The sequence below is a fragment of the Medicago sativa genome, chromosome 4, assembly GCF_051527215.1.
Source record: "Medicago sativa cultivar Bolivia chromosome 4, Bolivia_mono, whole genome shotgun sequence".
Taxonomy (NCBI): domain Eukaryota; kingdom Viridiplantae; phylum Streptophyta; class Magnoliopsida; order Fabales; family Fabaceae; genus Medicago; species Medicago sativa.
Window position 1 is genome coordinate 47,442,852 of NC_140752.1, and position 72,089 is coordinate 47,514,940.

Sequence of the window (72,089 nt, forward strand, 5' to 3'; positions counted from 1 at the left end):
ATCGAGTAAAATCCGTAAATTAACAAGGAAATTCACTTTACCACCATTTTGGCCGTTTTTCAAATTTCTAAAATCAACCATGGAAGTCGTAGATATGCTCGTTAGATTTCCTAGGAACTATTACATGCTCCGATTCGATAAGGCTAGGCCACTTTATGCCCTTTTTAGTGAAAAAAAGGGTCAAAAAGAAGTAAAATCCGTAAATTAACAAGGAAATTAACTTTACGACCACTTTGGCCGTTTTTGAAATTTCTAAAATCAACCATGGAAGTCATAGATATGCTCGATAGATTTCCTAGGAACTATTACATGCTTCGATTCGAAAAGGCTAGGCCACATTATGTCTTTTTTAGTGAAAGAAAAAGGGTCAAAAACGAGTAAAATCCCTAAATTAACAAGGAAATTAATTGAACCCCCATTTTGGCCATTTTTCAAATTTCTAAAATCAACCGTGGAAGCTGTAGATATGCTCGTTAGATTTCCTAGGAACTATTACATGCTTCGATTCGATATGGCTAGGCCACTTTATGCCCTTTTTAATGAAAGAAAAAGGGTCAAAAACAAGTAAAATCCGTAAATTAACAAGGAAATACACTTTACCATCATTTTGGCCATTTTTCAAATTTCTAAAATGAACCATGGAAGTCGTAGATATGCTCGTTAGATTTCCTAGGAACTATTACATGCTCCGATTCGATTAGGCTAAGCCACTTTATGCCCTTTTTAGTGAAAGAAGAAGAGTCAAAAACAAGTAAAATCCGTAAATTAACAAGGAAATACACTTTACCACCATTTTGGCCATTTTTCAAATTTCTAAAATCAACCATGGAAGTTGTAGATATGCTCGTTAGATTTCCTGGGAACTATTACATGCTCCGATTTGATAAGGCTATGCCACTTTATGCCCTGTTTAGTGAAAAAAGGGTCAAAAACAAGTAAAATCCGTAAATTAACAAGGAAATACACTTTACCACCATTTTGGCCGTTTTTCAAATTTCTAAAATCGACCATGGAAGTTGTAGATATGCTCGTTAGATTTCCTAGAAACTATTACATGCTTCGATTCGAGAAGGCTAGGCCACTTTATGCCCTTTTTAGTGAAAGAAAAAGGGTCAAAAACGAGTAAAATCCGTAAATAAACAAGGAAATTAACCTAACCCCCATTTTGGCCGCTTTTGAAAATTCTAAAATCAACCATGGAGGTCATAGATATGCTCGTTAGATTTCCTAGGAACTATTACATGCTTCGATTCGATAAGGCTTGGCCACTTTATGTCTTTTTTAGTGAAAGAAAAAGGGTCAAAAACGAGTAAAATCCGTATATTAACAAGGAAATTAATTTAACCCCTATTTTGGCCGTTTTTCAATTTTCTAAAATCAACCATGGAAGTTGTAGATATGCTCGTTAGATTTCCTAGGAACTATTACATGCTTCGATTCGATATGGCTAGGCCACTTTATGCCCTTTTTAGTGAAAGAAAAAGGGTCAAAAACAAGTAAAATCCGTAAATTAACAAGGAAATACACCTTACCATCATTTTGGCCATTTTTCAAATTTCTAAAATCAACCATGGAAGTCGTAGATATGCACGTTAGATTTCCTAGGAACTATTACATGCTCCGATTCGATAAGGCTAAGCCACTTTATGCCCTTTTTAGTGAAAGAAGAAGAGTCAAAAACAAGTAAAATCCGTAAATTGACAAGGAAATACACTTTACCACCATTTTGGCCATTTTTCAAATTTCTAAAATCAACCATGGAAGTTGTAGATATGCTCGTTAGATTTCCTAGGAACTATTACATGCTTCGATTCGATAAGGCTAGGCCACTTTATGCCCTTTTTAGTGAAAGAAAAAAGGTCAAAAACAAGTAAAATCCGTAAATTAACAAGGAAATTAACTTTACCACCATTTTGGCCGTTTTTGAAATTTCTAAAATCAACCATGGAAGTCATAGATATGCTCGTTAGATTTCCTAGGAACTATTACATGCTTCGATTCGATAAGGCTAGGCCAGTTTATGCCCTTTTTAGTGAAAGAAAAAGGGTCAAAAACGAGTAAAATCCGTAAATAAACAAGGAATTTAACCTAAACCCCATTTTGCCCGTTTTTGAAAATTCTAAAATCAACCATGGAGGTCGTAGATATGCTCGTTAGATTTCCTAGGAACTATTACATGGTTCGATTCGAGAAGGCTATGCCACTTTATGCCCTTCTTAGTGAAAGAAAAAGGATCAAAATCGAGTAAAATCCGTAAATTAACAAGGAAATTCACTTTACCACCATTTTGGCCGTTTTTCAAATTTCTAAAATCAACCATGGAAGTCGTAGATATGCTCGTTAGATTTCCTAGGAACTATTACATGCTCTGATTCGATAAGGCTAGGCCACTTTATGCCCTTTTTAGTGAAAAAAAGGGTCAAAAAGAAGTAAAATCCGTAAATTAACAAGGAAATTAACTTTACGACCATTTTGGCCGTTTTTGAAATTTCTAAAATCAACCATGGAAGTCATAGATATGCTCGTTAGATTTCCTAGGAACTATTACATGCTTCGATTCGAAAAGGCTAGGCCACTTTATGTCTTTTTTAGTGAAAGAAAAAGGGTCAAAAACGAGTAAAATCCCTAAATTAACAAGGAAATTAATTGAATCCCCATTTTGGCCATTTTTCAAATTTCTAAAATCAACCATGGAAGCTGTAGATATGCTCGTTAGATTTCCTAGGAACTATTACATGACTCGATTCGATTTGGCTAGGCCACTTTATGCCCTTTTTAGTGAAAGAAGAAGAGTCAAAAACAAGTAAAATCCGTAAATTAACAAGGAAATACACTTTACCACCATTTTGGCCATTTTTCAAATTTCTAAAATCAACCATGGAAGTTGTAGATATGCTCGTTAGATTTCCTAGGAACTATTACATGCTTCGATTCGATAAGGCTAGGCCACTTTATGCCCTTTTTAGTGAAAGAAAAAAGGTCAAAAACAAGTAAAATCCGTAAATTAACAAGGAAATTAACTTTACCACCATTTTGGCCGTTTTTGAAATTTCTAAAATCAACCATGGAAGTCATAGATATGCTCGTTAGATTTCCTAGGAACTATTACATGCTTCGATTCGATAAGGCTAGGCCAGTTTATGCCCTTTTTAGTGAAAGAAAAAGGGTCAAAAACGAGTAAAATCCGTATATTAACAAGGAAATTAATTTAACCCCTATTTTGGCCGTTTTTCAATTTTCTAAAATCAACCATGGAAGTTGTAGATATGCTCGTTAGATTTCCTAGGAACTATTACATGCTTCGATTCGATATGGCTAGGCCACTTTATGCCCTTTTTAGTGAAAGAAAAAGGGTCAAAAACAAGTAAAATCCGTAAATTAACAAGGAAATACACCTTACCATCATTTTGGCCATTTTTCAAATTTCTAAAATCAACCATGGAAGTCGTAGATATGCACGTTAGATTTCCTAGGAACTATTACATGCTCCGATTCGATAAGGCTAACCACTTTATGCCCTTTTTAGTGAAAGAAGAAGAGTCAAAAACAAGTAAAATCCGTAAATTAACAAGGAAATACACTTTACCACCATTTTGGCCATTTTTCAAATTTCTAAAATCAACCATGGAAGTTGTAGATATGCTCGTTAGATTTCCTAGGAACTATTACATGCTTCGATTCGATAAGGCTAGGCCACTTTATGCCCTTTTTAGTGAAAGAAAAAAGGTCAAAAACAAGTAAAATCCGTAAATTAACAAGGAAATTAACTTTACCACCATTTTGGCCGTTTTTGAAATTTCTAAAATCAACCATGGAAGTCATAGATATGCTCGTTAGATTTCCTAGGAACTATTACATGCTTCGATTCGATAAGGCTAGGCCAGTTTATGCCCTTTTTAGTGAAAGAAAAAGGGTCAAAAACGAGTAAAATCCGTAAATAAACAAGGAATTTAACCTAAACCCCATTTTGCCCGTTTTTGAAAATTCTAAAATCAACCATGGAGGTCGTAGATATGCTCGTTAGATTTCCTAGGAACTATTACATGGTTCGATTCGAGAAGGCTATGCCACTTTATGCCCTTCTTAGTGAAAGAAAAAGGATCAAAATCGAGTAAAATCCGTAAATTAACAAGGAAATTCACTTTACCACCATTTTGGCCGTTTTTCAAATTTCTAAAATCAACCATGGAAGTCGTAGATATGCTCGTTAGATTTCCTAGGAACTATTACATGCTCCGATTCGATAAGGCTAGGCCACTTTATGCCCTTTTTAGTGAAAAAAAGGGTCAAAAAGAAGTAAAATCCGTAAATTAACAAGGAAATTAACTTTACGACCATTTTGGCCGTTTTTGAAATTTCTAAAATCAACCATGGAAGTCATAGATATGCTCGTTAGATTTCCTAGGAACTATTACATGCTTCGATTCGAAAAGGCTAGGCCACTTTATGTCTTTTTTAGTGAAAGAAAAAGGGTCAAAAACGAGTAAAATCCCTAAATTACAAGGAAATTAATTGAATCCCCATTTTGGCCATTTTTCAAATTTCTAAAATCAACCATGGAAGCTGTAGATATGCTCGTTAGATTTCCTAGGAACTATTACATGACTCGATTCGATTTGGCTAGGCCACTTTATGCCCTTTTTAGTGAAAGAAGAAGAGTCAAAAACAAGTAAAATCCGTAAATTAACAAGGAAATACACTTTACCACCATTTTGGCCATTTTTCAAATTTCTAAAATCAACCATGGAAGTTGTAGATATGCTCGTTAGATTTCCTAGGAACTATTACATGCTTCGATTCGATAAGGCTAGGCCACTTTATGCCCTTTTTAGTGAAAGAAAAAAGGTCAAAAACAAGTAAAATCCGTAAATTAACAAGGAAATTAACTTTACCACCATTTTGGCCGTTTTTGAAATTTCTAAAATCAACCATGGAAGTCATAGATATGCTCGTTAGATTTCCTAGGAACTATTACATGCTTCGATTCGATAAGGCTAGGCCAGTTTATGCCCTTTTTAGTGAAAGAAAAAGGGTCAAAAACGAGTAAAATCCGTATATTAACAAGGAAATTAATTTAACCCCTATTTTGGCCGTTTTTCAATTTTCTAAAATCAACCATGGAAGTTGTAGATATGCTCGTTAGATTTCCTAGGAACTATTACATGCTTCGATTCGATATGGCTAGGCCACTTTATGCCCTTTTTAGTGAAAGAAAAAGGGTCAAAAACAAGTAAAATCCGTAAATTAACAAGGAAATACACCTTACCATCATTTTGGCCATTTTTCAAATTTCTAAAATCAACCATGGAAGTCGTAGATATGCACGTTAGATTTCCTAGGAACTATTACATGCTCCGATTCGATAAGGCTAAGCCACTTTATGCCCTTTTTAGTGAAAGAAGAAGAGTCAAAAACAAGTAAAATCCGTAAATTAACAAGGAAATACACTTTACCACCATTTTGGCCATTTTTCAAATTTCTAAAATCAACCATGGAAGTTGTAGATATGCTCGTTAGATTTCCTAGGAACTATTACATGCTTCGATTCGATAAGGCTAGGCCACTTTATGCCCTTTTTAGTGAAAGAAAAAAGGTCAAAAACAAGTAAAATCCGTAAATTAACAAGGAAATTAACTTTACCACCATTTTGGCCGTTTTTGAAATTTCTAAAATCAACCATGGAAGTCATAGATATGCTCGTTAGATTTCCTAGGAACTATTACATGCTTCGATTCGATAAGGCTAGGCCAGTTTATGCCCTTTTTAGTGAAAGAAAAAGGGTCAAAAACGAGTAAAATCCGTAAATAAACAAGGAATTTAACCTAAACCCCATTTTGCCCGTTTTTGAAAATTCTAAAATCAACCATGGAGGTCGTAGATATGCTCGTTAGATTTCCTAGGAACTATTACATGGTTCGATTCGAGAAGGCTATGCCACTTTATGCCCTTCTTAGTGAAAGAAAAAGGATCAAAATCGAGTAAAATCCGTAAATTAACAAGGAAATTCACTTTACCACCATTTTGGCCGTTTTTCAAATTTCTAAAATCAACCATGGAAGTCGTAGATATGCTCGTTAGATTTCCTAGGAACTATTACATGCTCCGATTCGATAAGGCTAGGCCACTTTATGCCCTTTTTAGTGAAAAAAAGGGTCAAAAAGAAGTAAAATCCGTAAATTAACAAGGAAATTAACTTTACGACCATTTTGGCCGTTTTTGAAATTTCTAAAATCAACCATGGAAGTCATAGATATGCTCGTTAGATTTCCTAGGAACTATTACATGCTTCGATTCGAAAAGGCTAGGCCACTTTATGTCTTTTTTAGTGAAAGAAAAAGGGTCAAAAACGAGTAAAATCCCTAAATTAACAAGGAAATTAATTGAATCCCCATTTTGGCCATTTTTCAAATTTCTAAAATCAACCATGGAAGCTGTAGATATGCTCGTTAGATTTCCTAGGAACTATTACATGACTCGATTCGATTTGGCTAGGCCACTTTATGCCCTTTTTAGTGAAAGAAGAAGAGTCAAAAACAAGTAAAATCCGTAAATTAACAAGGAAATACACTTTACCACCATTTTGGCCATTTTTCAAATTTCTAAAATCAACCATGGAAGTTGTAGATATGCTCGTTAGATTTCCTAGGAACTATTACATGCTTCGATTCGATAAGGCTAGGCCACTTTATGCCCTTTTTAGTGAAAGAAAAAAGGTCAAAAACAAGTAAAATCCGTAAATTAACAAGGAAATTAACTTTACCACCATTTTGGCCGTTTTTGAAATTTCTAAAATCAACCATGGAAGTCATAGATATGCTCGTTAGATTTCCTAGGAACTATTACATGCTTCGATTCGATAAGGCTAGGCCAGTTTATGCCCTTTTTAGTGAAAGAAAAAGGGTCAAAAACGAGTAAAATCCGTATATTAACAAGGAAATTAATTTAACCCCTATTTTGGCCGTTTTTCAATTTTCTAAAATCAACCATGGAAGTTGTAGATATGCTCGTTAGATTTCCTAGGAACTATTACATGCTTCGATTCGATATGGCTAGGCCACTTTATGCCCTTTTTAGTGAAAGAAAAAGGGTCAAAAACAAGTAAAATCCGTAAATTAACAAGGAAATACACCTTACCATCATTTTGCCCATTTTTCAAATTTCTAAAATCAACCATGGAAGTCGTAGATATGCACGTTAGATTTCCTAGGAACTATTACATGCTCCGATTCGATAAGGCTAAGCCACTTTAATCCCTTTTTAGTGAAAGAAGAAGAGTCAAAAACAAGTAAAATCCGTAAATTAACAAGGAAATACACTTTACCACCATTTTGGCCATTTTTCAAATTTCTAAAATCAACCATGGAAGTTGTAGATATGCTCGTTAGATTTCCTAGGAACTATTACATGCTTCGATTCGATAAGGCTAGGCCACTTTATGCCCTTTTTAGTGAAAGAAAAAAGGTCAAAAACAAGTAAAATCCGTAAATTAACATGGAAATTAACTTTACCACCATTTTGGCCGTTTTTGAAATTTCTAAAATCAACCATGGAAGTCATAGATATGCTCGTTAGATTTCCTAGGAACTATTACATGCTTCGATTCGATAAGGCTAGGCCAGTTTATGCCCTTTTTAGTGAAAGAAAAAGGGTCAAAAACGAGTAAAATCCGTAAATAAACAAGGAATTTAACCTAAACCCCATTTTGCCCGTTTTTGAAAATTCTAAAATCAACCATGGAGGTCGTAGATATGCTCGTTAGATTTCCTAGGAACTATTACATGGTTCGATTCGAGAAGGCTATGCCACTTTATGCCCTTCTTAGTGAAAGAAAAAGGATCAAAATCGAGTAAAATCCGTAAATTAACAAGGAAATTCACTTTACCACCATTTTGGCCGTTTTTCAAATTTCTAAAATCAACCATGGAAGTCGTAGATATGCTCGTTAGATTTCCTAGGAACTATTACATGCTCCGATTCGATAAGGCTAGGCCACTTTATGCCCTTTTTAGTGAAAAAAAGGGTCAAAAAGAAGTAAAATCCGTAAATTAACAAGGAAATTAACTTTACGACCATTTTGGCCGTTTTTGAAATTTCTAAAATCAACCATGGAAGTCATAGATATGCTCGTTAGATTTCCTAGGAACTATTACATGCTTCGATTCGAAAAGGCTAGGCCACTTTATGTCTTTTTTAGTGAAAGAAAAAGGGTCAAAAACGAGTAAAATCCCTAAATTAACAAGGAAATTAATTGAATCCCCATTTTGGCCATTTTTCAAATTTCTAAAATCAACCATGGAAGCTGTAGATATGCTCGTTAGATTTCCTAGGAACTATTACATGACTCGATTCGATTTGGCTAGGCCACTTTATGCCCTTTTTAGTGAAAGAAGAAGAGTCAAAAACAAGTAAAATCCGTAAATTAACAAGGAAATACACTTTACCACCATTTTGGCCATTTTTCAAATTTCTAAAATCAACCATGGAAGTTGTAGATATGCTCGTTAGATTTCCTAGGAACTATTACATGCTTCGATTCGATAAGGCTAGGCCACTTTATGCCCTTTTTAGTGAAAGAAAAAAGGTCAAAAACAAGTAAAATCCGTAAATTAACAAGGAAATTAACTTTACCACCATTTTGGCCGTTTTTGAAATTTCTAAAATCAACCATGGAAGTCATAGATATGCTCGTTAGATTTCCTAGGAACTATTACATGCTTCGATTCGATAAGGCTAGGCCAGTTTATGCCCTTTTTAGTGAAAGAAAAAGGGTCAAAAACGAGTAAAATCCGTATATTAACAAGGAAATTAATTTAACCCCTATTTTGGCCGTTTTTCAATTTTCTAAAATCAACCATGGAAGTTGTAGATATGCTCGTTAGATTTCCTAGGAACTATTACATGCTTCGATTCGATATGGCTAGGCCACTTTATGCCCTTTTTAGTGAAAGAAAAAGGGTCAAAAACAAGTAAAATCCGTAAATTAACAAGGAAATACACCTTACCATCATTTTGCCCATTTTTCAAATTTCTAAAATCAACCATGGAAGTCGTAGATATGCACGTTAGATTTCCTAGGAACTATTACATGCTCCGATTCGATAAGGCTAAGCCACTTTAATCCCTTTTTAGTGAAAGAAGAAGAGTCAAAAACAAGTAAAATCCGTAAATTAACAAGGAAATACACTTTACCACCATTTTGGCCATTTTTCAAATTTCTAAAATCAACCATGGAAGTTGTAGATATGCTCGTTAGATTTCCTAGGAACTATTACATGCTTCGATTCGATAAGGCTAGGCCACTTTATGCCCTTTTTAGTGAAAGAAAAAAGGTCAAAAACAAGTAAAATCCGTAAATTAACATGGAAATTAACTTTACCACCATTTTGGCCGTTTTTGAAATTTCTAAAATCAACCATGGAAGTCATAGATATGCTCGTTAGATTTCCTAGGAACTATTACATGCTTCGATTCGATAAGGCTAGGCCAGTTTATGCCCTTTTTAGTGAAAGAAAAAGGGTCAAAAACGAGTAAAATCCGTAAATAAACAAGGAATTTAACCTAAACCCCATTTTGCCCGTTTTTGAAAATTCTAAAATCAACCATGGAGGTCGTAGATATGCTCGTTAGATTTCCTAGGAACTATTACATGGTTCGATTCGAGAAGGCTATGCCACTTTATGCCCTTCTTAGTGAAAGAAAAAGGATCAAAATCGAGTAAAATCCGTAAATTAACAAGGAAATTCACTTTACCACCATTTTGGCCGTTTTTCAAATTTCTAAAATCAACCATGGAAGTCGTAGATATGCTCGTTAGATTTCCTAGGAACTATTACATGCTCCGATTCGATAAGGCTAGGCCACTTTATGCCCTTTTTAGTGAAAAAAAGGGTCAAAAAGAAGTAAAATCCGTAAATTAACAAGGAAATTAACTTTACGACCATTTTGGCCGTTTTTGAAATTTCTAAAATCAACCATGGAAGTCATAGATATGCTCGTTAGATTTCCTAGGAACTATTACATGCTTCGATTCGAAAAGGCTAGGCCACTTTATGTCTTTTTTAGTGAAAGAAAAAGGGTCAAAAACGAGTAAAATCCCTAAATTAACAAGGAAATTAATTGAATCCCCATTTTGGCCATTTTTCAAATTTCTAAAATCAACCATGGAAGCTGTAGATATGCTCGTTAGATTTCCTAGGAACTATTACATGACTCGATTCGATTTGGCTAGGCCACTTTATGCCCTTTTTAGTGAAAGAAGAAGAGTCAAAAACAAGTAAAATCCGTAAATTAACAAGGAAATACACTTTACCACCATTTTGGCCATTTTTCAAATTTCTAAAATCAACCATGGAAGTTGTAGATATGCTCGTTAGATTTCCTAGGAACTATTACATGCTTCGATTCGATAAGGCTAGGCCACTTTATGCCCTTTTTAGTGAAAGAAAAAAGGTCAAAAACAAGTAAAATCCGTAAATTAACAAGGAAATTAACTTTACCACCATTTTGGCCGTTTTTGAAATTTCTAAAATCAACCATGGAAGTCATAGATATGCTCGTTAGATTTCCTAGGAACTATTACATGCTTCGATTCGATAAGGCTAGGCCAGTTTATGCCCTTTTTAGTGAAAGAAAAAGGGTCAAAAACGAGTAAAATTCGTATATTAACAAGGAAATTAATTTAACCCCTATTTTGGCCGTTTTTCAATTTTCTAAAATCAACCATGGAAGTTGTAGATATGCTCGTTAGATTTCCTAGGAACTATTACATGCTTCGATTCGATATGGCTAGGCCACTTTATGCCCTTTTTAGTGAAAGAAAAAGGGTCAAAAACAAGTAAAATCCGTAAATTAACAAGGAAATACACCTTACCATCATTTTGGCCATTTTTCAAATTTCTAAAATCAACCATGGAAGTCGTAGATATGCACGTTAGATTTCCTAGGAACTATTACATGCTCCGATTCGATAAGGCTAAGCCACTTTATGCCCTTTTTAGTGAAAGAAGAAGAGTCAAAAACAAGTAAAATCCGTAAATTAACAAGGAAATACACTTTACCACCATTTTGGCCATTTTTCAAATTTCTAAAATCAACCATGGAAGTTGTAGATATGCTCGTTAGATTTCCTAGGAACTATTACATGCTTCGATTCGATAAGGCTAGGCCACTTTATGCCCTTTTTAGTGAAAGAAAAAAGGTCAAAAACAAGTAAAATCCGTAAATTAACAAGGAAATTAACTTTACCACCATTTTGGCCGTTTTTGAAATTTCTAAAATCAACCATGGAAGTCATAGATATGCTCGTTAGATTTCCTAGGAACTATTACATGCTTCGATTCGATAAGGCTAGGCCAGTTTATGCCCTTTTTAGTGAAAGAAAAAGGGTCAAAAACGAGTAAAATCCGTAAATAAACAAGGAATTTAACCTAAACCCCATTTTGCCCGTTTTTGAAAATTCTAAAATCAACCATGGAGGTCGTAGATATGCTCGTTAGATTTCCTAGGAACTATTACATGGTTCGATTCGAGAAGGCTATGCCACTTTATGCCCTTCTTAGTGAAAGAAAAAGGATCAAAATCGAGTAAAATCCGTAAATTAACAAGGAAATTCACTTTACCACCATTTTGGCCGTTTTTCAAATTTCTAAAATCAACCATGGAAGTCGTAGATATGCTCGTTAGATTTCCTAGGAACTATTACATGCTCCGATTCGATAAGGCTAGGCCACTTTATGCCCTTTTTAGTGAAAAAAAGGGTCAAAAAGAAGTAAAATCCGTAAATTAACAAGGAAATTAACTTTACGACCATTTTGGCCGTTTTTGAAATTTCTAAAATCAACCATGGAAGTCATAGATATGCTCGTTAGATTTCCTAGGAACTATTACATGCTTCGATTCGAAAAGGCTAGGCCACTTTATGTCTTTTTTAGTGAAAGAAAAAGGGTCAAAAACGAGTAAAATCCCTAAATTAACAAGGAAATTAATTGAATCCCCATTTTGGCCATTTTTCAAATTTCTAAAATCAACCATGGAAGCTGTAGATATGCTCGTTAGATTTCCTAGGAACTATTACATGACTCGATTCGATTTGGCTAGGCCACTTTATGCCCTTTTTAGTGAAAGAAGAAGAGTCAAAAACAAGTAAAATCCGTAAATTAACAAGGAAATACACTTTACCACCATTTTGGCCATTTTTCAAATTTCTAAAATCAACCATGGAAGTTGTAGATATGCTCGTTAGATTTCCTAGGAACTATTACATGCTTCGATTCGATAAGGCTAGGCCACTTTATGCCCTTTTTAGTGAAAGAAAAAAGGTCAAAAACAAGTAAAATCCGTAAATTAACAAGGAAATTAACTTTACCACCATTTTGGCCGTTTTTGAAATTTCTAAAATCAACCATGGAAGTCATAGATATGCTCGTTAGATTTCCTAGGAACTATTACATGCTTCGATTCGATAAGGCTAGGCCAGTTTATGCCCTTTTTAGTGAAAGAAAAAGGGTCAAAAACGAGTAAAATCCGTATATTAACAAGGAAATTAATTTAACCCCTATTTTGGCCGTTTTTCAATTTTCTAAAATCAACCATGGAAGTTGTAGATATGCTCGTTAGATTTCCTAGGAACTATTACATGCTTCGATTCGATATGGCTAGGCCACTTTATGCCCTTTTTAGTGAAAGAAAAAGGGTCAAAAACAAGTAAAATCCGTAAATTAACAAGGAAATACACCTTACCATCATTTTGGCCATTTTTCAAATTTCTAAAATCAACCATGGAAGTCGTAGATATGCACGTTAGATTTCCTAGGAACTATTACATGCTCCGATTCGATAAGGCTAAGCCACTTTATGCCCTTTTTAGTGAAAGAAGAAGAGTCAAAAACAAGTAAAATCCGTAAATTAACAAGGAAATACACTTTACCACCATTTTGGCCATTTTTCAAATTTCTAAAATCAACCATGGAAGTTGTAGATATGCTCGTTAGATTTCCTAGGAACTATTACATGCTTCGATTCGATAAGGCTAGGCCACTTTATGCCCTTTTTAGTGAAAGAAAAAAGGTCAAAAACAAGTAAAATCCGTAAATTAACAAGGAAATTAACTTTACCACCATTTTGGCCGTTTTTGAAATTTCTAAAATCAACCATGGAAGTCATAGATATGCTCGTTAGATTTCCTAGGAACTATTACATGCTTCGATTCGATAAGGCTAGGCCAGCTTATGCCCTTTTTAGTGAAAGAAAAAGGGTCAAAAACGAGTAAAATCCGTAAATAAACAAGGAATTTAACCTAAACCCCATTTTGCCCGTTTTTGAAAATTCTAAAATCAACCATGGACGTCGTAGATATGCTCGTTAGATTTCCTAGGAACTATTACATGGTTCGATTCGAGAAGGCTATGCCACTTTATGCCCTTCTTAGTGAAAGAAAAAGGATCAAAATCGAGTAAAATCCGTAAATTAACAAGGAAATTCACTTTACCACCATTTTGGCCGTTTTTCAAATTTCTAAAATCAACCATGGAAGTCGTAGATATGCTCGTTAGATTTCCTAGGAACTATTACATGCTCCGATTCGATAAGGCTAGGCCACTTTATGCCCTTTTTAGTGAAAAAAAGGGTCAAAAAGAAGTAAAATCCGTAAATTAACAAGGAAATTAACTTTACGACCATTTTGGCCGTTTTTGAAATTTCTAAAATCAACCATGGAAGTCATAGATATGCTCGTTAGATTTCCTAGGAACTATTACATGCTTCGATTCGAAAAGGCTAGGCCACTTTATGTCTTTTTTAGTGAAAGAAAAAGGGTCAAAAACGAGTAAAATCCCTAAATTAACAAGGAAATTAATTGAATCCCCATTTTGGCCATTTTTCAAATTTCTAAAATCAACCATGGAAGCTGTAGATATGCTCGTTAGATTTCCTAGGAACTATTACATGACTCGATTCGATTTGGCTAGGCCACTTTATGCCCTTTTTAGTGAAAGAAGAAGAGTCAAAAACAAGTAAAATCCGTAAATTAACAAGGAAATACACTTTACCACCATTTTGGCCATTTTTCAAATTTCTAAAATCAACCATGGAAGTTGTAGATATGCTCGTTAGATTTCCTAGGAACTATTACATGCTTCGATTCGATAAGGCTAGGCCACTTTATGCCCTTTTTAGTGAAAGAAAAAAGGTCAAAAACAAGTAAAATCCGTAAATTAACAAGGAAATTAACTTTACCACCATTTTGGCCGTTTTTGAAATTTCTAAAATCAACCATGGAAGTCATAGATATGCTCGTTAGATTTCCTAGGAACTATTACATGCTTCGATTCGATAAGGCTAGGCCAGTTTATGCCCTTTTTAGTGAAAGAAAAAGGGTCAAAAACGAGTAAAATCCGTATATTAACAAGGAAATTAATTTAACCCCTATTTTGGCCGTTTTTCAATTTTCTAAAATCAACCATGGAAGTTGTAGATATGCTCGTTAGATTTCCTAGGAACTATTACATGCTTCGATTCGATATGGCTAGGCCACTTTATGCCCTTTTTAGTGAAAGAAAAAGGGTCAAAAACAAGTAAAATCCGTAAATTAACAAGGAAATACACCATACCATCATTTTGGCCATTTTTCAAATTTCTAAAATCAACCATGGAAGTCGTAGATATGCACGTTAGATTTCCTAGGAACTATTACATGCTCCGATTCGATAAGGCTAAGCCACTTTATGCCCTTTTTAGTGAAAGAAGAAGAGTCAAAAACAAGTAAAATCCGTAAATTAACAAGGAAATACACTTTACCACCATTTTGGCCATTTTTCAAATTTCTAAAATCAACCATGGAAGTTGTAGATATGCTCGTTAGATTTCCGAGGAACTATTACATGCTTCAATTCGATAAGGCTAGGCCACTTTATGCCCTTTTTAGTGAAAGAAAAAAGGTCAAAAACAAGTAAAATCCGTAAATTAACAAGGAAATTAACTTTACCACCATTTTGGCCGTTTTTGAAATTTCTAAAATCAACCATGGAAGTCATAGATATGCTCGTTAGATTTCCTAGGAACTATTACATGCTTTGATTCGATAAGGCTAGGCCAGTTTATGCCCTTTTTAGTGAAAGAAAAAGGGTCAAAAACGAGTAAAATCCGTAAATAAACAAGGAATTTAACCTAAACCCCATTTTGCCCGTTTTTGAAAATTCTAAAATCAACCACGGAGGTCGTAGATATGCTCGTTAGATTTCCTAGGAACTATTACATGGTTCGATTCGAGAAGGCTATGCCACTTTATGCCCTTCTTAGTGAAAGAAAAAGGATCAAAATCGAGTAAAATCCGTAAATTAACAAGGAAATTCACTTTACCACCATTTTGGCCGTTTTTCAAATTTCTAAAATCAACCATGGAAGTCGTAGATATGCTCGTTAGATTTCCTAGGAACTATTACATGCTCCGATTCGATAAGGCTAGGCCACTTTATGCCCTTTTTAGTGAAAAAAAGGGTCAAAAAGAAGTAAAATCCGTAAATTAACAAGGAAATTAACTTTACGACCATTTTGGCCGTTTTTGAAATTTCTAAAATCAACCATGGAAGTCATAGATATGCTCGTTAGATTTCCTAGGAACTATTACATGCTTCGATTCGAAAAGGCTAGGCCACTTTATGTCTTTTTTAGTGAAAGAAAAAGGGTCAAAAACGAGTAAAATCCCTAAATTAACAAGGAAATTAATTGAACCCCCATTTTGGCCATTTTTCAAATTTCTAAAATCAACCATGGAAGCTGTAGATATGCTCGTTAGATTTCCTAGGAACTATTACATTACTCGATTCGATATGGCTAGGCCACTTTATGCCCGTTTTAATGAAAGAAAAAGGGTCAAAAACAAGTAAAATCCGTAAATTAACAAGGAAATACACTTTACCATCATTTTGGCCATTTTTCAAATTTCTAAAATCAACCATGGAAGTCGTAGATATGCTCGTTAGATTTCCTAGGAACTATTACATGCTTCGATTCGATAAGGCTAGGCCACATTATGTCTTTGTTAGTGAAAGAAAAAGGGACAAAAACGAGTAAAATCCGTAACTAAACAAGGAAATTAACCTAACCCCCATTTTGACCGTTTTTGAAAATTCTAAAATCAACCATGGAGGTCATAGATATGCTCGTCAGATTTCCTAGGAGGTAATACATGGTTCGATTCGAGAAGCCTAGGCCACTTTAGGCCCTTCTTAGTAAAAGAAAAAGGATCAAAATCGAGTAAAATCCGTAAATTAACAAGGAAATTCACTTTACCACCATTTTGGCCGTTTTTCAAATTTCTAAAATCAACCATGGAAGTCGTAGATATGCTCGTTAGATTTCCTGGGAACTATTACATGCTCCGATTTGATAAGGCTAGGCCACTTTATGCCCTTTTTAGTGAAAAAAGGGTCAAAAACAAGTAAAATCCGTAAATTAACATGGAAATACACTTTACCACCATTTTGGCCATTTTTCAAATTTCTAAAATCGACCATGAAAGTTGTAGATATGCTCGTTAGATTTCCTAGAAACTATTAAATGCTTCGATTCGAGAAGGCTAGGCCACTTTATGCCCTTTTTAGTGAAAGAAAAAGGGTCAAAAACGAGTAAAATCCGGATATTAACAAGGAAATTAATTTAACCCCCATTTTGGCCGTTTTTCAATTTTCTAAAATCAACCATGGAAGTTGTAGATATGCTCGTTAGATTTCCTAGGAACTATTACATGCTTCGATTCGATATGGCTCGGCCACTTTATGCCCTTTTTAGTGAAAGAAAAAGGGTCAAAAACAAGTAAAATCCGTAAATTAACAAGGAAATACACTTTACCATCATTTTGGCCATTTTTCAAATTTCTAAAATCAACCATGGAAGTCGTAGATATGCACGTTAGATTTCCTAGGAAATATTACATGCTCTGATTCGATAAGGCTAGGCCACTTTATGCCCTTTTTAGTGAAGGAAGAAGGGTCAAAAACAAGTAAAATCCGTAAATTAACAAGGAAATACACTTTACCACCATTTTGGCCATTTTTCAAATTTCTAAAATCAACCATGGAAGTTGTAGATATGCTCGTTAGATTTCCTAGGAACTATTACATGCTTCGATTCGATAAGGCTAGGCCACTTTATGCCCTTTTTAGTGAAAGAAAAAGGGTCAAAAACAAGTAAAATCCGTAAATTAACAAGGAAATTCACTTTACCACCATTTTGGCTGTTTTTCAAATTTCTAAAATCAACCATGGAAGTCGTAGATATGCTCGTTAGATTTCCTAGGAACTATTACATGCTCCGATTCGATAAGACTAGGCCACTTTATGCCCTTTTTAGTGAAAAAAAGGGTCAAAAAGAAGTAAAATCCGTAAATTAACAAGGAAATTAACTTTACGACCATTTTGGCCGTTTTTGAAATTTCTAAAATCAACCATGGAAGTCATAGATATGCTCGTTAGATTTCCTAGGAACTATTACATGCTTCGATTCGAAAAGGCTAGGCCACTTTATGTCTTTTTTAGTGAAAGAAAAAGGGTCAAAAACGAGTAAAATCCCTAAATTAACAAGGAAATTAATTGAACCCCCATTTTGGCCATTTTTCAAATTTCTAAAATCAACCATGGAAGCTGTAGATATGCTCGTTAGATTTCCTAGGAACTATTACATGACTCGATTCGATATGGCTAGGCCACTTTATGCCCTTTTTAATGAAAGAAAAAGGGTCAAAAACAAGTAAAATCCGTAAATTAACAAGGAAATACACTTTACCATCATTTTGGCCATTTTTCAAATTTCTAAAATCAACCATGGAAGTCGTAGATATGCTCGTTAGATTTCCTAGGAACTATTACATGCTTCGATTCGATAAGGCTAGGCCACATTATGTCTTTGTTAGTGAAAGAAAAAGGGACAAAAACGAGTAAAATCCGTAACTAAACAAGGAAATTAACCTAACCCCCATTTTGACCGTTTTTGAAAATTCTAAAATCAACCATGGAGGTCATAGATATGCTCGTCAGATTTCCTAGGAGGTAATACATGGTTCGATTCGAGAAGCCTAGGCCACTTTAGGCCCTTCTTAGTAAAAGAAAAAGGATCAAAATCGAGTAAAATCCGTAAATTAACAAGGAAATTCACTTTACCACCATTTTGGCCGTTTTTCAAATTTCTAAAATCAACCATGGAAGTCGTAGATATGCTCGTTAGATTTCCTGGGAACTATTACATGCTCCGATTTGATAAGGCTAGGCCACTTTATGCCCTTTTTAGTGAAAAAAGGGTCAAAAACAAGTAAAATCCGTAAATTAACATGGAAATACACTTTACCACCATTTTGGCCATTTTTCAAATTTCTAAAATCGACCATGAAAGTTGTAGATATGCTCGTTAGATTTCCTAGAAACTATTAAATGCTTCGATTCGAGAAGGCTAGGCCACTTTATGCCCTTTTTAGTGAAAGAAAAAGGGTCAAAAACGAGTAAAATCCGGATATTAACAAGGAAATTAATTTAACCCCCATTTTGGCCGTTTTTCAATTTTCTAAAATCAACCATGGAAGTTGTAGATATGCTCGTTAGATTTCCTAGGAACTATTACATGCTTCGATTCGATATGGCTCGGCCACTTTATGCCCTTTTTAGTGAAAGAAAAAGGGTCAAAAACAAGTAAAATCCGTAAATTAACAAGGAAATACACTTTACCATCATTTTGGCCATTTTTCAAATTTCTAAAATCAACCATGGAAGTCGTAGATATGCACGTTAGATTTCCTAGGAAATATTACATGCTCTGATTCGATAAGGCTAGGCCACTTTATGCCCTTTTTAGTGAAGGAAGAAGGGTCAAAAACAAGTAAAATCCGTAAATTAACAAGGAAATACACTTTACCACCATTTTGGCCATTTTTCAAATTTCTAAAATCAACCATGGAAGTTGTAGATATGCTCGTTAGATTTCCTAGGAACTATTACATGCTTCGATTCGATAAGGCTAGGCCACTTTATGCCCTTTTTAGTGAAAGAAAAAGGGTCAAAAACAAGTAAAATCCGTAAATTAACAAGGAAATTCACTTTACCACCATTTTGGCTGTTTTTCAAATTTCTAAAATCAACCATGGAAGTCGTAGATATGCTCGTTAGATTTCCTAGGAACTATTACATGCTCCGATTCGATAAGACTAGGCCACTTTATGCCCTTTTTAGTGAAAAAAAGGGTCAAAAAGAAGTAAAATCCGTAAATTAACAAGGAAATTAACTTTACGACCATTTTGGCCGTTTTTGAAATTTCTAAAATCAACCATGGAAGTCATAGATATGCTCGTTAGATTTCCTAGGAACTATTACATGCTTCGATTCGAAAAGGCTAGGCCACTTTATGTCTTTTTTAGTGAAAGAAAAAGGGTCAAAAACGAGTAAAATCCCTAAATTAACAAGGAAATTAATTGAACCCCCATTTTGGCCATTTTTCAAATTTCTAAAATCAACCATGGAAGCTGTAGATATGCTCGTTAGATTTCCTAGGAACTATTACATGACTCGATTCGATATGGCTAGGCCACTTTATGCCCTTTTTAATGAAAGAAAAAGGGTCAAAAACAAGTAAAATCCGTAAATTAACAAGGAAATACACTTTACCATCATTTTGGCCATTTTTCAAATTTCTAAAATCAACCATGGAAGTCGTAGATATGCTCGTTAGATTTCCTAGGAACTATTACATGCTTCGATTCGATAAGGCTAGGCCACATTATGTCTTTGTTAGTGAAAGAAAAAGGGACAAAAACGAGTAAAATCCGTAACTAAACAAGGAAATTAACCTAACCCCCATTTTGACCGTTTTTGAAAATTCTAAAATCAACCATGGAGGTCATAGATATGCTCGTCAGATTTCCTAGGAGGTAATACATGGTTCGATTCGAGAAGCCTAGGCCACTTTAGGCCCTTCTTAGTAAAAGAAAAAGGATCAAAATCGAGTAAAATCCGTAAATTAACAAGGAAATTCACTTTACCACCATTTTGGCCGTTTTTCAAATTTCTAAAATCAACCATGGAAGTCGTAGATATGCTCGTTAGATTTCCTGGGAACTATTACATGCTCCGATTTGATAAGGCTAGGCCACTTTATGCCCTTTTTAGTGAAAAAAGGGTCAAAAACAAGTAAAATCCGTAAATTAACATGGAAATACACTTTACCACCATTTTGGCCATTTTTCAAATTTCTAAAATCGACCATGAAAGTTGTAGATATGCTCGTTAGATTTCCTAGAAACTATTAAATGCTTCGATTCGAGAAGGCTAGGCCACTTTATGCCCTTTTTAGTGAAAGAAAAAGGGTCAAAAACGAGTAAAATCCGGATATTAACAAGGAAATTAATTTAACCCCCATTTTGGCCGTTTTTCAATTTTCTAAAATCAACCATGGAAGTTGTAGATATGCTCGTTAGATTTCCTAGGAACTATTACATGCTTCGATTCGATATGGCTCGGCCACTTTATGCCCTTTTTAGTGAAAGAAAAAGGGTCAAAAACAAGTAAAATCCGTAAATTAACAAGGAAATACACTTTACCATCATTTTGGCCATTTTTCAAATTTCTAAAATCAACCATGGAAGTCGTAGATATGCACGTTAGATTTCCTAGGAAATATTACATGCTCTGATTCGATAAGGCTAGGCCACTTTATGCCCTTTTTAGTGAAGGAAGAAGGGTCAAAAACAAGTAAAATCCGTAAATTAACAAGGAAATACACTTTACCACCATTTTGGCCATTTTTCAAATTTCTAAAATCAACCATGGAAGTTGTAGATATGCTCGTTAGATTTCCTAGGAACTATTACATGCTTCGATTCGATAAGGCTAGGCCACTTTATGCCCTTTTTAGTGAAAGAAAAAGGGTCAAAAACAAGTAAAATCCGTAAATTAACAAGGAAATTCACTTTACCACCATTTTGGCTGTTTTTCAAATTTCTAAAATCAACCATGGAAGTCGTAGATATGCTCGTTAGATTTCCTAGGAACTATTACATGCTCCGATTCGATAAGACTAGGCCACTTTATGCCCTTTTTAGTGAAAAAAAGGGTCAAAAAGAAGTAAAATCCGTAAATTAACAAGGAAATTAACTTTACGACCATTTTGGCCGTTTTTGAAATTTCTAAAATCAACCATGGAAGTCATAGATATGCTCGTTAGATTTCCTAGGAACTATTACATGCTTCGATTCGATAAGGCTAGGCCACTTTATGTCTTTTTTAGTGAAAGAAAAAGGGTCAAAAACGAGTAAAATCCCTAAATTAACAAGGAAATTAATTGAACCCCCATTTTGGCCGTTTTTCAAATTTCTAAAATCAACCACGGAAGCTGTAGATATGCTCGTTAGATTTCCTAGGAACTATTACATGCTTCGATTCGATATGGCTAGGCCACTTTATGCCCTTTTTAATGAAAGAAAAAGGGTCAAAAACAAGTAAAATCCGTAAATTAACAAGGAAATACACTTTACCATCATTTTGGCCATTTTTTAAATTTCTAAAATCAACCATGGAAGTCGTAGATATGCTCGTTAGATTTCCTAGGAACTATTACATGCTTCGATTCGATAAGGCTAGGCCACATTATGTCTTTGTTAGTGAAAGAAAAAGGGACAAAAACGAGTAAAATCCGTAAATAAACAAGGAAATTAACCTAACCCCCATTTTGGCCATTTTTCAAATTTCTAAAATCAACCATGGAAGTCGTAGATATGCTCGTTAGATTTCCTAGGAACTATTACATGCTTCGATTCGATAAGGTTAGACCACTTTATGCCTTTTTTAGTGACAGAAAAAGGGTCAAAAACAAGTAAAATCCGTAAATTAACAAGGAAATACACTTTACCATCATTTTGGCCATTTTTCAAATTTCTATAATCAACCATGGAAGTCGTAGATATGCTCGTTAGATTTCCTAGGAACTATTACATGCTTCGATTCGATAAGGCTAGGCCACATTATGTCTTTGTTAGTGAAAGAAAAAGGGACAAAAACGAGTAAAATCCGTAAATAAACAAGGAAATTAACCTAACCCCCATTTTGACCGTTTTTGAAAATTCTAAAATCAACCATGGAGGTCATAGATATGCTCGTCATATTTCCTAGGAGGTAATACATGGTTCGATTCGAGAAGGCTAGGCCACTTTATGCCCTTCTTAGTAAAAGAAAAAGGATCAAAATCGAGTAAAATCCGTAAATTAACAAGGAAATTCACTTTACCACCATTTTGGCCGTTTTTCAAATTTCTAAAATCAACCATGGAAGTCGTAGATATGCTCGTTAGATTTCCTGGGAACTATTACATGCTCCGATTTGATAAGGCTAGGCCACTTTATGCCCTTTTTAGTGAAAAAAGGGTCAAAAACAAGTAAAATCCGTAAATTAACATGGAAATACACTTTACCACCATTTTGGCCATTTTTCAAATTTCTAAAATCGACCATGAAAGTTGTAGATATGCTCGTTAGATTTCCTAGAAACTATTAAATGCTTCGATTCGAGAAGGCTAGGCCACTTTATGCCCTTTTTAGTGAAAGAAAAAGGGTCAAAAACAAGTAAAATCCGTATATTAACAAGGAAATTAATTTAACCCCCATTTTGGCCGTTTTTCAATTTTCTAAAATCAACCATGGAAGTTGTAGATATGCTCGTTAGATTTCCTAGGAACTATTACATGCTTCGATTCGATATGGCTCGGCCACTTTATGCCCTTTTTAGTGAAAGAAAAAGGGTCAAAAACAAGTAAAATCCGTAAATTAACAAGGAAATACACTTTACCATCATTTTGGCCATTTTTCAAATTTCTAAAATCAACCATGGAAGTCGTAGATATGCACGTTAGATTTCCTAGGAACTATTACATGCTCTGATTCGATAAGGCTAGGCCACTTTATGCCCTTTTTAGTGAAGGAAGAAGGGTCAAAAACAAGTGAAATCCGTAAATTAACAAGGAAATACACTTTACCACCATTTTGGCCATTTTTCAAATTTCTAAAATCAACCATGGAAGTTGTAGATATGCTCGTTAGATTTCCTAGGAACTATTACATGCTTCGATTCGATAAGGCTAGGCCACTTTATGCCCTTTTTAGTGAAAGAAAAAGGGTCAAAAACAAGTAAAATCCGTAAATTAACAAGGAAATTCACTTTACCACCATTTTGGCTGTTTTTCAAATTTCTAAAATCAACCATGGAAGTCGTAGATATGCTCGTTAGATTTCCTAGGAACTATTACATGCTCCGATTCGATAAGACTAGGCCACTTTATGCCCTTTTTAGTGAAAAAAAGGGTCAAAAAGAAGTAAAATCCGTAAATTAACAAGGAAATTAACTTTACGACCATTTTGGCCGTTTTTGAAATTTCTAAAATCAACCATGGAAGTCATAGATATGCTCGTTAGATTTCCTAGGAACTATTACATGCTTCGATTCGATAAGGCTAGGCCACTTTATGTCTTTTTTAGTGAAAGAAAAAGGGTCAAAAACGAGTAAAATCCCTAAATTAACAAGGAAATTAATTGAACCCCCATTTTGGCCGTTTTTCAAATTTCTAAAATCAACCACGGAAGCTGTAGATATGCTCGTTAGATTTCCTAGGTACTATTACATGCTTCGATTCGATATGGCTAGGCCACTTTATGCCCTTTTTAATGAAAGAAAAAGGGTCAAAAACAAGTAAAATCCGTAAATTAACAAGGAAATACACTTTACCATCATTTTGGCCATTTTTCAAATTTCTAAAATCAACCATGGAAGTCGTAGATATGCTCGTTAGATTTCCTAGGAACTATTACATGCTTCGATTCGATAAGGCTAGGCCACATTATGTCTTTGTTAGTGAAAGAAAAAGGGATAAAAACGAGTAAAATCCGTAAATAAACAAGGAAATTAACCTAACCCCCATTTTGGCCGTTTTTGAAAATTCTAAAATCAACCATGGAGGTCATAGATATGCTCGTTAGATTTCCTAGGAACTATTACATGCTTCGATTCGATAAGGCTAGGCCACTTTATGTCTTTTTTAGTGAAAGAAAAAGGGTCAAAAACGAGTAAAATCCGTATATTAACAAGGAAATTAATTTAACCCCCATTTTGGCCGTTTTTCAATTTTCTAAAATCAACCATGGAAGTGGTAGATATGCTCGTTAGATTTCCTAGGAACTATTACATGCTTCGATTCGATATGGCTCGGCCACTTTATGCCCTTTTTAGTGAAAGAAAAAGGGTCAAAAACAAGTAAAATCCGTAAATTAACAAGGAAATACACTTTACCATCATTTTGGCCATTTTTCAAATTTCTAAAATCAACCATGGAAGTCGTAGATATGCACGTTAGATTTCCTAGGAACTATTACATGCTCCGATTCGATAAGGCTAGGCCACTTTATGCCCTTTTTAGTGAAAGAAGATGGGTCAAAAACAAGTAAAATCCGTAAATTAACAAGGAAATACACTTTACCACCATTTTGGCCATTTTTCAAATTTCTAAAATCAACCATGGAAGTTGTAGATATGCTCGTTAGATTTCCTAGGAACTATTACATGCTTCGATTCGATAAGGCTAGGCCACTTTATGCCCTTTTTAGTGAAAGATAAAGGGTCAAAAACAAGTAAAATCCGTAAATTAACAAGGAAATTAACTTTACCACCATTTTGGCCGTTTTTGAAATTTCTAAAATCAACCATGGAGGTCGTAGATATGCTCGTTAGATTTCCTAGGAACAATTACATGGTTCGATTCGAGAAGGCTATGCCACTTTATGCCCTTCTTAGTGAAAGAAAAAGGATCAAAATCGAGTAAAATCCGTAAATTAACAAGGAAATTCACTTTACCACCATTTTGGCTGTTTTTCAAATTTCTAAAATCAACCATGGAAGTCGTAGATATGCTCGTTAGATTTCCTAGGAACTATTACATGCTCCGATTCGATAAGACTAGGCCACTTTATGCCCTTTTTAGTGAAAAAAGGGTCAAAAAGAAGTAAAATCCGTAAATTAACAAGGAAATTAACTTTACGACCATTTTGGCCGTTTTTGAAATTTCTAAAATCAACCATGGAAGTCATAGATATGTGTCATACCCTAATTTTGGACCTAAAAATACTAACTCAATTCTCCTTTTCTTGTATTTCAAGTCATTTGATATATCTCTGATCAATTACATCTCTCTTTGCATTTTGTTTCAATATTACTTGCAAAATTCACATAGAAGGGTATTTTAGTCATTTCCTATGTCAAAATTTCTTCCAGTCTTTTAAAAATTTGTTTCAGTCTTTTCATTTGGTTTGGATAAGTCTCTGTTCAATTCTATGTCAAAATCCATTTCAAAAATTGCATTTGAAGTCATTTTGAGTCAGTTTTGCCCCTAGGGGCATTTTACTCTTTTCATGTGTCAAAACTCTGGTCAAATTTTGAGAATTGTCTCTGAGTCTTTCAAATTGGTTTAAATAAACTCTTGCTTCAATTCCCTGTTAAAAATCCGTTTTAAAGTTGCATCTGAGTCATTTTTAGTCGTTTTTAGTCCCTAGGGGCATTTTGGTCATTTCACATGAAATCTCTGATTCATTTTAATTTGCTTTGTTGTTTTAATCGTCTCGCTTTACGTTAATTTTAATTTGCATTTTAATCCATTTTTAAGTTTGTTAGAGTCAAAGTCAAGGTTTGTTACAAGTCAAGTGCCACATGGCATCACATCATTGGTCCAAGCATTCCCACATCACCTATAAATAAGTCAAGGTCAAGGTTCACAAGGGATCATTTTTTTCCCACTAATTATTTTCACAAATTCCACAAAATTCACAAAAGTCTTTTTCTCTTATTTTCTTTTTCCCATTTTTTCTCATCTTGAACAACCACTCTAACCACCTCTAACTAACTTTTCCCCCACCCTAACAAACTTCAACAACCTCCATAACCACCTTCAACCACCACCTTCAACCTCCAAAAACCACCACAATCACCACAAAACCACCACTACATTCATCACCAATTCACAAAACTCATCAATTTCACCGATCTTCACCGAATAACACAAAAGTTTCACAATCAAAAACCGCAATCCATTGCAAATTTTCACGAGAATCTCTCGAACTCATCATTGAAAGCAATAATTCCAAGCTTCCAATCACAATCTCACGCAAAAGAACTCAACAACATCAAGATCAACGGAACGCCGATCTACGACGACAGAGTTCTTCCCGCTCACGGAATCGATAGATTTTGCGGTCCTAATTTCCAGAACAGTGAACCTAGTCAGAGACCTAACGCAAATTCTAATTCATCGTGTTCTGCGTTGAATCTCACTGTGAATTCATCCGGTTCGTTCGAACAAGCTGTGAAAGCGCTAAAGCATGGCGGTTACTCTGTTATGGCTTCGTTCCTCAGAATGAAACTCTCCGGCAATACAAACCAGAATGGAATAACGGCGTTCACTCCCACGGATGAGATGGTGATGAACCGTATCGGTGGTTTCAGAGATTATCCTTCGCCCTTTCGCCGGCACGTGGTACCTTGCAAAGCTTCTATGGAACGATCTGGCGGATTTTGGTGACGGCATGCAATTGCTGATGTTCTTGGAAGGGTTTAGTGTCAATATCATAAGGTCCAATGGCGATTTGCTTCTTTTAGGCGTGCTCTGTAACTGGGGAAAGCCATGCTTGAGTTAGAGGAAGAAGGAAATCGGTGGAATGAAGGAAACTGATCCAACAGATTGCACATTATGTTAAACGGGTCGGATTTTATTCAATCAGGTTAGTCTGGATCGACCCAGTTCCTCATTCCCTTAGGCCCATTTGTATTAGCTGCTGTTCTTTCTGTTTGCTAGTCATACCCTTGCAATGCTTACTGCACCCCCTTGTGCATGTGATTTTAATGCTAAAAAAAGGGTTCCAAAAAATGCAGGTGTGTTTTTCTCGTTACTATTGTGGATTCTTGATGACTCTCAGTAGTTTTTGCATGATAAATCTTGATCAAAATGTATGAAAATTTTCTCGTGCTTTATTAAATCAATTCTTGTTAACTCTTGTGTTTTTTTGCTTAAAGGGAAAAAGCTTCTAAGTTTTTTTGTGGATTTTTCGTTGTGATAGTTTTGGCACTTGATACTTGACTTTTGGAGAAATAATTGCATGTCAAAATTTACTTCAAAAAATATGTGTGTTTGTCTTTTGTTACTTTGTTGTGAAAACTTTGCGAAATTTTGATGTATCTTGAACTTGATGATTAGGCCTATAATTGTGATATTTTGCATGTAATTTTTGTGATGATTTGCCTCATGAATTTGGGTGTATATTTGCTGTTTTGAGAGTGATTTTTGTGGACTTGGTATTTTGTGTATAATGTGAATTTCCCTTGCATGAAATAAAAATGTAAGAAGACTTGGAATCCTTATAATTTTTGGCATGTTAATGATTCTCGTGTTTATGATTGAATTAAACTCTTTGAAGTCTTCCAAAAATATGAGAATCTAGGTATTAAATCTTGCCTAGCATTATATTGAATTCAAGTTTTTTACCTTCCTTTTTTTCGGTTAAGTTCTTGGTTATGGCTTTGCTAAATCCTAGTTGCTTTACTATGTCTTTTCCCTTGCTTCCTTTTCATCTTTTCTTATGCTTTGTGCTACTAACTCCTTTTGTTTCATGTCTCATAGCATCTTGCATATTCACCTTGCATATTTCTCTTTTTTCTTTCTATATTTCACTAGTGAGCAAATAGAATGTAAAGTTAGGACTTTGTAATTCCTTTTTTATTTTTCATGTCTCTAAATTCTTGCAAGACCATAGAATGTATCTAGGCCAATGATGTAAAGGACAATGGACTCTAATAATGTACACCGACACAAGCACCGACACATGCACACACATCACTTTAGGTATATGGCTAGAATATGCATGTTTAGATGTATGTTTAGGATTGTATGTTTAGATGAATGCTTAGGATTTACACTTAGAAAAATCAATTTTCCAAAAAAAGATAAAACAACTTCACTCAAATCATTTTCTTAAGAAACCTTGGGATCAAAATCCCATTGAATTTTCCTTTTATTTTCCTAATCAAACTTTAATGGATTTTAACCATACTTAGACCACATTTTGCAAAATAACTAATCTCACCTCACATTTTTCCAATCTTATGCCCTTGAGGCTTCTCAATCTCCATTCTCAAAAATTCCAATTTTCAAACTTAAAATCAACCAACAAAAACAAAAACATTTTTGGAAGAGAACTACGGTGGATTTGATCCCTTAAACGGGTACGTAGGCAAGGAACAAAATTCCTTCAATTCAACTAAAATAAAAATTCAAACACATTCTTCTCCCTCCAATTCTTCACTTAGAATACTTTTAGGCTTAACCTTTTCTTTCAAAATAGCATTTAAAAATGAAGCGCGCGCGTAGAAATTAAAGACGGTTCCTATAGGATACTATAGTCATTATGGGTGCCTAACACCTTCCCGTAGCGAAAACAACTCCCGGACCTCGATTCTCAAGGGTTTTACTTATTTTTCCCTTCCCAAGAAAAAATGAGATATCACCGGTTAAAAAGGTTCAAACGTAATCAATGTTTGACACCCGAAAACCAAGATAAAACAATATGCTCGTTAGATTTCCTAGGAACTATTACATGCTTCGATTCGAAAAGGCTAGACCACTTTATGTCTTTTTTAGTGAAAGAAAAAGGGTCAAAAACGAGTAAAATCCCTAAATTAATAAGGAAATTAATTGAACCCCCATTTTGGCCGTTTTTCAAATTTCTAAAATCAACCATGGAAGCTGTAGATATGCTCGTTAGATTTCCTAGGAACTATTACATGCTTCGATTCGATATGGCTAGGCCACTTTATGCCCTTTTTAATGAAAGAAAAAGGGTCAAAAACAAGTAAAATCCGTAAATTAACAAGGAAATACACTTTACCATCATTTTGGCCATTTTTCAAATTTCTAAAATCAACCATGGAAGTCGTAGATATGCACGTTAGATTTCCTAGGAACTATTACATGCTCCGATTCGATAAGGCTAGGCCACTTTATGCCCTTTTTAGTGAAAGAAGAAGGGTCAAAAACAAGTAAAATCCGTAAATTAACAAGGAAATACACTTTACCACCATTTTGGCCATTTTTCAAATTTCTAAAATCAACCATGGAAGTCGTAGATATGCACGTTAGATTTCCTAGGAATTATTACATGCTCCGATTCGATAAGGCTAGGCCACTTTATGCCCTTTTTAGTGAAAGAAAAATGGTCAAAAACGAGTAAAATCCGTAAATAAACAAGGAATTTAACCTAAACCCCATTTTGCCCGTTTTTGAAAATTCTAAAATCAACCATGGAGGTCATAGATATGCTCGTTAGATTTCCTAGGAACTATTACATGGTTCGATTCGAGAAGGCTATGCCACTTTATGCCCTTCTTAGTGAAAGAAAAATGATCAAAATCGAGTAAAATCCGTAAATTAACAAGGAAATTCACTTTACCACCATTTTGGCCGTTTTTCAAATTTCAAAAATCAACCATGGAAGTCGTAGATATGCTCGTTAGATTTCCTAGGAACTATTACATGCTCCGATTCGATAAGACTAGGTCACTTTATGCCCTTTTTAGTGAAAAAAAGGGTCAAAAAGAAGTAAAATCCGTAAATTAACAAGGAAATTAACTTTACGACCATTTTGGCCGTTTTTGAAATTTCTAAAATCAACCATGGAAGTCATAGATATGCTCGTTAGATTTCCTAGGAACTATTACATGCTTCGATTCGATAAGGCTAGGCCACTTTATGCCTTTTTTAGTGAAAGAAAAAGGGTCAAAAACAAGTAAAATCCGTAAATTAACAAGGAAATACGCTTTAGCATCATTTTGGCCATTTTTCAAATTTCTAAAATCAACCATGGAAGTCGTAGATATGCTCGTTAGATTTCCTAGGAACTATTACATGCTTCGATTCAATAAGGCTAGGCCACATTATGTCTTTGTTATTGAAAGAAAAAGGGTCAAAAAATAGTAAAATCCGTATATTAACAAGGAAATTAATTTAACCCCCATTTTGGCCGTTTTTCAATTTTCTAACATCAACCGTGGAAGTTGTAGATATCCTCGTTAGATTTCCTAGGAACTATTACATGCTTCGATTCGATATGGCTAGGCCACTTTATGCCCATTATAGTGAAAGAAAAAGGGTCAAAAACAAGTAAAATCCGTAAATTAACAAGGAAATACACTTTACCATCATTTTGGCCATTTTTCAAATTTCTAAAATCAACCATGGAAGTCGTAGATATGCACGTTAGATTTCCTAGGAACTATTACATGCTCAGATTCGATAAGGCTAGGCCACTTTATGCCCTTTTTTAGAGAAAGAAGAAGGGTCAAAAACAAGTAAAATCCGTAAATTAACAAGGAAATACACTTTACCACCATTTTGGTCATTTTTCAAATTTCTAAAATCAACCGTGGAAGTTGTAGATATGCTCGTTAGATTTCCTAGGAACTATTACATGCTTTGATTCGATAAGGCTAGGCCACTTTATGCCCTTTTTAGTGAAAGAAAAAGGGTCAAAAACAAGTAAAATCCGTAAATTAACAAGGAAATTAACTTTACCACCATTTTGGCTGTTTTTGAAATTTCAAAAATCAACCATGGAAGTCATAGATATGCTCGTTAGATTTCCTAGGAACTATTACATGCTTCGATTCGATAAGGCTAGGCCAGTTTATGCCCTTTTTAGTGAAAGAAAAATGGTCAAAAACGAGTAAAATCCGTAAATAAACAAGGAATTTAACCTAAACCCCATTTTGCCCGTTTTTGAAAATTCTAAAATCAACCATGGAGGTCGTAGATATGCTCGTTAGATTTCCTAGGAACTATTACATGGTTCGATTCGAGAAGGCTATGCCACTTTATGCCCTTCTTAGTGAAAGAAAAAGGATCAAAATCGAGTAAAATCCGTAAATTAACAAGGAAATTCACTTTACCACCATTTTGGCCGTTTTTCAAATTTCTAAAATCAACCATGGAAGTCGTAGATATGCTCGTTAGATTTCCTAGGAACTATTACATGCTTCGATTCGATAAGACTAGGCCACTTTATGCCCTTTTTAGTGAAAAAAAGGGTCAAAAAGAAGTAAAATCCGTAAATTAACATGGAAGTCATAGATATGCTCGTTAGATTTCCTAGGAACTATTACATGCTTCGATTCGATAAGGCTAGGCCACTTTATGCCTTTTTTAGTGAAAGAAAAAGGGTCAAAAACAAGTAAAATCCGTAAATTAACAAGGAAATACGCTTTAGCATCATTTTGGCCATTTTTCAAATTTCTAAAATCAACCATGGAAGTCGTAGATATGCTCGTTAGATTTCCTAGGAACTATTACATGCTTCGATTCGATAAGGCTAGGCCACATTATGTCTTTGTTATTGAAAGAAAAAGGGTCAAAAACGAGTAAAATCCGTATATTAACAAGGAAATTAATTTAACCCCCATTTTGGCCGTTTTTCAATTTTCTAACATCAACCATGGAAGTTGTAGATATGCTCGTTAGATTTCCTAGGAACTATTACATGCTTCGATTCGATAAGGCTAGGCCACTTTATGCCCTTTTTAGTGAAAGATAAAGGGTCAAAAACAAGTAAAATCCGTAAATTAACAAGGAAATTAACTTTACCACCATTTTGGCCGTTTTTGAAATTTCTAAAATCAACCATGGAAGTCATAGATATGTGTCATACCCTAATTTTGGACCTAAAAATACTAACTCAATTCTCCTTTTCTTGTATTTCAAGTCATTTGATATATCTCTGATCAATTACATCTCTCTTTGCATTTTGTTTCAATATTACTTGCAAAATTCACATAGAAGGGTATTTTAGTCATTTCCTATGTCAAAATTTCTTTCAGTCTTTTAAAAATTTGTTTGAGTCTTTTCATTTGGTTTGGATAAGTCTCTGTTCAATTCTATGTCAAAATCCATTTCAAAAATTGCATTTGAAGTCATTTTGAGTCAGTTTTGCCCCTAGGGGCATTTTACTCTTTTCATGTGTCAAAACTCTGGTCAAATTTTGAGAATTGTCTCTCAGTCTTTCAAATTGGTTTAAATAAACTCTTGCTTCAATTCCCTGTTAAAAATCCGTTTTAAAGTTGCATCTGAGTCATTTTTAGTCGTTTTTAGTCCCTAGGGGCATTTTGGTCATTTCACATGAAATCTCTGATTCATTTTAATTTGCTTTGTTGTTTTAATCGTCTCGCTTTACGTTAATTTTCTTTTTCAATTCAATTTTAGTTTTAATTTTCATTTTGGTCCTTGTACTTTTGTTATTTGCATTTTAATCCATTTTTAAGTTTGTTAGAGTCAAAGTCAAGGTTTGTTACAAGTCAAGTGCCACTTGGGATCACATCATTGGTCCAAGCATTCCCACATCACCTATAAATAAGTCAAGGTCAAGGTTCACAAGGGATCATTTTTTTCCCACTAATTATTTTCACAAATTCCACAAAATTCACAAAAGTCTTTTTCTCTTATTTTCTTTTTCCCATTTTTTCTCATCTTGAACAACCACTCTAACCACCTCTAACTAACTTTTCCCCCACCCTAACAAACTTCAACAACCTCCATAACCACCTTCAACCACCACCTTCAACCTCCAAAAACCACCACAATCACCACAAAACCACCACTACATTCATCACCAATTCACAAAACTCATCAATTTCACCGATCTTCACCGAATAACACAAAAGTTTCACAATCAAAAACCGCAATCCATTGCAAATTTTCACGAGAATCTCTCGAACTCATCATTGAAAGCAATAATTCCAAGCTTCCAATCACAATCTCACGCAAAAGAACTCAACAACATCAAGATCAACGGAACGCCGATCTACGACGACAGAGTTCTTCCCGCTCACGGAATCGATAGATTTTGCGGTCCTAATTTCCAGAACAGTGAACCTAGTTAGAGACCTAACTCAAATTCTAATTCATCGTGTTCTGCGTTGAATCTCACTGTGAATTCATCCGGTTCGTTCGAACAAGCTGTGAAAGCGCTAAAGCATGGCGGTTACTCTGTTATGGCTTCGTTCCTCAGAATGAAACTCTCCGGCAATACAAACCAGAACGGAATAACGGCGTTCACTCCCACGGATGAGATGGTGATGAACCGTATCGGTGGTTTCAGAGATTATCCTTCGCCCTTTCGCCGGCACGTGGTACCTTGCAAAGCTTCTGTGGAACGATCTGGCGGATTTTGGTGACGGCATTCAATTGCTGATGTTCTTGGAAGGGTTTAGTGTCAATATCACAAGGTCCAATGGCGATTTGCTTCTTTCAGGCGTGCTCTGTAACTGGGGAAAGCCATGCTTCAGTTAGAGGAAGAAGGAAATCGGTGGAATGAAGGAAACTGATCCAACAGATTGCACATTATGTTAAACGGGTCGGATTTTATTCAATCAGGTTAGTCTGGATCGACCCAGTTCCTCATTCCCTTAGGCCCATTTGTATTAGCTGCTGTTCTTTCTGTTTGCTAGTCATACCCCTGCAATGCTTACTGCACCCCCTTGTGCATGTGATTTTAATGCTAAAAAAGGGTTCCAAAAAATGCAGGTGTGTTTTTCTCGTTACTATTGTGGATTCTTGATGACTCTTAGTAGTCTTTGCATGATAAATCTTGATCAAAATGTATGAAAATTTTCTCGTGCTTTATTAAATCAATTCTTGTTAACTCTTGTGTTTTTTTGCTTAAAGGGAAAAAGCTTCTAAGTTTTTTTGTGGATTTTTCGTTGTGATAGTTTTGGCACTTGATACTTGACTTTTGGAGAAATAATTGCATGTCAAAATTTACTTCAAAAAATATGTGTGTTTGTCTTTTGTTACTTTGTTGTGAAAACTTTGCGAAATTTTGATGTATCTTGAACTTGATGATTAGGCCTATAATTGTGATATTGTGCATGTAATTTTTGTGATGATTTGCCTCATGAATTTGGGTGTATATTTGCTGTTTTGAGAGTGATTTTTGTGGACTTGGTATTTTGTGTATAATGTGAATTTCCCTTGCATGAAATAAAAATGTAAGAAGACTTGGAATCCTTATAATTTTTGGCATGTTAATGATTCTCGTGTTTATGATTGAATTAAACTCTTTGAAGTCTTCCAAAAATATGAGAATCTAGGTATTAAATCTTGCCTAGCATTATATTGAATTCAAGTTTTTTACCTTCCTTTTTTTCGGTTAAGTTCTTGGTTATGGCTTTGCTAAATCCTAGTTGCTTTACTATGTCTTTTCCCTTGCTTCCTTTTCATCTTTTCTTATGCTTTGTGCTACTAACTCCTTTTGTTTCATGTCTCATAGCATCTTGCATATTCACCTTGCATATTTCTCTTTTTTCTTTCTATATTTCACTAGTGAGCAAATAGAATGTAAAGTTAGGACTTTGTAATTCCTTTTTTATTTTTCATGTCTCTAAATTCTTGCAAGACCATAGAATGTATCTAGGCCAATGATGTAAAGGACAATGGACTCTAATAATGTACACCGACACAAGCACCGACACACGCACACACATCACTTTAGGTATATGGCTAGAATATGCATGTTTAGATGTATGTTTAGGATTGTATGTTTAGATGAATGCTTAGGATTTACACTTAGAAAAATCAATTTTCCAAAAAAAGATAAAACAACTTCACTCAAATCATTTTCTTAAGAAACCTTGGGATCAAAATCCCATTGAATTTTCCTTTTATTTTCCTAATCAAACTTTAATGGATTTTAACCATACTTAGACCACATTTTGCAAAATAACTAATCTCACCTCACATTTTTCCAATCTTATGCCCTTGAGGCTTCTCAATCTCCATTCTCAAAAATTCCAATTTTCAAACTTAAAATCAACCAACAAAAACAAAAACATTTTTGGAAGAGAACTACGGTGGATTTGATCCCTTAAACGGGTACGTAGGCAAGGAACAAAATTCCTTCAATTCAACTAAAATAAAAATTCAAACACATTCTTCTCCCTCCAATTCTTCACTTAGAATACTTTTAGGCTTAACCTTTTCTTTCAAAATAGCATTTAAAAATGAAGCGCGCGCGTAGAAATTAAAGACGGTTCCTATAGGATACTATAGTCGTTATGGGTGCCTAACACCTTCCCGTAGCGAAAACAACTCCCGGACCTCGATTCTCAAGGGTTTTGCTTATTTTTCCCTTCCCAAGAAAAAATGAGATATCACCGGTTAAAAAGGTTCAAACGTAATCAATGTTTGACACCCGAAAACCAAGATAAAACAATATGCTCGTTAGATTTCCTAGGAACTATTACATGCTTCGATTCGAAAAGGCTAGGCCACTTTATGTCTTTTTTAGTGAAAGAAAAAGGGTCAAAAACGAGTAAAATCCCTAAATTAACAAGGAAATTAATTGAACCCCCATTTTGGCCGTTTTTCAAATTTCTAAAATCAACCATGGAAGCTGTAGATATGCTCGTTAGATTTCCTAGGAACTATTACATGCTTCGATTCGATATGGCTAGGCCACTTTATGCCCTTTTTAATGAAAGAAAAAGGGTCAAAAACAAGTAAAATCCGTAAATTAACAAGGAAATACACTTTACCATCATTTTGGCCATTTTTCAAATTTCTAAAATCAACCATGGAAGTCGTAGATATGCACGTTAGATTTCCTAGGAACTATTACATGTTCCGATTCGATAAGGCTAGGCCACTTTATGCCCTTTTTAGTGAAAGAAGAAGGGTCAAAAACAAGTAAAATCCGTAAATTAACAAGGAAATACACTTTAGCATCATTTTGGCCATTTTTCAAATTTCTAAAATCAACCATGGAAGTCGTAGATATGCTCGTTAGATTTCCTAGGAACTATTACATGCTTCGATTCGATAAGGCTAGGCCACATTATGTCTTTGTTATTGAAAGAAAAAGGGTCAAAAACGAGTAAAATCCGTATATTAACAAGGAAATTAATTTAACCCCCATTTTGGCCGTTTTTCAATTTTCTAACATCAACCATGGAAGTTGTAGATATGCTCGTTAGATTTCCTAGGAACTATTACATGCTTCGATTCGATAAGGCTAGGCCACTTTATGCCCTTTTTAGTGAAAGATAAAGGGTCAAAAACAAGTAAAATCCGTAAATTAACAAGGAAATTAACTTTACCACCATTTTGGCCGTTTTTGAAATTTCTAAAATCAACCATGGAGGTCGTAGATATGCTCGTTAGATTTCCTAGGAACAATTACATGGTTCGATTCGAGAAGGCTATGCCACTTTATGCCCTTCTTAGTGAAAGAAAAAGGATCAAAATCGAGTAAAATCCGTAAATTAACAAGGAAATTCACTTTACCACCATTTTGGCTGTTTTTCAAATTTCTAAAATCAACCATGGAAGTCGTAGATATGCTCGTTAGATTTCCTCGGAACTATTACATGCTCCGATTCGATAAGACTAGGCCACTTTATGCCCTTTTTAGTGAAAAAAAGGGTCAAAAAGAAGTAAAATCCGTAAATTAACAAGGAAATTAACTTTACGACCATTTTGGCCGTTTTTGAAATTTCTAAAATCAACCATGGAAGTCATAGATATGTGTCATACCCTAATTTTGGACCTAAAAATACTAACTCAATTCTCCTTTTCTTGTATTTCAAGTCATTTGATATATCTCTGATCAATTACATCTCTCTTTGCATTTTGTTTCAATATTACTTGCAAAATTCACATAGAAGGGTATTTTAGTCATTTCCTATGTCAAAATTTCTTTCAGTCTTTTAAAAATTTGTTTGAGTCTTTTCATTTGGTTTGGATAAGTCTCTGTTCAATTCTATGTCAAAATCCATTTCAAAAATTGCATTTGAAGTCATTTTGAGTCAGTTTTGCCCCTAGGGGCATTTTAGTCTTTTCATGTGTTAAAACTCTGGTCAAATTTTGAGAATTGTCTCTGAGTCTTTCAAATTGGTTTAAATAAACTCTTGCTTCAATTCCCTGTTAAAAATCCGTTTTAAAGTTGCATCTGAGTCATTTTTAGTCGTTTTTAGTCCCTAGGGGCATTTTGGTCATTTCACATGAAATCTCTGATTCATTTTAATCTGCTTTGTTGTTTTAATCGTCTCGCTTTACGTTAATTTTCTTTTTCAATTCAATTTTAGTTTTTATTTTCATTTTGGTCCTTGTACTTTTGTTATTTGCATTTTAATCCATTTTTAAGTTTGTTAGAGTCAAAGTCAAGGTTTGTTACAAGTCAAGTGCCACATGGCATCACATCATTGGTCCAAGCATTCCCACATCACCTATAAATAAGTCAAGGTCAAGGTTCACAAGGGATCATTTTTTTCCCACTAATTATTTTCACAAATTCCACAAAATTCACAAAAGTCTTTTTCTCTTATTTTCTTTTTCCCATTTTTTCTCATCTTGAACAACCACTCTAACCACCTCTAACTAACTTTTCCCCCACCCTAACAAACTTCAACAACCTCCATAACCACCTTCAACCACCACCTTGAACCTCCAAAAACCACCACAATCACCACAAAACCACCACTACATTCATCACCAATTCACAAAACTCATCAATTTCACCGATCTTCACCGAATAACACAAAAGTTTCACAATCAAAAACCGCAATCCATTGCAAATTTTCACGAGAATCTCTCGAACTCATCATTGAAAGCAATAATTCCAAGCTTCCAATCACAATCTCACGCAAAAGAACTCAACAACATCAAGATCAACGGAACGCCGATCTACGACGACAGAGTTCTTCCCGCTCACGGAATCGATAGATTTTGCGGTCCTAATTTCCAGAACAGTGAACCTAGTCCGAGACCTAACTCAAATTCTAATTCATCGTGTTCTGCGTTGAATCTCACTATGAATTCATCCGGTTCGTTCGAACAAGCTGTGAAAGCGCTAAAGCATGGCGGTTACTCTGTTATGGCTTCGTTCCTCAGAATGAAACTCTCCGGCAATACAAACCAGAACGGAATAACGGCGTTCACTCCCATGGATGAGATGGTGATGAACCGTATCGGTGGTTTCAGAGATTATCCTTCGCCCTTTCGCCGGCACGTGGTACCCTGCAAAGCTTCTATGGAACGATCTGGCGGATTTTGGTGACGGCATGCAATTGCTGATGTTCTTGGAAGGGTTTAGTGTCAATATCACAAGGTCCAATGGCAATTTGCTTCTTTCAGGCGTGCTCTGTAACTGGGGAAAGCCATGCTTGAGTTAGAGGAAGAAGGAAATCGGTGGAATGAAGGAAACTGATCCAACAGATTGCACATTATGTTAAACGGATCGGATTTTATTCAATCAGGTTAGTCTGGATCGACCCAGTTCCTCATTCCCTTAGGCCCATTTGTATTAGCTGCTGTTCTTTCTGTTTGCTAGTCATACCCCTGCAATGCTTACTGCACCCCCTTGTGCATGTGATTTTAATGCTAAAAAAAGGGTTCCAAAAAATGCAGGTGTGTTTTTCTCGTTACTATTGTGGATTCTTGATGACTCTTAGTAGTCTTTGCATGATAAATCTTGATCAAAATGTATGAAAATTTTCTCGTGCTTTATTAAATCAATTCTTGTTAACTCTTGTGTTTTTTTGCTTAAAGGGAAAAAGCTTCTAAGTTTTTTTGTGGATTTTTCGTTGTGATAGTTTTGGCACTTGATACTTGACTTTTGGAGAAATAATTGCATGTCAAAATTTACTTCAAAAAATATGTGTGTTTGTCTTTTGTTACTTTGTTGTGAAAACTTTGCGAAATTTTGATGTATCTTGAACTTGATGATTAGGCCTATAATTGTGATATTGTGCATGTAATTTTTGTGATGATTTGCCTCATGAATTTGGGTGTATATTTGCTGTTTTGAGAGTGATTTTTATGGACTTGGTATTTTGTGTATAATGTGAATTTCCCTTGCATGAAATAAAAATGTAAGAAGACTTGGAATCCTTATAATTTTTGGCATGTTAATGATTCTCGTGTTTATGATTGAATTAAACTCTTTGAAGTCTTCCAAAAATATGAGAATCTAGGTATTAAATCTTGCCTAGCATTATATTGAATTCAAGTTTTTTACCTTCCTTTTTTTCGGTTAAGTTCTTGGTTATGGCTTTGCTAAATCCTAGTTGCTTTACTATGTCTTTTCCCTTGCTTCCTTTTCATCTTTTCTTATGCTTTGTGCTACTAACTCCTTTTGTTTCATGTCTCATAGCATCTTGCATATTTACCTTGCATATTTCTCTTTTTTCTTTCTATATTTCACTAGTGAGCAAATAGAATGTAAAGTTAGGACTTTGTAATTCCTTTTTTATTTTTCATGTCTCTAAATTCTTGCAAGACCATAGAATGTATCTAGGCCAATGATGTAAAGGACAATGGACTCTAATAATGTACACCAACACAAGCACCGACACATGCACACACATCACTTTAGGCATATGGCTAGAATATGCATGTTTAGATGTATGTTTAGGATTGTATGTTTAGATGAATGCTTAGGATTTACACTTAGAAAAATCAATTTTCCAAAAAAAGATAAAACAACTTCACTCAAATCATTTTCTTAAGAAACCTTGGGATCAAAATCCCATTGAATTTTCCTTTTATTTTCCTAATCAAACTTTAATGGATTTTAACCATACTTAGACCACATTTTGCAAAATAACTAATCTCACCTCACATTTTTCCAATCTTATGCCCTTGAGGCTTCTCAATCTTCATTCTCAAAAATTCCAATTTTCAAACTTAAAATCAACCAACAAAAACAAAAACATTTTTGGAAGAGAACTACGGTGGATTTGATCCCTTAAACGGGTACGTAGGCAAGGAACAAAATTCCTTCAATTCAACTAAAATAAAAATTCAAACACATTCTTCTCCCTCCAATTCTTCACTTAGAATACTTTTAGGCTTAACCTTTTCTTTCAAAATAGCATTTAAAAATGAAGCGCGCGCGTAGAAATTAAAGACGGTTCCTATAGGATACTATAGTCGTTATGGGTGCCTAACACCTTCCCGTAGCGAAAACAACTCCCGGACCTCGATTCTCAAGGGTTTTGCTTATTTTTCCCTTCCCAAGAAAAAATGAGATATCACCGGTTAAAAAGGTTCAAACGTAATCAATGTTTGACACCCGAAAACCAAGATAAAACAATATGCTCGTTAGATTTCCTAGGAACTATTACATGCTTCGATTCGAAAAGGCTAGGCCACTTTATGTCTTTTTTAGTGAAAGAAAAATGGTCAAAAACGAGTAAAATCCCTAAATTAACAAGGAAATTAATTGAACCCCCATTTTGGCCGTTTTTCAAATTTCTAAAATCAACCATGGAAGCTGTAGATATGCTCGTTAGATTTCCTAGGAACTATTACATGCTTCGATTCGATATGGCTAGGCCACTTTATGCCCTTTTTAATGAAAGAAAAAGGGTCAAAAACAAGTAAAATCCGTAAATTAACAAGGAAATACACTTTACCATCATTTTGGCCATTTTTCAAATTTCTAAAATCAACCATGGAAGTCGTAGATATGCACGTTAGATTTCCTAGGAACTATTACATGCTCCGATTCGATAAGGCTAGGCCACTTTATGCCCTTTTTAGTGAAAGAAGAAGGGTCAAAAACAAGTAAAATCCGTAAATTAACAAGGAAATACACTTTACCACCATTTTGGCCATTTTTCAAATTTCTAAAATCAACCATGGAAGTTGTAGATATGCTCGTTAGATTTCCTAGGAACTATTACATGCTTCGATTCGATAAGGCTAGGCCACTTTATGCCCTTTTTAGTGAAAGAAAAAGGGTCAAAAACAAGTAAAATCCGTAAATTAACAAGGAAATTAACTTTACCACCATTTTGGCCGTTTTTGAAATTTCTAAAATCAACCATGGAAGTCATAGATATGCTCGTTAGATTTCCTAGGAACTATTACATGCTTCGATTCGATAAGGCTAGGCCAGTTTATGCCCTTTTTAGTGAAAGAAAAATGGTCAAAAACGAGTAAAATCCGTACATAAAAAAGGAATTTAACCTAAACCCCATTTTGCCCGTTTTTGAAAATTCTAAAATCAACCATGGAGGTCATAGATATGCTCGTTAGATTTCCTAGGAACTATTACATGGTTCGATTCGAGAAGGCTATGCCACTTTATGCCCTTCTTAGTGAAAGAAAAAGGATCAAAATCGAGTAAAATCCGTAAATTAACAAGGAAATTCACTTTACCACCATTTTGGCCGTTTTTCAAATTTCTAAAATCAACCATGGAAGTCGTAGATATGCTCGTTAGATTTCCTAGGAACTATTACATGCTCCGATTCGATAAGACTAGGCCACTTTATGCCCTTTTTAGTGAAAAAAAGGGTCAAAAAGAAGTAAAATCCGTAAATTAACAAGGAAATTAACTTTACGACCATTTTGGCCGTTTTTGAAATTTCTAAAATCAACCATGGAAGTCATAGATATGCTCGTTAGATTTCCTAGGAACTATTACATGCTTCGATTCGATAAGGCTAGGCCACATTATGTCTTTGTTATTGAAAGAAAAAGGGTCAAAAAATAGTAAAATCCGTATATTAACAAGGAAATTAATTTAACCCCCATTTTGGCCGTTTTTCAATTTTCTAACATCAACCATGGAAGTTGTAGATATGCTCGTTAGATTTCCTAGGAACTATTACATGCTTCGATTCGATATGGCTAGGCCACTTTATGCCCTTTTTAGTGAAAGAAAAAGGGTCAAAAACAAGTAAAATCCGTAAATTAACAAGGAAATACACTTTACCATCATTTTGGCCATTTTTCAAATTTCTAAAATCAACCATGGAAGTCGTAGATATGCACGTTAGATTTCCTAGGAACTATTACATGCTCAGATTCGATAAGGCTAGGCCACTTTATGAACTTTTTTAGAGAAAGAAGAAGGGTCAAAAACAAGTAAAATCCGTAAATTAACAAGGAAATACACTTTACCACCATTTTGGTCATTTTTCAAATTTCTAAAATCAACCGTGGAAGTTGTAGATATGCTCGTTAGATTTCCTAGGAACTATTACATGCTTTGATTCGATAAGGCTAGGCCACTTTATGCCCTTTTTAGTGAAAGAAAAAGGGTCAAAAACAAGTAAAATCCGTAAATTAACAAGGAAATTAACTTTACCACCATTTTGGCTGTTTTTGAAATTTCAAAAATCAACCATGGAAGTCATAGATATGCTCGTTAGATTTCCTAGGAACTATTACATGCTTCGATTCGATAAGGCTAGGCCAGTTTATGCCCGTTTTAGTGAAAGAAAAATGGTCAAAAACGAGTAAAATCCGTAAATAAACAAGGAATTTAACCTAAACCCCATTTTGCCCGTTTTTGAAAATTCTAAAATCAACCATGGAGGTCGTAGATATGCTCGTTAGATTTCCTAGGAACTATTACATGGTTCGATTCGAGAAGGCTATGCCACTTTATGCCCTTCTTAGTGAAAGAAAAAGGATCAAAATCGAGTAAAATCCGTAAATTAACAAGGAAATTCACTTTACCACCATTTTGGCCATTTTTCAAATTTCTAAAATCAACCATGGAAGTCGTAGATATGCTCGTTAGATTTCCTAGGAACTATTACATGCTTCGATTCGATAAGACTAGGCCACTTTATGCCCTTTTTAGTGAAAAAAAGGGTCAAAAAGAAGTAAAATCCGTAAATTAACATGGAAGTCATAGATATGCTCGTTAGATTTCCTAGGAACTATTACATGCTTCGATTCGATAAGGCTAGGCCACTTTATGCCTTTTTTAGTGAAAGAAAAAGGGTCAAAAACAAGTAAAATCCGTAAATTAACAAGGAAATACGCTTTAGCATCATTTTGGCCATTTTTCAAATTTCTAAAATCAACAATGGAAGTCGTAGATATGCTCGTTAGATTTCCTAGGAACTATTACATGCTTCGATTCGATAAGGCTAGGCCACATTATGTCTTTGTTATTGAAAGAAAAAGGGTCAAAAACGAGTAATATCCGTATATTAACAAGGAAATTAATTTAAACCCATTTTGGCCGTTTTTCAATTTTCTAACATCAACCATGGAAGTTGTAGATATGCTCGTTAGATTTCCTAGGAACTATTACATGCTTCGATTCGATATGGCTAGGCCACTTTATGCCCTTTTTAGTGAAAGAAAAAGGGTCAAAAACAAGTAAAATCCGTAAATTAACAAGGAAATACACTTTACCATCATTTTGGCCATTTTTCAAATTTCTAAAATCAACCATGGAAGTCATAGATATGCACGTTAGATTTCCTAGGAACTATTACATGCTCAGATTCGATAAGGCTAGGCCACTTTATGCCCTTTTTTAGAGAAAGAAGAAGGGTCAAAAACAAGTAAAATCCGTAAATTAACAAGGAAATACACTTTACCACCATTTTGGTCATTTTTCAAATTTCTAAAATCAACCGTGGAAGTTGTAGATATGCTCGTTAGATTTCCTAGGAACTATTACATGCTTTGATTCGATAAGGCTAGGCCACTTTATGCCCTTTTTAGTGAAAGAAAAAGGGTCAAAAACAAGTAAAATCCGTAAATTAACAAGGAAATTAACTTTACCACCATTTTGGCTGTTTTTGAAATTTCAAAAATCAACCATGGAAGTCATAGATATGCTCGTTAGATTTCCTAGGAACTATTACATGCTTCGATTCGATAAGGCTAGGCCAGTTTATGCCCTTTTTAGTCAAAGAAAAAGGGTCAAAAACGAGTAAAATCCGTAAATAAACAAGGAATTTAACCTAAACCCCATTTTGCCCGTTTTTGAAAATTCTAAAATCAACCATGGAGGTCGTAGATATGCTCGTTATATTACCTAGGAACTATTACATGCTTCGATTCGATAAGGGTAGACCACTTTATGTCTTTTTTAGTTAAAGAAAAAGGGTCAAAAACAAGTAAAATCCGTTAATTAACAAGGAAATTAATTTAACCCCCATTTTGGCTGTTTTTCGAATTTCTAAAATCAACCATGGAAGTTGTAGATATTCTCGTTAGATTTCCTAGGAACTATTACATGCTTCGATTCGATAAGGCTAGGCCACTTTATGCAATTTTTTAGTGAAAGAAAAAGGGTCAAAAACAAGTAAAATCCGTAAATTAACAAGGAAATACACTTTACCATCATTTTGGCCATTTTTCAAATTTCTAAAATCAACCATGGAAGTCGTAGATATGCTCGTTAGATTTCTTAGGAACTATTACGTGTTTCGATTCGATAAAACTAGGTCACTATATGCCCTTTTTAGTGAAAGAAAAAGTGATGTGATCCTAAAATTCTCTCTCTTGAAAAGAATAATAAAGTCATTGTGGAATAAAAGAACAAAATTAATTTTGGGTTCAAAGTTTTATTTTCGTAGGTCATGATATGTCTGTCTTGTTTTGGCTATATCTGGAGCTCTGGATGTCCGTTTGAGGTGATCTTTAACTCGTTGGAAAGCTTACGAAATCTGTTTTCATTCTACTATCGGAATGGCACCGTTTGTGGCTTTGTATGGTCGGAGGTGTAGGACTCCCTTATGTTGGTATGAGTCAGGTGAAAGTGCTTTGTTAGGATAGGAGGTTGTGCAAGATACTACGGAAAAGGTTAAGATGATTCAAGAGAAGATGAGAGCATCACAGAGTAGGCAGAAGAGTTATCATGATAAGAGGAGGAAGGACATTGAGTTTCAGGTTGGTGATCATGTGTTTTTGAGGGTAAATCCTGTAACTGGTGTTGGTCGTGCTTTGAAGTGTCGAAAGTTGACTCCTCGTTTTGTTGGACCGTTTGAGTTTGTTGAGAAGGTTGGGGTTGTAGCGTATCTGATTGCGTTACCCCCATCTTTGTCGAATCTTCATGATGTGTTTCATGTGTCTCAGTTGCGGAAGTATGTGTATGATGTGTCTCATGAGATTCAAGTGGATGATTTGGAAGTAAGGGATAATTTGACCGTTGAGACTTGGCCAGTTAGGATTGAGGATCGTGAAGTAAAGCGTTTGCGTGGCAAGGAGATCGTTTTGGTTAAAGTGATTTGGGTTGGACCAACTGGAGAGAATGCAACTTGGGAATCGGAGAGTAGGATGAGGGTTTCGTATCCAGAGTTGTTTCCTTCAGGTAATTTTCGAGGGCGAATTTTTTTTTTAGTGGGGGAGAGTTGTAACAACCCGATTTTTCGCTAGATTTATTTTATTATTTGTTTATGTGTGTTTGTGTGTGCTCATATGTGATTATTTGGTGTGTATTTTGGTTGGGAATTGTAGAATTCGGTGTTAATTAGTCATTTTGGACTTAGGGGTATTTTGGTCATTTTGTGAGTAGGGATAATTTAGTAATTTTGATGAGGATTATTTTTGGTGCTTAGTGAGAGTTAGTATTATTTTACTAAGTGCCAGGGAGTTGTAGTAATTTATTTTATTACCGGTAGGTGACCGTTAGTAGTACATTTTACCGTTAAATGAGTAGTAACATTTTGGGTTAGAATAGATGATGTGATCATGAGTTCCTTAAGCATGTGGAAGGAAACATATAAAAAAATGCACTAAAATTCATTTCAGTCCAAGTTTGAATTTATTTAATTTCAAGCTAGCATCTTATTTTATTTGAATAAGTTGGTTATTAATCCTAATGGTCAATTATTAGTAATGTTATGGTTTTAATAAAATAATTGGCAGCAGATTGTGAGTTAGTTATCTAATGGTGATGTAATTATCCCAAGGTGTTGATTCATGTTCTCAACTCACAAAGGGCAATAACATGATTATTAACTCCATCGGTTTGCAATTCATTTGGCTATTGGAAGTAACTCATTAATTAGAAATTCAGCAGATTGCAATTAACGTTGGAATTAAGTTGGGCAGCTGATCACTAAATGGGAAATTCTGAAACGGCCAAATAATGAATTTTACTAGCTGAAGCTTCATTTAGACCAGCACAACACGTACAAGTTCCAAACAGTTGAATTTCTTGGTCATTCACAATTTTTTGAAGACGGTTTGCTAGTTTATTTTTAATAAATAAATGTAAGGCTAATCAGCCATTTATTTATTTTCTTTAGATTAATATTAGGAGTATTTTAATTTATTAGGGTCCTTTGAGTTAATTGGAGCAAGAGCTCTATATATTGTAAGTTTCTCAATGAAATAAGAAGGTAGAATTTTGATAAAAATTACACTATGTGTGTTTTGAGTGAGAGTTTTCTCCTCTTTGAGTTCTTGGATTAGAACTTGTCTATCGAATCTTATCAATGGCTTCCTTACCATTGTGGCGATTCCTCCTGGCTTAGCATTCCTTCTTGGATTGGAAGTGAGTGTGACGCCTTCTTTCACCATTTCTTTCCCCAAATCCATCTTTTTATTTTATTTTTATTCCTATACAATTTCTGTCCTTTATCATTTGGTATCAGAGCACGGTTTCATTTTGGGACAAATTTTTGTTTCAAATTTGAAATTCTTTTCATTTCTGATTGGTTCCATTACCATTCCTTCATTTCATTTTCTCTTTGGAGTAGAAAAAAAAACTAGAAAAAAAAATGTCTCAAGAAACTGCAAGTGGAGAATGCTTCAAGGTGAGAAGAATCTTGGGAAGCCAAGTCAGGGAGGATTTTTTATTTTTTTTTTAACCAAAAGGAGGTAGCAGTCTGCTAACCTCTAAAACTTTAATAAACGAAAAAGAACAAGAACAAAGAGGGGGGGACTTGTAGCCAAAACCCTCAAAAGGAAACAAACCTAAAGCTTGGCATACCAAGCTTGTCCTTTACAATCTGACTAACTATATCAACAGGAGCTGATTCCCAAGTAAACAAACCGTGAGACGTCAAACCTATGTTTGCAAGGGAATCAGCACATTGGTTCCCTTCCCTATAAATATGAGAAACCACAAAATTCATGTCCTGCAAAAGCTTCTTACAATTGAACCACCTATTACTAAGACTCCAAGGAACAATAGAGTCATTCGCAAAAGCCATAACCACTAGCATGGAATCCGATTCTAGCCAAAAATTAAGCCAATGCTGCTGATGTGCCACCTCAATGGCTCTCATAGCACCACAAAGCTCGGCTCTTAAAGCATTTCCAGGCCCAAGATTCTCAGATACACAAAGAAGACAGTCTGCAACACAATTTCTAAAAATGATACCACAAGCAGATGTAATGTTGGAAGCCGAGCCATCAGTGTTCCCTTTGATCCAATTGATCAAAGGGGGGCTCCATAAAACTTCCTTAATCTCAGGAGCTCTAGGAGGATGAATAGAGACCTTGAATTTCTTAAGGATTTGAAAATCTGTCATTGAGGAAGATGAAGTTAAGGTAGTGTGATTACCAGTTAGAGTAACACTAGAAGAGATAATGCTAATAGCTGACTTCCAGTGGATATACTTATTGCTGAACCTAGCTTGATTTCTCACAAACCAAATAGTGGCTAAAATATTAACAATTGCTGCCTTTACCACAAGCTTACATTGAGGACTCCATCCTCTATCACAAAGCCTCCAAATGTCTTCAATGTCATTGAAATATAAGCTTAAATTAATTGTTGAAGAGAGCCAGCACCATAATCTGACAGCATAATCACACTCAAAGAACAAGTGAAAAGAAGTTTCTTCTTGCTTTAAACAAAGATTGCAGATGGAAGGAATGCAGCAGCCTCTATTTTTCAACTTCTCATCAGTTGGCATTTTATCTTGCATGATTCTCCAGGCAATGAAAGATTTGGTAGGAGGTATATCCTTACTCCAAATTGACTTGGCCCAATGAAGCTCCTGAGAATGATGAGACTTGAACAAGTAAGCTTCTTTAAATGATAGCTCACCTGAAGTTGTACTAGGCCAAACAAGCTTATCTGGTTTCTGTTCAACTGGAATGGTTACTAGATCCACAAGCTGCTTCAGATTCGGAAAAAGAATTTGCATTTGCCAAGGTATGTTCCACTAAATTTTTTGAATGTAATCACTAACTCTAGATTGCAAAAGAGGTTGAATAGTGACAGGGATTTGAAAAATGTCACACAGAGGGGGCCCTCCCCAGCAGTCTGTCCAGAAGAAGGTATTTTCACCATCACCTAGAAGAATTTTAGAGTTATCCATAACAACTGAATATTCCTGCTTCACACTACTCCACAATGATGAGAAGATGTGATGATTAATGATTCTTCCCTCTCTAAAAGTTCTGCTTCTTAGAATGATGGCCCAAGGCATATTAGAGTTGGCATGAGTCCAATACAGTCTCAGGTTGGCTGCTTCATTAAGTCTGATGAGGGATCTTATACCTAAACCACCTTGATCGTATGGTAAAGAAATTTTCTTCCATGAAACTGTTACCAACTTCCTTTTGGAGATATCACCACTCCAAATGAAGTTTTTGATGTATTTTTCTAAGTCTTTAAGCAAGGAGACTGGCCAAGAGTACACTGCAATGCTATGAATTAGCATCCCCTGAATCACTGCCTTGACAAGCTGCACTCTACCAGCTATAGAAAGAAGTGAGGCTTTCCAAGCAGATAATTTAAGCTTGACCTTGTCTGCTATTGGCTGAAAATAAAGAGACTTTGGTTTACCCTTAAAAATGGGCACTCCAAGATAAGTAAAAGGGAGTTGACCAATATTAAAACCAATAAAATCAGCAATCTGAGTTAATCTAACAGCAGAAATAGAACCAGAGAAAATGGTGGATTTATTAACATTGATAACCTGACCTGATGCCATTGCATATCTCTAAAACAAAACCTTCAGAGCCGATAAGCAAGAGAGCTTACCTTTGCAATAGACCATAATATCATCAGCATACAAACTATGAGAAGGTAAGGAGACATTCCTTGAAGCCTTGATCAGATCCACTTTACCCTCCTCCACCAACTTTAAGATGCTCCTGCTCAAAACATCCTCAGCCAGACAAAACAAAAAAGGTGATAAAGGGTCCCCCTGCCTAACCCCTCTGTCACAATGAAAATAGCCATGATGTCTACCATTAATAGAGATTGATAGAGTTGCTGATTTGAGAATCACTTCAATCCACTTGCAGAAGGTTTCATTGAAACCAAAGCAGCTTAAAACTTTTAACAGGAAATTCCAGTCAATAGTGTCAAAGGCTTTGGAGATGTCAATCTTTAAAGCTAAGTTACCTCCATAGGATTTCTTGTGCAGCAAGTTTATAGCCTCTGAAGCCAAACAAATGCAGTCTTTGATGTTCCTTCCTTGAATAAAGCCTCTTTGCTCTTCAGAAATAATACCGGGCATGATCTTTGCTAATCTGTCAGCTATGATCTTTGAGATAATTTTAAATTTAAAATTTGCCATAGCTATAGGTCTAAATTGGTCAATAGTACCAGCATTAGGAGTTTTTGGAATTAAAATGAGGGTGTTGGCATTGAAATTTGGGAGAAGCCAGGATTTTGTAAAAAACTCTAAAACAGCATTTGTAACATCATGTGAGACAATATCCCAATAAGTTTGGAAAAAGAAAGCACCAAATCCATCTGGACCAGGTGCTCCATCCTTATTGAGATCAAAGACAACATTTTTAATTTCAAGATGAGAAGGTGTCATAGTGAGCATTGCATTCAACCTATCATCAACAAGATTTGGGATTGCTTCCTCCACAAGCATCACATCCTGCAAAACAACAGGGTTAGTACAAAACAAATCTTTATAATATTGAACTATGTGATCTGAAATTTGTTGTTGGTTGGTTGTAACGTTATCATGAATTCTGAGAGAGGATATGAGCTTTGTGCCATTTTTTATTTTGGTAACTCTATGAAAATAAGCAGTGTTCCTGTCTCCATCTGTGTGCCAGTTAACTTTAGCTTTCTCCTTCCAAAAGCACTCCTGAATCTTGAGGGCACCTTCCATTTCCTGCTGAGCAGCTTTTTCTTGAGACATTAATGCATCAGAATGACCTTCCTGCTGGATTTTAAGCTGAATATCTGACACTTTCTTCTCAGCATCCTTGACCATAAGATGGACATTACCAAAACTCTCCTTATTCCAAATCTTCAAATGGTTTTTCAGAGTCTTCAAATTTTTGCTCAAAATATACATAGGACAACCAAAAACCTCATTACTCCAGCTATTGGCTATAAGGGTTCTACAATCATCTTTCAAGGACCACATCTTCATAAATTTGAATTGAGAACTAAAGCTGCAATCACTGTGTTGAAACTCAAATAATAAGGGAAAGTGATCAGATTTCAATCTTGTTAGAGTAGAACAAGACATTGTAGAACAAAAATTCAACCATGATTGATTGCATATTGTTCTATCCAATCTTCTCTCTGTATGTGCTCTACCACCTCTACCATTGTTCCAAGTGAACCAGGCACCTCTAGTTGGCAAATGTAATAAATCATTCAAACTGGACCAGTCCTGAAAGTCAGACATAGGTAATCTTGATGGTGCTAATCTACCTCTATGCTCACCAGCTTCTAAAATAGTGTTGAAGTCTCCTATAAAACACCATGGTAAGTTAAATTGAGACTGAAGGTTAGATAAGTCTGACCAAAGATGTCTTCTTTTCACATAACAAGTTGATGCATAGACAGCCACTACGCCAAAAGACTTATTATTTTCATGAACTGTGAAAGCTACAAATTGATTAGAAATAGAGTAAATGATGGGATTCAGACCTATCTTACAAATACACCACAGATTTGGATTCAAGTTATCTCTATTGTTCATATAGAAAAGCTTGAGACCCAATCTGAAAAGCCACCTTCTAGGGAATTGATCATAATGAATCCAAGGTTCAGCTATGAAAATAAAATCTGGTTTTTCCTGATTAATTAAATTTTGTAAAGCCAATCTAGAAGAGGTATTGGCCAAACCCCTTATGTTCCAATATAAGATCTTCATCAAAAATGTTTGGCTTGACTAACCTTTGATCTGGTTGAGTAAGCATTCTTTGATGAAGTTTGTTTCTGTTTCTTTGAATTCCTCTTAGACTGAAACACTTGGAAACTAGCAGATGCATCTTCTAAATTAGGTTGGTCTGTTTCCAAATCTGCAAGCAATCTGATCTCAGCATTTTCATTTTCTGCAATATTGGCCCATGAATCTTTCAAAAATTGCATATCCTTCTGTACTCTTTCATGAACAATCTCTTGATCAGCACTAGAACTTTCTGATGAGCTATCTTCCTTATCCTCATGAGTAGCATCAATAAAATCAGTCTCTTCTCCACTAGAATCATCAACAACTTCTGTAAAGTTTTCCATATTCCTCTGAACATCAACATTTTCCTCAAAACCATTGTTTTCCTCATTCAGCTCCAGCTCCTGATCTTCTAAAACTGATTACCTATTAAGCTGCTCTACTGGAGGGTCAACTTGTATGTCACTTTCCACAACCCTGTTTTGCACCTGCATCATACCATCTGCCTCCTCAACAATTAAAGGTTGTTCCTCATCTAAAATCTCCTTGGTAATGTTTTCTGCACTCTTACTGGTCAGCTTTTCATTGTTAGTTTCCTGATTCTGGTTGCCCTAATTTCCATCCTTAGTTTGAACATACACTTTAGCCTTCCTGCATATTTTGCCTAATCTTGGCCCAGCAACATCAACTGGATTAGCCTTCCTGCATATTTCTAAGTAGTGTTCCACTATATTACAATGTGTGCAGAACTCCGGCATATTCTCATACTCTAAATCCACAAAGAACGCAAAGCCTTTTCTCTCCACCAACACTCTGTAGTGCAGATTTTGAGAAAGGTCCATATCCACCAGCACTCTCACATACTGACCAAAAGTTCTTTCAAACATAGGTTTATATGCCATCGCATCAATAATAATGGGTGACCCAATACTACTAGCTATTGTAGTGATAATTTTAGGTCTCCAGTACTCCTGGGCTAGACCATAAATCTTGACCCACACCTGTGCTGATGTATTTTTCTGCATATTAGGGCTAAAGTCACTTTGCCACGCAAATAATTTTAACAAACCTGGGTTAAGGTTCCATGAGGCAACAGATCTTACCCTTCTCAAATCTTCAACAGATGAAAAAGAGAATTCATAAAATCCCTTGCCAATGGAGGTGACTCCCCATCTGGAAATATCCTTCCACAAAGGCGCAAGCTTGCTTTTCAAGTTAAGAACAGTTAATGGAGTAGAACCTTTAGGCCAAACAACTCTTCCATGCAGATTATGCTTACAGATCTGTACACCTTCCAAATACTCTTCTTCTGGAATTTCAATTGCAAGGTTACCTCCTTTAACACAGGGTTGAGGTAACTGAGATTCAGGAACATCACAAACATTCGATAGTGCCTGCGCAAAGGTTTTTGAAGTTTTTAGGGTTTGGGTCTTTGGATTTGGTTTAGGTGAAGTTTCGTGAGGATCCGTGTAATCAAGGAATTTCCAGGGGATCGCAAAAGGTTGCATGTTGGATATGTGAAAGAAAAACGGTGGTCGGAATAAGTTGGTAAGGATAACCTAAGGGTGAAGAAAGGTTAAAAGTGGTGGAGGAATAGTAAATTAGGTGATTCGCCAGACAATCTCTCTCCTCTCTCTAGAATTCATTTTTTCAAGTCAGGGAGGATGATACAACTCAAAGAGAAAATATCTTCCAAACAAGATGTCTAGTACAAGGAAAGGTATGTGCTTTAATTATTGATGGAGGGAGTTATAGTAATTTTTCTAGCACACGTTTAGTTACTAAACTTCACTTGGAGACTAAATCACATCCCAAACCTTACAAACTTCAATGGCTTAGTGAAAGTGTGGATATGCTTGTTGATAAACAAGTAGAGGTTTGTTTTAAAATTGGTAAGTATGAAGATGTTGTTTTGTGTGATGTAGTACCAATGGAGGCTAGTCACTTGTTGTTAGGGAGACCTTGGCAATTTGATAGAAAGACTAGTCATGATGGATTTTTAAATAAATATTCATTTCTTTATCATGGAAAAGAGATTATTCTTGCACCATTGAGTCCTAGTGAGGTGAGAGAAGATCAAAAGAAATTGAGAGAAAAATATGATCAAGAAAGAAAAGAATTAGAAAAGAAGAAAGAAATAGAAAGAAAACAAAGTGAGAAGAAAGAAGTAGAGGAGAATGAAAATTGTGAGGGAACAAAAGAGAAAAAGGATAGCGAAAATGGGTTTATTGTTGAGAAAGGGTGTGGTTATGGTGCATAAGCAAAACTTATGCACCATGCATAAGCCCAGACCAGATCCGGCCCACTAAACCAAGCCCAAGAAAAAATTGCTTTCTACACCACTGAAATTGCTTTCTTCACCTAAGTGCAAAACAAAACCTGCTTTCTCCAATGGAAACTGCAATTCTCGCCTGTAACAACTTCACCGTCGCCTGAAACAACTTCTGGCACCGGCGTTCACCAACTTCATCACCGTCGTCCTTTTCCACCGTCATAATCACCGTCGTAGTTCACAATCATCATCACCGTCGTCGTTTTCTGTAGACTTCATCATCATCCTTCGCATTTCCAACTTTTTTCACCATAACCGCCACCGTAACCGTCTTTCACGATAATCATCACCACCACATTTCATCATCGTCAACATCACCTTCCTGCAAGTATTCTCAACTTCACGCAAGCATCTTCTTCATCATTACGGTTGTTTGAAACTGAACTTTAAAACTCAACAAAACTCATCAAAAATGAAATTTCAACAGGTTTGAACTTATCTTGTGCATTGAGATAATTACAATGTGTTTTGAAAGTGATTTTGTTAGTTGTAAACCATTTCTGTTTAGTTTGGAAAGTAACTGCATCTGTGTAACCCTAAATTTACATTCTAATTTCGAATTGGGGAAAATGAAGTCAAATTAACGGTTTTAGAGTGATTAAATGTGCTTATTATAGTATGTTTTGTTTAAAAATTATGCCAAAACCATTTGCCTGTGTAAATGGTTTCTGCGAGTTTAACTATTAAACCATTTTGCTGTGGAAATGGTTTCAAAGTGTTAAGTTGGTTCAATTATAGTGTTGTTGTTGTTTGTTTGTTCATGATGTAAATTGATCACGTAGATCTTGTTACTATTGGAAAATTGATCATGTAGATCTTGTTCATGATATAAGTTGGTTCAATTATAGTGTTGTTGTTGTACTTTGTAAGCGCTTGTGCTGAGCAAATGGTTTTGGTAAACTCTGAAAAATATGCTAAAATCATTGTGGTGAGCAAATGGTTTTGGTGATTTGTACTCCAAAACCATTGGCTGTATTTAATGGTTTTATTTGATCATCCAGGTGGAAAAAACTACAGAGCAAGGTACAGCGCCATCATTCAGTTTAGGTCTTACACAAATGGAGGAGGAGGAGGAAAAGAATATCAATGACTCATCATCTCCTAGTGATACAAATAAGGATCATAAAAAAAGAGAGGCTAAGGGCAAAGAAAAGAAGCATAAAACAAGAGAGGCTAAGGATCATAAAAAAATAGATGCTAAGGGCAAAGAAAAGAAGGAGCACATAACCAGGAGTAACAAAAGGAAACAAGAGAGTGAAGAACAATTGGAGGATGAACAAAATAATGTCACTGGTTCATCATCCGGTGGTGATAAAAGTAAGGAGCATAAAACAAGAGAGGCTAAGGGCAAAGAAAAGAAGCATCACATAACCAGGAGTAAAAAAAGGAAACAAGAGAATGAAGAACAATTGGAGGATGAACAAGAGAGCCTAAGGTCAAAGAAAAAGGTCACTGGTTCATCATCTGGTGGTGATAAACATAAGGAGCAGAAAGAAGATGCTAGAAGTAAGGAAAAGAGGCATAAGAAAAGGAAACAACAAAATGATGGTGAAGATTCTGATGAAGGAAGTTTGAATGATGAAAATTCAAATCACAGACTGAGGCACAAGCTGAGTATACCTAAGGTATATGAAATTATGAATTCAATATATCGAAAGAGAAACAAAACAGAGATCATTGAGGTTTTGAATAAGTCTGGCTTTGGTGGAATGTTGCATATCTGCAACTGGAAAAGAATCCACACTTTCTTTGTGGATTGGGTTGTTAAAATTTTTGACAAAGATAACATGTGGATTGTATTAAGCAAGAATGAGGTACTTCCATTGAAAGAGGAAGATGTACATAGGGTGTATGAGCTTCCAGTGGCAGGGAAGAAGATTAACGTGGATCTCTGTTCTGAGGAAGCAATAAAGAAATTAAGGAAAGAATTAGGTCTGACTGGAACTTATTCGGCTTCTGTGAGGGTGACAGAATTGGAGAGAATACTGAAGACACTTGAGAAACCAAATGCGTGGGTGAAAGGTGCAATCTGTTATATCATTCACAATATTTTGTGCCCCACTAATAGTAGCTTTGTATCTCTCCAATATGCACACATATTTGAAGATCCAGCTGGGGTATCATCTTATCACTGGTGTTCCCATGTTCTTGGATATATGAAAGAAGGCCTGCAAAATTCGGAAGTTGCAAATCCATTAGCGGACTTCCACTTCCTAATGGTGATCATATAATATATTCTGTATATTTGTATTTTTTAAACAAATAAGTGTTAGATTTTTAAATTATGTATGTGCATGTTTTTATTGTGCAGATTAATTACATGGACAAAATGGGGAAGAGAAGTCCTTTTCTGACAGGACAATACAAGCGGCAATCACTTCGTGATTGGGATGTCACGGCGGCAAACCAAGAACTTCATAAGGTCTATGACATTATGGGACTCGAGCATGGACTGACAGCCGGCGTAACCAGACTGCACAACACAATGGAAGGTCCCCTTGTATTGTGTTTTGATGCAGATACTTGCCCACTCTCTAAGGTGAGATATACATAAAAATGGTTTCACGATTAAAGCTAATCAGAACCATTGAAACAGACATATGTTTTTCAAAATACTAATAGTACATATACATAAAAATTTTGCAGGCACAGATGCATCTTAATCATTGTAGGTCTTGCATACAAAGCTACACTACAACTGCTGAAACCTTGGAAAGAAGAATAGCTGCGGGAAATGTTGAAACTTCTGGGGAAAATGATGATGTTCCAAAAGATACAACCAACGACAGTCCAATTGAAGTTCAACCTGAACACGACGAGAATAACAGTTCAAGTCATGAAAAAAGTATGGAAGCACCTGATAGTGAAGAAAATAGAGGGGATGGAAGCACTGGAAGGGAAAAAAGGTACTGCATCTAATTTTAAGTCTTAACATGATTTAATGTTTGATATCTGCATAAGATTGACACATATAAGAAAATGTATAATTCAGTGAAGAAAATCATGACAAAGATGTATCATATGAGATTGATGATGATGATGGAGAGAATGAGATTGATGCCAAAATCCTTGATGATTCAGTGAGTAAAGCATCCAATATTTCCGTTACACAGGAAACAATCTTGAGGTTTCCAGAGTTTTTTGATGTGGGAGAAGCTTCGAATGCAGGGTAAGAAATGAATATAAATGATGTGTTTCAATGGTTTTTAATTTGTGATATGTACAACTATATGAACTAACTAATGCTTTTCTATATATGATGTGTTTGTCAATAGTAAATCAGTTAAGACAGAATCTGAGACAAAATCTGAAGCAAGCAATGTGAATCAAGAAAGGGTGATGGAGGAGGAAAACCAGGAGAAGGACACGGAGCAGGAGAACCTGGAGAAAAACACATCATTTAAGACAAAATCTGAAGCAAGCAATGTGAATCAAGAAAGGGTGATGGAGGAGGATAACCCGGAGAAGGACACGAAGCAGGAGAATGCGGAGGAGGATAAGCATTTGGAATTTGGTAATGACATTATTGTAAAGTAAGTATCAACCAATGTGACATTGCTTCATTAAATTCTGCAAAATATAAATTCTGCATACTAACAATTACATAATTTATTTGACAGGGCAACTCCGTTAAGGTCAGTGTTAGCAGATGAGGTAATTGACTTGGACAATGACAAAAGTGTGAAGGCAAGGAAAAGAAAGACCAAGCATGACATATCTGGAAAAGCCCCTGAGCGTAAAAGAAGAGCTGTAAAGAAATCGAAATACCTTGAAAGCCCTTATGATGAAGCTGTCTACGAGTCAAAATGCAATAAGATGCAAAAGGACATATCAACATTTGCGTGGAGCAATTCACTTAATGAGTAAGGAAAACCATTTTAAATATTTATTGGCATATTATATGAATTAGTACTTCGTTAGCACTTTGGTAAACTCTGAAAACTATGCTAAAACCATTGTGCTGTGTAAATGGTTTTGGTTAGTTGTCCTCCAAAACCATTGGCTGTATTTAATGGTTTTATTTGATCATCCAGGTGATAATGAAGATGATGAGTCAAACTGTTAATGTTTATTTGGCTATACTACAGTTTCTAATATCATATAATATCGTATTAGTACAAACGCTAAATGCTTTATAATAATGTAGGGAGGAGTTTTTGTACTGCTCAGAAAACAACGCTCATGCTTACGCTCTACAAAGAAGAGACTTGTGCACACTTAAAAAAGATGAATGGGTGTCATGCTTCGTTATAAATGCCTGGGTCAATTGCTTGAACTGGAATCAACAACCAGCTGACAAAATGACAAGACTGGTCACACCATTCATGAATTATGTATGCATTATATTTCATGAATGTTAAAATTTTAAATACATAATGTTTAGTTCTTTTTGAAATTGATTTTGACTCATTTTATATAAACAGGTTGACTTGGAAAGACCTGATGCCCTGAATATAACATAAAAGGTTGCATTTGAACGATTCATCCAAAAGCTGAAAAAGTTCAAATACATGGATTGGAAAGCTATTGACCCTTCATGTCTCGAATATGTGAGACTACGTTCATTTTATTTTTGAAAGATTTCTACACATTACTTGTTTGAATTATATGATGTTGATTGTTTTTTTACTGATGAAATAGATAACGACACCAGCAATAATTGGAAATCCGGGTAGTCATTATGTATCCTTCGTAGTGAATCTCAAGAGCCAAAAGTTACAATTCCTGAACAGCTTGGCAGGAGATCCACTGCACATGAAGAATGGAGACCCAACTGTGTACAAACGAATGTTTGATGTATGGCTGAAGGAGGTGGAAGCATTCGTGCATGAATTGTATAAGAAAAGCAACATCACAATGTCTTTCCAGTTTAGCAAATTTACATGGGAAACACCAAAGGTGCCTATTTAAACTGATAAAGACAGTTGTGGAGTGTTTTGCATGAAGTTTCTTGCTGAATGGGAGGATGGCAATCCACAAATGGAATCTTTCAAAGGTTGGACCAAACTGAAAAAGCGTGGGGAGAATGGAAAGGTTGCAAGAATTATGGATATGAGAATTGAAATCTGTTCAACAATATTAACTGACTCAAGCAATAGCAAAAGACAACATGTGGAGAAGGCAGCAACTTCAAACTACAAAGAAGTGCTTGAAAAGCTAGCATCTCCGATTAAATAATGAATTAGTTTTAATGTTTTTTTTTGGAGTTTTAATGTTTTTTAAGGAGTTTGTACACAGATGTTGATGAATTTATATATTTCTGTCAAGTTTATGGAGTTTTAAATGATGAGACTATTACCGAAACCATATGTCTGTTTTAATGGTTTTGATAGCTTTAATTGTGAAACCAAAATCATTGTCAAATTGTTTTAAATGATGGAATTATTACTGAAACAATAAGTTTGGTTTAATTATTTTTAGTGTTATAGTGCAAACTTATAACATAGAAAACAATTACTTAATACGAATTAATCAATCAGTAACCACTTTTTAATTTATTAAGCTTCATCATCTCTCTTTTGTTTCTTCCGTTGTAAAACAAATTTCTGCATTTGTCTAAGTAAAATTGTGGTTTAATGGTTTATAAAATAAAAGAATAATGAAAATTATTATTGAGAAACAATTTTAAATAATGACCTTTACTGAAACCATTAATACGGTTTAATGGTTTTGAAAGTGTTCTATGTGAAACCAATATAACTGCCCAATGGTTTTGTAACAAAATATTAGAGACACATAAATTTCCACGGCCCCACCAAGATAAATACGGGAAAAAGGTATAATAACGGTTAGAATGGAAGAGTCAGAGTCATGGACAGTTGAAAAATGCAATTAATTTAAAAAAAGGAGTTAACTATGGTTTTGTAGGGAAGTTGAAACTAAATGAAACTGCCTAGTATGGTTATTAAACTGCTTAGGATGGGAAGTTGAAACATAAGGATTAACATATTCCTATATATAATGAGGTTGCTTTAGAGAATGTTTCAGAATTAGTACCATAATTGTCAATCATTTTTTATCAGCTTCCCATACAAATTTTCAGAATAAGGTCTTGTGTCACTTAGATTTCAAAAACAAAAAATGTCAGACGTCACTACTGCAAATTCATTTCCAGTTGCTGTAAACAGAGACATCGTAAGGGCAACAGATCTTGCAAATCAGATAAGAGAAATCATCGTAAACAACACATTTGAAGTATTCTATTCTGATGCCAATATTAGAAACCAATTATCCCAACTTTTAAGCCAAATCCGTCCACTAAGAAACCTCCTCAATCCTGTTCATTCAGGATTAGTCTGTTCATGTCTTCAGTTGGAAAACATGTTTGCTGCAGGTTTACCAATCATTGAAACTGATACCCTAAATGCAAACATCGCAAGACAGGAACTTGCTGTGTTCGAACGACAATGGAAGGTGCTCAATGATGATTTTGTCGCTGCTGAAAAAGCAATGACAGAACTATCATTGCAAAAGCATGCCTCTGATACTCGAATCGAAGTATTGGAGAAGGCACTTGCAGAAGAAAAAGAAAAAGGGAAATTGATCGGGACAGAATTTGAGGCATCAAGGGTTCATCACTCGCAGCTGGCGGGGAGGATTATGGCTGGAACTGAATTACGCACAACGTTGCAGAATGCGGTTGAGCAATGGGAGCAGAAGTACAATCAACTTGTGGTATGGAGAGAGAAAGTGTTGGATTGCTGGACAAAAATTAGGGCGTTCTATGGATGAAGAAAAAAGTAATCTTAGTATTTATTAGTAATCATATTTATGTTTTCATAATATTTCTGTGTTAGTATTTTTAATTTTGTTATGTTTGGATTTATAATGTTAGTATGGTTTGTAATGTTTGGAACTATAATATTAGTATGTTTTTCCAATAATGCCTACATTGTTTAAAAATGCCTTGTTTGATTATGACTTTAATTTATATCATCTGTTTCCTCTTTGCTCTCAACATGCCACATCATGAATGAATTCAAGGAATGAGTGGTTTCAATTTCGAAAACATAGTAATATTGTCACCGCGCATTACATCAGAATTGACATCATTTACTATTAATTTTATCACTTGAATAGATTGAAGCAAATTGCAAAACTCAGTAATTTATCCAATTTATCCACTTAACTCAGAATTGAAAATCTTAACTAAACCATAATTATGGTTTAATGGTTTTGATAGTGTACTATATGAAACCAAATTAACAATCTAATGGTTTTGTACCAAAATATAATAATAAATACGTAAAAACCAACAAATGTGAAAATGTATAGTTTCCAGAAGATAATATTCAAACCAATACATAACAATCAAGAATTTGATATAAAATCTAGTACAAACTTATCACATATAACATAAGTGACCGCTTTTTTAGTTAAAGCCTCATCATCTTTCCTAACTTATAACATAAAAAACAATCAGTGCCCGCTTAAATTGTTAAAGCCTCATCATCTTTCTTTTGCTTCTTCCGAGCTATAAGGAATTTTTGTCTTGCCCTAGCTTTTTCATAATCACTTTTAAGTCGCTTCTTTGACCTAATTGGATTTGGTCTTTCTTTGAACTTTGGTGCAGTCCCAACAGATGGTTCACAGACAGCAACTGCTTTTGAAGACTTAGAAGGCGTAACGGATGATCGATCTGTATGAATACCTTTAGAAATAAGAAACTCCTCTGCCTTTTTCCCTGCCTCAAGAACACCGTTGAGAAATATTTCAGATGCCTCCGCATCTGCGCAAACACGTGTAGAAAGCTGAACTGTAACATCACAAATTTGTTGATATCGTTGTGCTTGAGTGGTGTCTTTAGTGCCCACATTCATGGTAGATTTCAGCTTATCGACAGACGGACGCACATCTCTAGTCCACCGCTTTAAAACATATTGTGCAGGTATAGTCTTCAAAAAATGATATTGCACATGACCACCTAAGAACTCCAAAATCTTGAAAACATGTCGACATAAGAAACCCCGGTTCTCAAACATACGACATGAACAAGTAAAACTTTTGCTCCTAATGTCGACTGTGACAACCCTTTCATCAAGTCGATTATGATCTTCAAACCTTGGGGAAAGGTTTCCTTCAAGTTCTGCATCCAAAACATCAACATTTGAAACCCTCTCATTACCATTATCAACATCGTCGTAATTATAATCAACCTTCTCAATTGTAAAAACTTTGAAGAACTTGTTAAATTCAGACCCTTTTGTTGTGTCCTCCTCATAATAGTATTTGAAGGAAAGGTCATACTGACTGTGAATAAATGAAAAGCAAGATGGTGTATACTTGTTTACTACGGACCGCATAAGCTGACTGTTGGGATAATTATTTTTTGTTCTAGTGTTTGCAGCCTTGAAGTCCAAATCAGCATGATTATCCCTCATTCTCTGAACCATAATGTTGAAATGACTAAAGAATCGAACAAGTGAATGGTCTGGCTGCAAAAATCCACGAAGAAAAGCATTGAAAGACTCACTTAACTGAGTCGTTTTCAAACCAGCTGTAAAATGTGACCTCACCCAAACTGAAGACCAATGCATACGATTTGAATGAGTTTGAACAAGCCACTTAAAGTCTGAAGTAGGCCTTCCATTAAAAAAGTTTTTCATCATCTGATCCCAATTGTAGTCGAAATCTGATTCATCTTTGACATTTGAAACCAAATTAGTTAACTCATCGAAAAATGCACTGTTTGCAAGAGAGCCGAGATTTTTCTTTGCATTCTCTCCCATGTGCCATGAGCAAAGACCATGAAAAACACCTTGAAAAACATTCGGAATTGACTTCAACAACGCACCAGCCAGGTCTGTGTATATGGTTTGAGGTTTCTTATTGGACATACACTTCAAAAAAGTTGTAAACAACCAATCAAAAGTAGCTGATGTCTCATCATACAGTAGCGCAGCACCAAATAACACACTCTTACGATGATTGTCAAAACCAAGAAAGGCAGCTGAAATGTAAATGAACCAAATCAGAACAAAATACAACATATTTAAAAAATATAAAACCATTATGCTGTGTAAATCGAAAAAGCTATTCATTTAACAACTGTAAAAAAAACACCTATGATCTTTGCATAGCTGGACATAGCACAACTTCTCAAGCGAGATGTCTAAACTCGCAAACACAGAAAGAGCTATTTATTTATCATCGATAAAAAACACATATGATCTCTCCATGGCTGTACAGAGCACAAATTCTAAGGCAAGATAGGATCACCAATAAACCAGAACATTAAATTCTAAACCTTCAATCAATATAAACATTCAATTCTAAACACACACAAGAGCCAAATTAACACACATATACCAGAACCTTCAATTCTAAACCAGAACATTCATTCAAATTTCAAGAATATAAGAATTAAAAACTGTGAGAAGTACAAAATACTAACCTAATGGCCGATATTTATTGTTTGTTCGGTAAGTTGTATCAAAACTGACAACATCACCAAATAGAGCATAATCTTGTTGCATAATTCCATCTGCCCAAAAAATACTAGGTATGTCTTATGCAGCATCAACTTGGATATCATAGTAAAAACCTGGTTTTGAGAGAGCTTCATTTCTAAAGAATTCTTGAATAACAGTTGCTTCACCAGCCACCATCTCCTTTTGACGAGTTGTCATTAGATAGTTCTTTAAGTCCGAAAATCGAAAAGGAAGATTCTCCGTGCCTCCAACTCCTTGACCCATCACTTCATAAGATGTTCTCATCGACATTCCAGCTTTAGAATTTATTAAAGCAAGTTGTCCTTGAACTTCATTTACTTCTCGAAATGATCTCAAGTAGCGCAAATGCTCTGGTTTATGTAATGGATGACAGTGATCAACTTCCCACCTATATATCTTATAGACATTCAACGCTTCATCCAACTTCAAATATATTCCAGCTTTACAACCAACCCTTTCCTCTGGTTTTTCTTTAGCTTTCTCATACTCAACAAGAACTGGACTGTCACATGTTGGCCTGTTTTTAGGATTAAGCAGACTTCCCTTCTTGAAACCTTCTTTGTTACAAGCATAACGCACATAATGTACCTTATCCGATTTCTTATTTTGTGAATTGTTCTTGGACTTCAACATACTCCTAACAGAGAATCCAGTGTTATATGCATAATTAAAATAAAAATCTTCAATCTCTTTTATAGATTTAAATACCAAAGACTTCCATGATTCTTTATCACTAAAGGAGTAACATTGAGAACTATCCGCATCAATAACTGAATTTTCAACCGTCAATTGTCCACTCTCAGATGAAGTTGATATCAAATCCATTGAAAACAGCAACAAACACTATTAAGAACAAAAAAAACCATTAGATATGATAAATTGAAACTACTGAAAAACTCTGAAAAACTATGCTAAAACCATTGGCTTGTGCATATGGTTTTGGTGAGTTGTACTCCAAAACCATTGGCCTGTGGAAATGGTTTTGGTGAGTAATAAGCTAAATTGCTATCAAATTATCCCTAACACTCATACTCCAACAGTTATTTTAAATGATTCAATCATCAGTTTTATAACATTGAGTTAAAAAATCACAGTTGAATATTCACATTGAGTTAAAAACATCACAGATTGAATCAAATTAACTGATGTAATCAACTGAACTAAAATATCACATATTGCAATGATTCAATCATTGCAATGATTCAATCAAGTAAAATTCTTACTACAACAATAATTTGCAATGATTCTGTTTACTTCAGTTTTATAGCATCAGTTTTATAGCATCAGTTTTCAATTCAATGATCCTTAACTTCAATTTTAAAGCATCAGTTTTCAATTCAATGATTCAACAGTAATTTTATATAATCAACAATGATTTTCAATGATTCAACCATCAGTTTTGTAGCATTTAGCAAAAATATCACAGATTGCATCGAATTAACAGACTGAATCATATAAATGAATAACTCGCCGGAGAAATACCTCAGAGTGAATAACGTCGGAGGAAGGTGAGAAACACGTCGGAGAGAAAGGTGAGAATCACGTCGGAGAAGCGAAGAAAGGATGAGAATCAAGTTGCAGCAGCGAGAAACGGTGAGAATCGAGGTGCCGACGATGAATTTCTGAATCGCACGAATCAAGATGAATCAAGATGAATTTCTGAATCGCACGAATCAAGGGTGAATCACGTCGGAGAGAAGGGTGAAAATAACGTCGGAGAAGCGAGCGAGGTTGAGAATCACGTCGGAACGGCAAGAAACGGTGAGAACCGTGATCGTGAAACGGCGTCGGCGACGGAAACGGTGAGAAAAGCGATCTTGTTAGGGACGAAACACTGTAGCATCTGAAGCTCAAGATTAGAACACGTGTGCAATATCGGACGGTTGTGATATGTTTGAGCTGAAGCACCAGATTATAACACCTGTCCTTGATCTAATGGTTCTGATTTGCTTATGCACCATGCATAAGGAAATCCTTATGCATAATAACTTTTGCCGTTGAGAAAAATGAAGGTTTTATGAATAAGGAAAATGAAGGAGGTAACCATAAAAAACCAAGTGGAGAAAAAAAAGGGAAAACATTTTTACATAATTCACTCTCGTTGTATGCAGGTTTGGATTTGAGGGCAAATCCTTTTGAAGAGAGGGAGAATGATGTGATCATGAGTTCCTTAAGCATGTGGAAGGAAACATATAAAAAAAAATGCACTAAAATTCATTTCAGTCCAAGTTTGAATTTATTTAATTTCAAGCTAGCATCTTATTTTATTTGAATAAGTTGGTTATTAATCCTAATGGTCAATTATTAGTAATGTTATGGTTTTAATAAAATAATTGGCAGCAGATTGTGAGTTAGTTATCTAATGGTGATGTAATTATCCCAAGGTGTTGATTCATGTTCTCAACTCACAAAGGGCAATAACATGATTATTAACTCCATCGGTTTGCAATTCATTTGGCTATTGGAAGTAACTCATTAATTAGAAATTCAGCAGATTGCAATTAACGTTGGAATTAAGTTGGGCAGCTGATCACTAAATGGGAAATTCTGAAACGGCCAAATAATGAATTTTACTAGCTGAAGCTTCATTTAGACCAGCACAACACGTACAAGTTCCAAACAGTTGAATTTCTTGGTCATTCACAATTTTTTGAAGACGGTTTGCTAGTTTATTTTTAATAAATAAATGTAAGGCTAATCAGCCATTTATTTATTTTCTTTAGATTAATATTAGGAGTATTTTAATTTATTAGGGTCCTTTGAGTTCATTGGAGCAAGAGCTCTATATATTGTAAGTTTCTCAATGAAATAAGAAGGTAGAATTTTGATAAAAATTACACTATGTGTGTTTTGAGTGCGAGTTTTCTCCTCTTTGAGTTCTTGGATTAGAATTTGTCTATCGAATCTTATCAATGGCTTCCTTACCATTGTGGCGATTCCTCCTGGCTTAGCATTCCTTCTTGGATTGGAAGTGAGTGTGACGCCTTCTTTCACGATTTCTTTCCCCAAATCCATCTTTGACCATTTGATCCCACCATATTAGAGCATACTCCTTAAATTCAATGGTTGCCACCTGCACTTTTTCAACATCAGAATAATCATGACAATTAAAAATTTGTTCCATTTTGGTCTCCCATTCTAGATATGCCTCTGGATCAATCGCTCCCACAAAGGATGGAATTTTGATTAAAAAAGTGAGTAATTGCTCTTTAGGTTCTGGATTGGACCTTGTATTGATCATATCAAGAATCCTTTCTTGTGGTGATCTTCATCCCCAAAGACTTATCATTTTCTAGGATTAGAAAGTGTGGCGTCCCTAAACCCTCCATTCCATTCCATTTCTTGTTTGAATCCCCAAATCTGCCTAAACACCAATTCAAACCCAAATCCACGTTTTCAACTCAAACAATCATCAAAATTAACCCCAACTACATTATTTTCGTTTTCCTTTGCACATCTTTTGATTCACAATATTTTCAGTCTATTTCTTGTGTTTCTTTACCTAAAATTAATCTTTCAGCAAGCATTTGTATCAATTCATAATTAAAAGTCAAATATGAACAATTTTCACAAAATAGTGTTCATCAAGTGGTATCAAGTGGTACCAAATGATAAAGGACAGAAATTGTATAGGAATAAAAATAAAATAAAAAGATGGATTTGGGGAAAGAAATGGTGAAAGAAGGCGTCACACTCACTTCCAATCCAAGATGGAATGCTAAGCCAGGAGGAATCGCCACAATGGTAAGGAAGCCATTGATAAGATTCGATAGACAAGTTCTAATCCAAGAAGTCAAAGAGGAGAAAACTCTCACTCAAAACACACATAGTGTAATTTTTATCAAAATTCTACCTTCTTATTTCATTGAGAAACTTACAATATATAGAGCTCTTGCTCCAATGAACTAAAGGACCCTAATAAATTAAAATACTCCTAATATTAATCTAAAGAAAATAAATAAATGGCTGATTAGCCTTACATTTATTTATTAAAAATAAACTAGCAAACCGTCTTCAAAAAATTGTGAATGACCAAGAAATTCAACTGTTTGGAACTTGTACGTGTTGTGCTGGTCTAAATGAAGTTTCAGCTAGTAAAATTCATTATTTGGCCGTTTCAGAATTTCCCATTTAGTGATCAGCTGCCCAACTTAATTCCAACGTTAATTGCAATCTGCTGAATTTCTAATTAATGAGTTACTTCCAATAGCCAAATGAATTGCAAACCGATGGAGTTAATAATCATGTTATTGCCCTTTGTGAGTTGAGAACATGAATCAACACCTTGGGATAATTACATCACCATTAGATAACTAACTCACAATCTGCTGCCAATTATTTTATTAAAACCATAACATTACTAATAATTGACCATTAGGATTAATAACCAACTTATTCAAATAAAATAAGATGCTAGCTTGAAATTAAATAAATTCAAACTTGGACTGAAATGAATTTTAGTGCATTTTTTTTATATGTTTCCTTCCACATGCTTAAGGAACTCATAATCACATCATCTATTCTAACCCAAAATGTTACTACTCATTTAACGGTAAAATGTAATACTAACGGTCACCTACCGGTAATAAAATAAATTACTACAACTCCTTAGCACTTAGTAAAATAATACTAACTCTCACTAAGCACCAAAAATAATCCTCATCAAAATTACTAAATTATCCCTACTCACAAAATGACCAAAATACCCCTAAGTCCAAAATGACTAATTAACACCGAATTCTACAATTCCCGACCAAAATACACACAGAGGCAAATAATCACATATGAGCACACACAAACACACATAAACAAATAATAAAATAAATCTAGCGAAAAATCGGGCTGTTACAACTCTCCCCCACTAAAAAAAAAATTTCGCCCTCGAAAATTACCTGAAGGAAACAACTCTGGATACGAAACCTTCATCCTACTCTCCGATTCCCAAGTGGCACTCTCTCTAGTTGGTCCAACCTAAATCACTTTAACCAAAACGATCTCCTTGCCACGCAAACGCTTCACTTCACGATCCTCAATCCTAACTGGCCAAGTCTCAACGGTCAAATTATCCCTTACTTCAAAATCATCCACTTGAATCTCATGAGACGCATCATACACATACTTCCGCAACTGAGACACATGAAACACATCATGAAGATTCGACAAAGATGGGGGTAACGCAATCAGAAACGCTACAACCCCAACCTTCTCAACAATCTCAAACGGTCCAACAAAACGAGGAGTCAACTTCCGACACTTCAAAGCACGACCAACACCAGTTACAGGATTCACCCTCAAAAACACATGATCACCAACCTGAAACTCAATGTCCTTCCTCCTCTTATCATGATAACTCTTCTGCCTACTCTGTGATGCTCTCATCTTCTCTTGAATCATCTTAACCTTTTCCGTAGTCTCTTGCACAACCTCCTATCCTAACAAAGCAATTTCACCTGACTCATACCAACATAACGGAGTCCTACACCTCCGACCATACAAAGCCTCAAACGGTGCCATTCCGATACTAGAATGAAAACTGTTGTTGTAAGTAAACTCAATCAACGGTAAACATTCGACCCAACTGACACCTTGCTCCAACACACAAGCTCTCAACAATTCTTCCAAACTCTGAATAGTCCTCTCCGTCTGACCATCAGTCTGGGAATGATAAGCAGATCTCAACCTCAACTTAGTTCCCAAATCATCTTGCAAACTCTCCCAAAACTTAGAAGTAAACCTCGGATCCTGATCCGACAAAATACTAGAAGGAATACAATGCAACCTAACAATCTGCTCAATGTAGATCTCAGCCAACTTCGCCACAGACATACCGGTCTTGATAGGAACAAAATGTGCCGACTTCGTCAACCGATCAACAATCACCCAAATCGAATCAAAACCCTTCCCTTGGTTAGCCAACACCACACGATCAACAAGTTCCAAATCTTCCTTCTGTCCATTCTTAATCTCTTCCAAAATACTACTTGTCAGCTTCAACATTCCCAACCTCACACCCTCCGGTGTCAACTCACTAACTAAACTCAAATCTCAAAATTGCTCAATCAACTCCAATTCTTTAACCATCAAAGCAGGCATATGCAACGACTTCCTACTCAAAGCATCAGCCACAACATTCGCCTTCCCAGGATGATAACTTAGCTGAAAATCAAAATCCTTAAGATACTCCAACCATCTTCTCTGCCTCATATTCAACTCCTTCTGGTCAAACAAGTACTTCAAACTCTTGTGGTCATTGAACACTTCAAACTTAGAACCATACAGATAGTGCCTCCAAATCTTCAATACATACACAACGGCCGCTAATTCCAGATCATGAGTCGGATAATTCTTCTCATGCACTTTCAACTGCCTCGATGCATAAGCCATAACCTGACGATTCTGCATAAGCACACCACCAAGACCCATCTTAGAAGCATCACAATACACAACAAACGATTCCTTCGGATTCGGCAAAATCAACACTGGAGCTGAAGTCAACCTCTTCTTCAATTCTTGGAAACTCTTCTCACACTTAGCATCCCAAATATAAGCTTGCCCTTTCCGAGTCAACTGCGTCAACGGAAACGCCAACTTAGAGAATCCCTCAATGAACCTCCGATAATAACCTGCCAACCCAAGAAAACTTCTAACTTCAAAAACAGACTTAGGTGATTCCCACTGCAACACTGCATCAACCTTCGACGAATCCACGACAATATCACTTTTAGAAATCATGTGACCAAGGAAACTCACTTCCTGCAACCAGAACTCACACTTCGACAACTTAGCAAACAACTTCTTCTCCTTCAAGACTCCCAACACAATTCTTAAATGCTCGGCATGCTCTTCTTCTGACTTCGAATACACCAAAATATCATCTATAAACACCACCACAGAACGGTCTAGAAAAGGATGAAATATTATATTCATGTATTCCATGAAAACACCTGGCGCATTAGATACTCCAAATGGCATCACAGAATACTCATAGTGTCCATACCTTGTTCGGAACACAGTTTTGGATATGTCTTCTGCCTTGACTCTAATCTGATGATATCCAGATCTCAAATTAATCTTGTTGAACACTTCCGCACCAACCAACTGATCCATCAAATCATCAATCCTCGGAAGCGGATACCGATTCTTAATCGTCACCTTATTCAACTGCCGATAATCCACACACAACCTCATGCTTCCATCCTTCTTCTTAACCAACAACACTGGAGCACCCCACGGAGAAACACTTGGCCTGATAAACTACTTCTCGAGCAACTCTTCCAACTGCTTCTTCAACTCAACCAACTCTGATGCAGACATCTGATAAGGCGCAATTGAAATATGACTCGTTCCTGGTACCAAATCAATTGCAAACTCAACTTCCCTCTCTGGCGGTAACTCAGTAATGTCGTCCGGAAAAACTACTGGAAACTCTTGCACTACCGACAAATCACCAACTCCTTTCTCATTACTTTCCTTCAAGGAAGCAAACATCATGAACACACTAGCTTCACCGTCCAAAGACTTCTTCACTTGTTCCGCGGTCAAGAACTTCCCACCTTCCTCAGCTACCGGCTTAGAAAGCGTTACACTCTTGGTCAAACAATTAATGTTAACACCAAAAGTCAACATCCAATCCATACCAAAAATCACGTCCATATGCTTCAACGGAAGACACACAAGATCTAACTCAAAATCAACATTACCAAAACTAACAGGACACTTAGCACACACTAAGGAAGTAGTCATCGAACCACTAGCCGAGGTGTCGATAACCATCCCTCGCGACAACGGAGTAACAACCAAACCCAAACGCTCAACACAACTAGCAGCGATAAAATAATGAGTAGCACCAGTATCAATAATTGCAATCAAAGAAGTACTATTGATAAAAACACATACCTCGGATGAGATTATCCGAATGCTCCACCTCTTCCGCATTCAGTGCAAACACCTTTCCTGCTGCCTTCTTTGGCTTGGTACACTTAGTACTGATATGCCTCTTCTCACCACAATTGTAGCAAGTGATCTCCTTCCCAACATAAGTACACTCAAAAGCCTTCTGACCTGCTTTCCCACACTTGTAGCATTTATCACCATTCTTGCAATCATTAGCAAAATGTCTAAACGTGCCACACTTGAAGCACTTGACCTCAACAACATTCAACTTAGAGCCTCCACCACCTTCTTTCTTCTTTCCCTTGTCCTTGTTATATGGTTTCCCAAATCCATGACTCTTTCCCTTCTTCTCATTCATCGCCTTATAATGGTTCACCTTGACCTTTCCATCTTCATCAAACATACGACACTTGTGCACCAAAGTGTCAAAGTCTCGGATCTCCGGAATACACATGTACTGATAGATATCGGGCCTCAAACCACTCTCAAACTTCACACACTTAAAAACCATAGCATCCTCCGCATTGATGTACGGGAAAAACCTCGAAAGCTCTTCGAACTTAGCCGCACACTTAGCCACTGAACGGTTCTCTTGCTTCAAGTTCAAGAATTCCACTTCCTTCTTGGTCCTCAAATCCTCAGGAAAGTACTTCCTCAAAAACTCAGTCTTGAACCTAGCCCAAGTCACAGCTTCTCCACCAGCCTCAAGCCTTCCCTTAGCATTGGTCCACCAATACTCAGCCTCCTCAGCAAGCATATGAGTAGCCATCCTGACCTTCTGGTCCTCACTAGTCACCATAGCACGAAAGATCCTCTCCATGGCCTGCATCCATGTCTGAGCTCCATCTGGGACATACCTACCCTTGAATGTCGGCGGACTGTTTCGCAAGAAACGATCAAGCCTCCGCTCCTCAGCCTCTCTAGGATCACGATGACCAACTACCGCCTGCTCATTAGCCTGAGCCAACACCTGAGCCATCAAAGCTAAAGCCTACGCAATCGCTGCATCATCTCTACCACCAACCATCTCACTTCTACACAAAACCAACCAACAGATAAGAACAACAGCACAACAAAACAAGTACCGAAGGTAACTCATTACCATTCGCATACTAACAGGAAAATTCAACGGATGCTAGTCCGGACAAGACTGACCACGGCTCTGATACCAACTTGTAACGCCCTAATTCTATTAAAGCGATAAAACACGCGAATATAACAAATATTCAAGAAATAGACGCTACGTCTAACACAAAATCCTAAATCCAAACACACACACATGTGTGTGTGTGTGTGTGTGTGTGTGTGTGTATATATATATAAAATATCTCAACAGTCGCAGTGTTACAACTCAAATAACTCCAACATATACATGCCATGGTCAACAATACATCAACATATAAAATCCTCCAAGTCCGACAAGTGGACAACATCAACAAGATAAAACAGAAATCAACAAGACATAAAGGACTCTACGACCTAATCAGAGCCTAAGAC

At 35.6% G+C, this 72,089-nt stretch overlaps 4 protein-coding genes and 2 pseudogenes across 4 annotated transcripts; 3 read left to right on the plus strand and 3 right to left on the minus strand.

Moving 5' to 3' along the window:
* The first annotated feature begins 22,107 nt into the window (after positions 1-22,107).
* On the plus strand, positions 22,108-26,586 carry LOC146929410 (putative fasciclin-like arabinogalactan protein 20). The gene is made up of 2 exons (XM_085707312.1): positions 22,108-22,145; positions 26,154-26,586. The coding sequence occupies exons 1-2, from the start codon at positions 22,108-22,110 to the stop codon at positions 26,584-26,586; spliced, it is 471 nt and encodes a 156-aa protein (XP_085563438.1).
* A 6,509-nt stretch (positions 26,587-33,095) lies between these two features.
* On the plus strand, positions 33,096-40,295 carry LOC146929411 (putative fasciclin-like arabinogalactan protein 20; annotated as a pseudogene).
* Positions 40,296-51,526: 11,231 nt separating this feature from the next.
* Positions 51,527-52,423, minus strand: LOC146929412 (uncharacterized). Its single transcript, XM_085707314.1, has one exon. The coding sequence runs from the start codon at positions 52,421-52,423 to the stop codon at positions 51,527-51,529; it is 897 nt and encodes a 298-aa protein (XP_085563440.1).
* A 2,596-nt stretch (positions 52,424-55,019) lies between these two features.
* Positions 55,020-58,531, plus strand: LOC146929413 (uncharacterized; annotated as a pseudogene).
* A 1,918-nt stretch (positions 58,532-60,449) lies between these two features.
* On the minus strand, positions 60,450-63,422 carry LOC146929414 (protein FAR-RED IMPAIRED RESPONSE 1-like). Its single transcript, XM_085701356.1, has 2 exons — positions 62,642-63,422; positions 60,450-62,197 (listed from the first exon to the last, which is right to left on the minus strand). The coding sequence occupies exons 1-2, from the start codon at positions 62,721-62,723 to the stop codon at positions 60,678-60,680; spliced, it is 1,602 nt and encodes a 533-aa protein (XP_085557482.1). The 5' UTR covers positions 62,724-63,422; the 3' UTR covers positions 60,450-60,677.
* LOC146929415 (protein FAR1-RELATED SEQUENCE 5-like) lies at positions 62,569-63,970 on the minus strand. Its single transcript, XM_085701357.1, has one exon. It carries the CDS (start codon positions 63,522-63,524, stop codon positions 62,757-62,759), a length of 768 nt encoding a protein of 255 aa, XP_085557483.1. The 5' UTR covers positions 63,525-63,970; the 3' UTR covers positions 62,569-62,756.
* Positions 63,971-72,089: the final 8,119 nt, after the last annotated feature.

Excerpts from the sequence above, each read along its gene's own strand:
- LOC146929410 (XM_085707312.1), top strand. The coding sequence starts at position 22,108 with ATGGAGGTCATAGATATGCTCGTCATATTTCCTAGGAG. Across the intron at positions 22,146-26,153 it reads CTCGTCATATTTCCTAGGAG|CTTCCAATCACAATCTCACG; the intron begins GTAATACATGGT and ends AATAATTCCAAG.
- LOC146929412 (XM_085707314.1), bottom strand. The coding sequence starts at position 52,423 with ATGCAACCTTTTGCGATCCCCTGGAAATTCCTTGATTACACGGATCCT.
- LOC146929414 (XM_085701356.1), bottom strand. The coding sequence starts at position 62,723 with ATGCAACAAGATTATGCTCTATTTGGTGATGTTGTCAGTTTTGATACA. Across the intron at positions 62,198-62,641 it reads CAATAAATATCGGCCATTAG|CTGCCTTTCTTGGTTTTGAC; the intron begins GTTAGTATTTTG and ends TTTACATTTCAG.
- LOC146929415 (XM_085701357.1), bottom strand. The coding sequence starts at position 63,524 with ATGGATTTGATATCAACTTCATCTGAGAGTGGACAATTGACGGTTGAA.